The sequence below is a fragment of the Primulina tabacum genome, chromosome 17 (genome assembly GCF_025594145.1).
Source record: "Primulina tabacum isolate GXHZ01 chromosome 17, ASM2559414v2, whole genome shotgun sequence".
NCBI lineage: Eukaryota > Viridiplantae > Streptophyta > Magnoliopsida > Lamiales > Gesneriaceae > Primulina > Primulina tabacum.
Genome location: NC_134566.1, coordinates 2,050,132 through 2,122,220, shown reverse-complemented (window position 1 = coordinate 2,122,220; position 72,089 = coordinate 2,050,132). Strand labels below are relative to the sequence as shown.

General features: G+C 37.1%; 3 protein-coding genes across 5 annotated transcripts; 2 read left to right on the top strand and 1 right to left on the bottom strand.

The window, feature by feature from the left end:
* The first annotated feature begins 36,944 nt into the window (after positions 1-36,944).
* On the top strand, positions 36,945-40,215 carry LOC142531337 (protein MET1, chloroplastic). The gene is made up of 7 exons (XM_075637436.1): positions 36,945-37,391; positions 37,521-37,627; positions 38,084-38,178; positions 38,285-38,361; positions 38,440-38,560; positions 39,565-39,624; positions 39,777-40,215. The coding sequence occupies exons 1-7, from the start codon at positions 37,039-37,041 to the stop codon at positions 39,915-39,917; spliced, it is 954 nt and encodes a 317-aa protein (XP_075493551.1). The 5' UTR covers positions 36,945-37,038; the 3' UTR covers positions 39,918-40,215.
* An 18,194-nt stretch (positions 40,216-58,409) lies between these two features.
* Positions 58,410-67,268, top strand: LOC142530928 (glucosidase 2 subunit beta). Of its 2 annotated transcripts, none has more exons than XM_075636865.1 (16): positions 58,410-58,655; positions 58,754-58,879; positions 59,011-59,106; positions 60,306-60,545; positions 62,342-62,529; positions 63,610-63,720; positions 63,807-63,875; positions 64,773-65,085; positions 65,206-65,310; positions 65,393-65,494; positions 65,596-65,653; positions 65,735-65,803; positions 65,932-66,019; positions 66,340-66,401; positions 66,485-66,536; positions 66,840-67,268. In XM_075636865.1, exons 1-16 carry the CDS (start codon positions 58,529-58,531, stop codon positions 66,903-66,905), a joined length of 1,872 nt encoding a protein of 623 aa, XP_075492980.1. In that variant the 5' UTR covers positions 58,410-58,528; the 3' UTR covers positions 66,906-67,268. The 2 variants fall into 2 exon arrangements, with proteins under 2 accessions (XP_075492980.1, XP_075492979.1); XM_075636864.1 differs by having other exon boundaries at positions 64,770-65,085.
* Positions 67,269-68,663: 1,395 nt separating this feature from the next.
* Positions 68,664-71,123, bottom strand: LOC142531045 (E3 ubiquitin-protein ligase SIRP1-like). 2 transcript variants are annotated; one of them, XM_075637044.1, is made up of 2 exons: positions 70,929-71,123; positions 68,664-70,196 (listed from the first exon to the last, which is right to left on the bottom strand). In XM_075637044.1, exon 2 carries the CDS (start codon positions 70,150-70,152, stop codon positions 69,004-69,006), a length of 1,149 nt encoding a protein of 382 aa, XP_075493159.1. In that variant the 5' UTR covers positions 70,153-70,196; positions 70,929-71,123; the 3' UTR covers positions 68,664-69,003. The 2 variants fall into 2 exon arrangements, with proteins under 2 accessions (XP_075493159.1, XP_075493158.1); XM_075637043.1 differs by lacking the exon at positions 70,929-71,123 and adding an exon at positions 70,516-70,856.
* Positions 71,124-72,089: the final 966 nt, after the last annotated feature.

Sequence of the window (72,089 nt, the reverse complement as noted above, 5' to 3'; positions counted from 1 at the left end):
CGTGAGGGTTATGGTTCCAGTAGGAGCCCGACGATCGTATTTCCATTAATACGCATATGATGATATGATAATATGAATGGGGATGTCGTGAGGGGAGAAGGCCCCAGAGGGAGCCCATTTATGGGAGAAGGCCACAGAAGGAACCCATTTACGGGAAAAGGCCCAGAGAGAGCCCGTCTATGGGAGAAGGCCCCCGAAGGAGCCCCGACGGTCGCATTTCCATATGAGGATATGTTAGGCCAAGGTCCAGTTGACCGGTGAGAGTGTTGCTGGTGTCCCCGCTGCCCAGTACTGTGGTTACATGTAGATGGATCCATCGCCCAACACGTAGACGTAGACGAACACGAAAGTCACAATTAACGATTTGAATTCAACTAAAGGAAAAAGGAATACATATATGTTGATGATAATATGAATATGAATATGTTGAGGATGATATGAATATGTTTATGAAAAAGGATCATGAGAATGTTTACGAAAATGTTCATGTTTGAAATTTATGCATCTTCATGAAAACGATATTTTAAGTACAAGTATTTTTCACTGTTGTATGTGATCTGTATATGTATTATGTTGTTATCAAGATTATGGTGTGTTGAATCTTTAGACTCACTAGGTGTGATTGATGCAAGTGATTATGCTAGTAATGTTAATGGAGGTCTTGATTGATGATCTGACTGGATTGGAGGTGCACATAACCCGAGGATCGACGCTAGTTTTCCGCACTAGTTATGATTTATGATTTTAAGTGATGTTAAAGATATTTTTACGACGATTTATTTATGAGTAATTTTTGAGAGGTTATATTATGAGCTATACTTTTCAAATGTTATTTTTAGGTTTAGTAAAATGTTGGGTAATTTCACTACGATTGTGAAATTAGCTACCATCCAGGGAAAGCTAATGTTGTGACAGATTCTTTGAGCAGGAATGTAGCAGCCGTAGCACAGCTGTCAGCACAGAGGCCTCTTTAGTAAGAGATATAGAGGTTTTGTAACGTCCGAAAAATCAACCTACGTAAACCACATGCATACAAAATTATTTTAATTGTTTAATTGTTTTATTTAATTGTTTTTGAATACTTACATGATATTTATTATATGATTAAAAGAATGATTGCATAATTAAATGATTATATGACATGATTACATGAAATTAAGGATTTTATCCGAATATTCGATAATAGGCAGGGAAAAGAAGACCAGGGACGATCAAGACAAGAATTTGTATTTTTATTTAAATAATGGCAAGGCTTCCCAATATGATTAAAAATGATTTAATTTTTCTAAAAATGTTGGAGTTCGAATTATTTTATGAGTCGAGCTCGATTTTTCTCGGGAAGCCGGTTTTGGGCAAACAAGGAGTTTTAAAAGATAAAAATGTTATTTTATTGGAATTAATTTTATAAACTTTTATTATTTATTTAATTAAGTGTTATTGGGCTCAATTTTATTAATTAAAGTAGGCTCAATTACCCTTAAGCTTGCAAGCCCAAAACCAAAGCCCATTAATATGTAATTAAGTTTATATATAACTAAACCTAGTCTTCTACACCTCATAATTCAGCCTCCATCAGCCGTGAAACACCTTACACACACAATTCAGAATTTTCGAAATTTAGGAGGAGAGAAAAGCTTGTGTTCTTCGTCGTTCGGTCGGCCAACGTCGCACCCTCGCCAAAGATCATATATTCGAGCATTATAAACGCAAAGGCACGTTTTCTAAACCCTTTCAAACATCATACAAATCATAATATGTGTGTTTTAATTGATTATGCATGAAAAATACATGAGTTCGATTATTTTACGGTACATTACGTATTTTCAAAATTTTTACGATTTTACGCTTGTTTCAAAAGAATCGTTATGAACCCAAAGAAAACGCTGCCAAAACAAGATAAATTATGGACAAAACATGACAAAATAATTGAGAAAATATGCTGGAAACCGTAGGCTAAGAAGCAAAGAAGGAACCATAGGTAATTGTGTGCATGTGTGGTTCAAGTGGCTCGTGTGTTTTGCATGGGTTGATGGGGCTCGTCCAGGTCTCGTCCAGGGGAGTGGGGGGTCTCGGTCTAGGGTCAAGAAGGGTCCTAGCCATGCTAGGACCCCTCGCGCGCAGCCTTGGAAGAGTCCCATGGAGAAGGGACTCCTCGCGCGATCTGTGAAGATGACAGCAGCCAAGGGGGCTCGCTGCTGGGGCTAGGTGGCTCAGGGTAGGTTCATCAGGGTCCTAGGGTCATGGCTAGGGGTCGGGCCAGGGTCTGGTGCGGCTGGGTTGCTGTGGCTCGAGCCAAAAAAAAGGGAGACCGTGAGGAGAAGCAAGTCGCGTAGCTGGTGTCTTCCGTGTACATGTGCTTTTTGCTTGGGGTTCCAGGGCTGGGCTGGGTCTGGGCGTGGTCCAGGGATGGTTAGGGTCAGGTGGGCTTGTGGTGGCTCGGTTGGAGGAGTCCCAGGGTCACTAGGAGTTCTTATACGTGAGTTCATCCATGTGCATGTTGTGTGGCTTGGTTCCAGGAGAGTTTGGGTGAGCTAGGGGCTTGTTCTTTGGGCTAGGCTTGGTCAGAAGGGTGCCTAGGTGGGTTGGCTCGGGTTTGGCTCGAGGTGGCTCGAGTAAATTTGGAGATGGCTCGGTGTGTTCGAGTGAGGGTCATAATTTCGAATTTAAGAAGAAAAATTAGAACCATGGGTCCACGGGTGTGGTTCATGGCTCACAAGAATAGAATAAATAATAAAAATGTTATGTTTAAAATTTGAGATCAAAATATTGAGTTTTGGATTTATCCGGGATTTTATCGCCGCACGAAACACTAATTAAAGAATTTATTGAAAAGCCTAGTTTTAAAAGTGAGAAAAAGATAAATTCGAGAATTTTTACGTCCAGTAGCAAAACGGTAATTTTACACTTAAGAAAATACGTAAATGCTTGGCTGCGTCCCGAAGGATCATAACGCATGTTAAATGATATTATATGATTTATTATGATGATTTTGATGATAATATGTATTTTTACGATTTATGGTAAAGATGTGCAATTTATACTGTTTAAAATGTTATTTTTGGAAAGCTATCTTATTTTATGATTTTTAAAGAAAAAGAAAAATATTTTTGAGGGATGTGAATTGACTGTAATAAAAGATATGATATATGATTTTGTGGGGATGAAGTGAGGGCCAAGGTCCTAGAGGGACCCTGTTTACGGGCCAAGGCCCGAGAGGGACCCTGTGTATGGGAAAAGGCCCCAAAGGGACCCCGACGATCGTATTTCTATTGTGGATCCTAGTACGCACCCCCATGGACCATGCGGAGCTAAGACTGCTGTCGACCAAAGGATAAAAGCTAGCCACTTTCAAGGATCAAACTTCACCTAAAATGATATATGATTGAAAGCTTATGATAAAAATGATTTTTATGGTATATGATTTATGATGATAATTAAAGCTATTTTTAAATGATTTATTTATGCTCAAAGCTTATTTTAAATGATTTTTAAAAAGATTGATCTATGCTTAAAGTTATTTTAAAATGATTTTACGATTTATGATTTAATTATGCTAAAATAATTTTAAATGGTTTATTTATGTTTAAAAGATATTTTAAATAAAAATATGATTTTAATGCATGTGATTGTATATGTATTATTTGCTATCCATGTTTAGAGCGTGCTGACTCTTTACACTCACTAGATTTGTATGATGCATGATTTAATGATTTTTGGAGGCAGTGACGATTGAGTGGATCGAGTGCAGCAGTACACACCCGAGGGCCTTTATGTTTCCACACTAGCTAGATAGATTTATGATTTAAAGATTATGTTAATGATTTTTATTATAGATATTTTTATGCTTAATTTTACTGTTAGCTGACCTTTTAAAGGTCGATTTAGGAATTTTGGTCAGTCGATGATTTAGGATTTTATTTTATGCACTTGAGCTTTCATATGTTAAATTATTATGATTTATGATTATGTTAAATTATTTTATTTAGTAATTTAGAATTTATGATTTAAGATTAAAAAAAATCGAGGTCGTTTCAGGTTTGGCCTAGAAGTTTATCCTAAGGGCAGAGCTCCAAAGTTGTCTAATCTGACAGTCCAGTCTTCTTTGCTAGACCGAATCCGTAGAGGTTAGCCTTCAGATGAGCAGTTACAGAAATAGAGACTGAAGGATGAAGTCAAGGGCAGTGTACTCTACGCGGTATCCATTGGTATTGTGAGGTACGGAGGAAGGATGTGGATGCCTAGTGTTGATTCGATCAAAGAGGATATTTTAACGGAGGCACATACATCTCCGTATTCCATCTATCCAGGGAGTACCGAGATGTACAAAATTTACAGATGCTGTATTGGTGGCCAGGGATGAAGCGGGACATCCATCGATTTATGTCTGAATGTCTCACTTGTCAGCAAGTGAAGCAGAGCATCAGAGGCCAGCAGGGATGCTTAAGCCGCTCCCTATTCCCGAGTGAAAATGGAAAAATATCACCATGGATTTCGTTGTTGGGTTTTCGAGGTCAATCAAAGAATCTAATGTCATTTTGGTTATATTGGATCAGCTTACTAAATCGGCAGACTTCTTACCGGTGAAGACGACTTTCTCCGTGACTCAGTATGCAGAGCTCTATATCCAGGAGATAGTCCGATTGCATGGGATCCCAGTTCCTATTGTGTCTGAGAGGGACCCGAGATTCACATCGTCCTTTTGAAAGAGTTTACATGCAGCTATAGGGATGAAGTTGCTATTCAATACGTCATTCCACCCTCAGACAGATGGCCAGTATGAGCGAGTGATTCAGATATTGGAAGATTTTTTGCGAGCACGTGTGATCGATTTCTATGGGAATTGGGAATCTAAACTACCCCTAGTGGAGTTTACTTACAACAACATTTTTCAATCATCTATATGTATGGATCCCTACGAAGCACTGTATGGAAGGAAGTGCAGATCGTCGATTCATTGGGATGAAGTTGGTGAGAGATCAGAACTTGGCCCAGAGATTGTTCAGCAGACTGCAGACTTGGTGGTCAAGATCCGAGATAGCATGGAGACCGCCTAGAGTCGCCAAAAAATTTATGCTGACAAGAAAAGAAGGGATCTCGAATTTTCCATAGGAGATCACGATTCGTGAAGATAGCACCCATGAAGGGTGTTAGGATGTTTGGGAAGATAGGCAAGCTGAGTCCTAGATTCATTAGGACATTCGAAATTTTTGACAGAGTTGGGACACTTGCTTATCATGTTGCTCTACTGCCGAATTTGTCCGGAGTACACAATGTGTTCCATGTTTCGATGCTGAGTAAGTATATGGCAAATCCTTCGCATGTTTTGAGTTATGAGCCGTTGCATATTGCTCCAGATTTGTCATACGAAGAAATACACGTCCGAATTCTAGACAGACATGAGCGGTGACTTCGGAACAAAGTGACCAAGTTGATCAAAGTCCATTGGCTGAATCAATCAGTGGAGGAGGCCACTTGTGATGCCGAAGCAGATATGAGAAGTCGCTACCCGGAGTTGTTTGATAAGATTTAATTTCGAGGACGAAATTTATTTAAGTGGGGGAGGAATTGTAGAACCCAAAATCAGTACACGTAAACCCATGCATTTATTTAATTGTTAAATCATTTATTTAATTTTTTAAAAATGATTTTTTTTAACGATGCATGATTTATGATTTGCATTATTTTAAATAATTACATGTTTATTTAAAGCACATTAAAACATTTACTTGAGTTTTATGTTTCAGGCGAATATTCGATACGAGGTTGGGAAAAGAGACCGGTGACGATTTAGGCGATTTTTGATTTATGTGATATTTTATTTCAAGTCAAGAAAATTGATATTTTAAGTTATTTATGAAAAATTTTAGCATTTTAAAGCCTAATATAATTTATTAGGTGATGTAAAGATTTTAAGCTTTTCAAAATACTAATTTGAATAGCGGGGATTTAAACCTTGAAAATTTGACACATGTGGTATTTTATTTAAAATATGGGGGATTAGTATTTTGTTTATCATGTTAATTGGCTATTAGTAGTTTTATTTAACTAATTAACCCCTAATTATCTCCCTAATCATTACACACACACACCTACATGTTTTTTTTACACTGCACGCACACTCGGCACACACACACACACACACCCCTTGTTTTGTTCTCTCATTTGATAAGAACTAGGATTCTTAGATTTACAGCAGCAGCCACCCTTTCCCTTACAAATTTTGGGAGATTTACACCTTTTTTTCGATAAAGAATCGTGTAGCAAGCGTCTCCCGGTCATCTCCCATAATCCACCGCATCGATATTCGTTATCTTCGTGCGTTTTAATGCAAAGACATGTATATTCTTTCATTTTTCTATATCGATCTTGTCATAGTAAATATTTTGATGCATATTGTATGTAAAAATCCGGTTATGTTATGAAAAGTTCGAGCAATGATGTTTGGAGCGATTTTGAAACAGTTTTTAGATCTCAAAAACTGAATCTGCTGTCATTTCGAATCCTGCAAATTTTCGGTCAGTTTTCTGGAAAAACTTTCAACATATAAAACGTAGTACATTTTGATATCTTCTATTTGATAGCAAATTTGTAATTTTCTGATAAGAAACGAGGGAATTTCTGTGTCACAAAACCTGTCACCCTCTGTCATTTCGAATCCTGCAAATTTTCGATCGGTTTTCTTGAAAATATTTCAACATATAAGACGTAGCAATTTTTTATATCTTCTATTTAACAGTAAATTCGTAATTTTCGGACAAGAGAAGAGGGAGTTATGATCATTCTCGGGTGACTGCTCAAACTGTGTCAAAAATGTATTTTTCTTAATTTCTTGAGGACTTTGGGTTGCAGGCTTCGTTGGTAACTACTTAGCTGGGCGGCGCTTGAGCGGTAAGATGTTACTGCCCAAGTGTCGGGCCTTCTGGTTAGTATGTGCAGCAGTCCCCCAAGCGAGATCCAACGAAGCCGTCAACACTATGTAAATATTTTCGACGTGCAAAAAAAAATGTTTTATGTTTATTAGGTATGCAAATTGTCTTGTGATCAATTATGTCACGGGTTTGGAATCCTGAGAACGTGTCCGAAGATCTTATGTATGTGGGAGTGGATGTTCGGTTGAAAGGTAGTGATGATCCCTGCCAGCCCAGTATTGTCGTTTACTCTGATCATTCGCATTATGTTATGGGTCATTTGCTTTGAAACATATCTCTACGTAAAATGATGATGATTATTCATGTTTAAGTATGTATGACGAAGCATGTTTATGAAAATGTTTATGAAATGATGGCACGTCTGTGTTTATATAAGTATGTTTATGTAAATATGTTCAGAGTTTAAGTATGTATGGGCTACTTTAAAATGAATGTGGTTTTATTATATATTACTTGATACTCTCAGTTTATACATGTTGAGTCTTTAGACTCACTAAATATGATCGATGCAGGTGAGGATGAGTATGAGGAGACGAGAGGCGGGGACTAGTGAGTTGGCTCGGACGGTGCGGAGGCCTAACCCGAGGACCACTGAAGTTTTGAAGAATTTTTATGCACGTTAAATTCATTTAATCTGATTTTATTGAAATTACTTCACGTTTTTTAAACAAGTACCTATTGCAAGCTCTTTTACATTTCAAATATTTAGACAAGCATTTTACTTGTATTTCATTTTGAGAGATTATTACTTATTTAAGAAAAAAAATTATTTTCCACAAATTTTAAGCAGTTTTAAAGTACAGTACGTTACACCCTTCCCCCAAAACACAACACACGCATGCACGAATTTCTTCAAGGAAAGCATCAGCTTTCAAAGAATTTTCAGCCTAGGAGTTCTACGTCGCCGTTCTTTGCATCGTCAATTGGCTTTCGAGAGTAATTTATGCAAAGGCACGCCTAAACTTCTTTCAAACATCTTTCACACCATAATATGTATATTTGATTAACTTTGAATGAAAAATATATTGCACAAGTTGTATTTTCGTTTTATTGAATATAAATGCATATAACTTGTGTTTGGATGATATGAAACTCTTCCTAATGATGCATAAAGGGGCTGTCGGAGTAGGGTAACATGGATAGACGTTTTTCCAACACAATAAGGGTCCATAAGTGCCAAATCAAAGGCTGCACACATTAGAACAAGGGTTGAATGAAAATTATTGCATGTTGGGCACTAGGGTTCGGTTAAAGGGAAAACCAGCGCACGGCTCGACCAAAGCTTGACCATGGCTGGGGTTGGACATGGTTGGGTGTGAGGAGGAGTCCTAGCCATTCTAGGACTCAAGCACAACGGCTAGGGAAGAGACCAAGCGATTTAGGACTCTTCCCAAGCCAACCGAGATAGCAGATGTGCACAGGTGGGTTGCGGCTTGGCCAGGGGGTCCAGACGAGGTTTGACAGGGTCCTGTGAGGGTCTAGAGGGTGAGGGCTCGGTTGTGGATCGAAGGTAGGAGTCCTATCCGACTTACGAAGAGTCCTAGGTTATTTAGCTAGGGTCGCACGACTTGTCGCATCGTGCAGGGGGCTGCAGCGGGTTAGGTCAAGTCCAGAGGGTCCAAGAGGGTTCCTAGGTGGGCTGGTCAAGGGCTGACTCAGAGTGGCTTGAGTGTAGCTCGACGAAATCGCAAGGTGGCTCGAGGGTTAACGTTAGGGTTCTAATTCTTGATTTAAAAGCTTAGGGCTTGAACCGTGGGTCCACGGGTGGGGTGGGGGGGGGGGGGGTGGTCATGGCTCACAAGGATAATTAAGCAATAAAAAATCTATGTTTAAAATTTGAAAATTTAATAATAAAATTAGACTTAATTCGGGAATTAAACGTTCTACGAATTAATAATTATGAAATAAATAGAAAACATCGAATTTAAGCTAAATAAAAATATCAAAAATTTAATTTAAGTTTAAATAATTTTTTGGGATGATCTAGAGTTAACGAATGTAAGAAAAGTCAAAATCGAGGAATTTTATGTCTAGGTGTAATTGTTCTATGGGAAGAGAAAATATTTTTTGAGAAATTGTTGTTGCATTTCTTCCCATGATCTTATTGAACTTGATCTTAAATTTTGTAGCCATGTGTTGTCTTTATCTTTTAAAGAAAAAGGGAAAAGTTTTAATCGAACTATATCTATGCTACAATTTTGATAATTATAAGTGTTACAAACTTCCTCAAATTCTCTTAGATGTAAATATGGATTTTCAGAATCTAAGCAATGAAAATTTGGTAAAATTTGAATAATTTGATGTTTAAAGTTGAAATTAGATGCATCAAGAGGAAAAACTAAACAAGATGGGCACTAGTTCTAATAGGGTTCATATGGTGTTAGGTGTTCCTAATTGTTCATGTTCTATATTATTATTATTATTATTATTATTATTATTATTATTATTATTATTATTACAATTATCTTGATTATTTAAATTATCATCCATGTTCAAATTATTTTCAGATACTCGAATAAGTCTACCACCTTTTTTACGACTCCAAATACTCATACAAGTAAAAATAACACAATACTTATAAATAAAACATAAATAACAAATATAAACATAATTTATACCTCCCCGGCAACGGCGCCAAAAACATGCTACTATATAAATTATAATTCACCCAAGTATAGGTTGTCTGCAAGTAATATATTTCGTATTTAAAAAAATATTTGGTTGCAGATGTTTATTCACAACATATGAGATCTAGCATGGACAAAAAGTGTGGTGTCCTACTTCAAAATATTTGGTTGCAGATGTTTATTCACAATAATGGAAAAAATTACCAGAAAACATTTGATGCTAAATCTGATCAAGGAATATTTCTTGGTTACTCTTCAAATAGCAACGCTTACATAGTGTTTACTAAGCATACTTTAAATGTAGAAGAACTAATTCATGTTGTATTTGATGAATCTGCACTAACTGATAAGCCAACTGATCCTCAAACATCCACTACTCGTTTTTCTTTAAAATATACTAATTTTTTTCTTTGCCACTCGGCCGAACCACATACATATTTATATAAATATTTTGCACCATTTAAAAATAATTCAACCAACTATTATTTGAAAATCCAAAAAAATATATTTAAAACATAAAATCGTAAACGTCAACCAACCCTAAGCTAACATTATTTCAAAATTAACTTAACTCTAACATCATCTCAAAAACCTCTTAAAAACATCATAAGTCATAAAAATCTTTAAGAAATCATATATCATAAACGTGATTTTATTTGCGAAAAACTAGCGACGGTCCTCGAGTTGTGTGCACCTTTAATCCAGCTAGTTCAACCATCAAGACCTCCATTTACATCAATCTCATGCTCATCTGCATCGTTCACATCTAATGACTCTATTTACTCACCAAACCTTAACCATGATATCAAGTAATACATACACATTCACAAGCAATAATGAAAATACTTTTAATAATATAGTTTTTCAAGAACATAAATTTTAACATTTTCCTTTTAACATATCATATCATATTTCTTTTTATCATATACGTATGCGTTTCTATTTTTATTGAATTCAGATCCTCAATTGTGACTTTTGTATTAACTGTAGATCGATGGATCCATCTACATATTACCACGGTACTGGACGGCGGGGACATCAGCGACCCTCTCACCTGTCAACTGAGCATTGGCCTTACATATCATCGTATCATCGTATTAGTCACAATCAATTCACATCTTTCAACTTTTCATATTTTCATCACTTATAAAAATTCATGCAATAAATCATTTTTCTTTTAAACCAAGCATGCAACATGTGTTTTAGCATTAACATTTCATCATAAAATTTCATAAACATTTTAATAATCATTTTAACATTTATTACAGCATTCAGGGCACTGCCAGGACGTCTAACATTTTTCAGATGTAAAATGACTGTTTTGCCCCTGAAACCCTTATTTTTCCATTTTATCCTTAGACCTCAAAACGACTATCCAAATCCATCCAAACTTAACATGACACCTTAAAATACACCCTTAAATATTTCTTAGACGTAAAATTAAGGTCCTCGACTAATTTTCCAATTTGTTTTTAAACTTAGACGTACATCCCGATTTTGACTCGTATTGACTTGAAACTTAACCAAACTGTACCAAAATTGAACCAAAGCTTATTGACATCTAAATAAACCAAATCAGGCCCATTAAGCCATTAGACCAGCCTAAACCAGCTACTGAATTTTGTCCCCACTTTTTCAAAAACCCTAGCTTCCTAACCTATCCATCCCTTTGCCCTAGCACCTAACCGAGTGGACCAGTGCCCGACCGACCCACCTAGGACCTAAAACACGCCCCTTAAGACCTTCCTAGTCCATCACTCATGAGCCATGCACGAGGACGTACATTGTTTTCTCATATATCTCACGGCCGCGGCTAGGTGGTGCCCTAGCCTTGCGCCCTTCATCTCCTAGCCTCCCCAGCCTTGCGTGGACCACCATGGATCGAGGCTAGGACCCTCACGAGCCCAATTATCTTCCATTTCTTCCATCTATGGAATCAACTTATAAGCTTCATATTTGATCTCCATCAAACTTTTGTCACTAAATTCAACTATTTGAACTTTGACTTTCTCAATGGGAACACAGAGTCCGATACTTGTGTGACCCTCAATAGTTCAGGGATACAGCTAGCAGTGAGTTCACATCTTAATATGATTCATAATAAAATTTATTCTTATTCGGGTTTACCTTAGTTAACCTCATTCTTTTCATCAACTCCTTGATAAAAAAATTTCAGAATTCATTTCTTATGGCACCCATAAGATCATGATAAAAACTTCTAGTAGTATCGCTCCATGATCTCCTATGTATTACCGATAGTGCCTGCAAGAACATTAAGTCGTGGTTAGCATACAATATGATCACTTCAATACTTATATCCCGATCAAATTTGCTACCATTGGTATATCGAGAGTTGCATATGAATTCGATAACGATGTGATTTATCTTTGAGTACTAATAGTGCCATGATATGTGCAACTAAGAAAACATATTTTCCTAAAGCACATTTCTTGCTCTGGTCAGAGGCTCCTTGCACTATTAATTCATCAGATCACATATGATATCTTCACCCGTAGGCAAACAGTGAATCCCCAAATACAATACATTTGTTCATACATATTTCGAAACTATATCCAACCTGACCACCTGATGACCCTCAATGAAGTTGGTAAACATGTAGAACTCGTAAATTAGACTACGTATAAGTCATGCATAATTTCTAGCATTTAAAGTAAAATGATTTTTATTATTATTGCATGAGTATTTATTCTTTCCTTTAAATCTAATTATTTTATGCAGTAGTTTTGGAGTTTTGAGATAAAATTTAAAATTAAGAAAACATTCCAAGAGTTTATTTTAGCTAGCTAGTAAGTTAATTTAAGTTAAAAGGAGGTTTAAGGAATTATTTAAGTAACTTGAGGTGAGTAGGAAATAAGTTCATTTAGGTTCCATAATTAATGTGTTAATTCACTAAATTATTTAAAGGATAGATAAGGCTCTAAAGGTTTAAAAATACACTAACTAAACAATATTTCCCCTCCATTTATTTGATTAAATTCGGCCACCTCCTTAGTGATCAAACAATTCTTTAACAACTCACCACCTTTGACTCCTTCTTTATTATTTCTTGGCATGATAATCCTTTCATCTATTAATCACCTTTAATTAATTAATATTAGATCAGTATCCTAGCCTTGTGAGGACATGAAGAATCGGTCATGCCTCCTTAATCCCTCCAAATCATTTTGATATCAAGCCAATTCAAAATTCAAAAAGGAGAGCAAGACTTGGTCTTGCCATCCCTTTTATATTGCAACCCCTTCCCCCTCACTCTCCTAACCACCATTCCCCCTTCCTCATCACCGATTTCAGAGCCATTTTGAGAGAAAAAAATCGAGAGGTTCTAGGGGAAAAACAAGAGAGAAATCGAGTAGAAGGAAGAAAGGTAGATCACTCCGTCTCCTCCGCGCCGAGTCGTTGCGTTTCTTTTGATTTCTTCGAAACAGAAAATATCCAGGCATGTGTATATTTCCCTTGCTCTTCGATCAAGTCATAGTATGATTTTTAAAAATTTCATGATTAAGTTTTCTTGCAAAAAAAACCGAAACCTCATGACAGAATTTTTGTAAAGTTTGCACAGAGTTTTTCGGCTCACTCCTATGCTTCACGGGTTGGCTTGTTGTGCTTGTTTCAGGTGTGGGCTCGTGTCCAGGCTCCCAAGGCTGCTCCTAGGCATGTACTAGGACTTTTTAGGATCATATTGATCCATTCGTTCAAGCCCCATACCCACTGGAATCCAGAAAAGACAACAACTTCCCCATGAGTGTCATATTGTGTTCGATTTTCTATCATGTTGCTGTCAAGGGGAAGTGTCTGATCTTGGCTGCCCTAGGGGCCTATAGCCATGGTTGGAACACCTCCCTAGCATGTCTAAGACGTGACCAAGTCTCCCCTTTGAGGTTTGGTCCACGATGGAAAAGATTTTTAAATCAAAACACAAGAACAGCCCCCCCTTCGGCCTTCTCATTTTACAACAAGTGTAACTTTCGGTTTTGTGGCGTGGTGTGAATCTTGGTTGGCCTCTGGCCCATAGCCACGGTTCATACCATACCCCTTGATGTCTAGATTGTGCCATGGTCAATCAAATGGCCACTGGAATGACACGAGATAGCAAACAAAGCAAAACACCACACGCATGCAAGGGTGCTCTCGGGTGGGACTTTTCTGTTGGTTTCGGGTGTGGTGCGAATTTTGGCTGGCCTAGGGCCCTTAGCCATGGTTCAAATCATACCCTAGGATGTTGGTAAGAGGTTTTGGTCGGTGGTTCAAGCCCCAATGGCCATTAGCCTTGCAAACGACGCAAGGAAACCAAAGCACAGCTGCTGTATTTTGTGGACAGCAACTTGCTGCTTTGGTTCAGTGGCTCGTTCGGGTCCTTGGTTTGCTTTTAGCCTATGGCCTTGGATTGGACCATGCCTCATCAAGTTGGGAAGGTCATGTTTTTGGCCGTTTTTGATTCGGATCATTTTAGAGGTCGTACGAGAAATTACGGTGCGATGTGCCAAATTGACTCTCAAAAGAGCGTTTCATGTTTTGGCCTCCATTCACCAAAATTTCGACTTGCATCATTTTTTTTGCATTATTTCATCATTTTAGGTGTATTTTAATTATGACTAAATGATGGTTCGGTGTTGGTTCGGGTTGGCATGGAGTCATGATTAAATACGAAGTCGTTGGGCGTAATTGTCTCGTTTTTGGATTCAATTAAAAATTTTGGTCAAGAAAATCATTTGCATATTTTTCATGATAAATTTAGGTTGCAGCAAGCCTGGGAACGATCCAACCCATGTGGTAAAATGTACAGGATATTTAATTATGCCATTAAATTATATTACGTGCATAAAAATATAAAATATTCATTTTTGAGATTTATGTGATATTACTTGTGGCCATTTCACTATCATGGGATCATTGTATCATCCGGTCGCCAGTTACCGGTCAGTTCAGTTCAGTTCCACCCAGTATACTGTGGCATTAGTCTGATCAGACGTTCATTACTTCACCGGTCGCCAGTTACCGGTCAGTTCAGTTCAGTTCAGTGCAGGGGCCACTTGCGTAGAACATAATCTCAACAGAAAATTATTACATGCTATTTCATTACAGTGCTCCATGGAGCAAACATTTTCACTATGATTTTAGTTCAGTTATGCACGTATTATAATTAATCAGGACACGATATTTTACGTTATGCCTCATGACATGTTATTTTTACTCCCATGCAACTTTATTATATTATTTATTCGTTATTTACGATATATGCATGCTGAGTCTTTAGGCTCACTAGACTTGATTGTTGTAGGTACTGATGATGTCGGGGCCGAGGGCGGGGACCAGTGAGCTAGCTTGGGTCGGCAGTCGTGGAACCCGAGGACCTCATTTACAGCATTCGCTATTTTTATGCTCAAACATTTTAACAGTTGTTGGATTACTTTAAACTTGTTATTTTGCGAACAATAATTTCTTCCGCTGCTATTTTTAAACATTAAACTTGATTTATCAGTTTATTTTGTGAATGAGGCATTTTAATTATTTTAAAAAGAAATTTTTTAATTTTTCCGCAAATTTTCAAACACGAATTTTCGGGCCATTATTGCTGGTATCAGAGCAATGGTTCTGTAAAGGGTTGTATTACTACTGACCACGAGAAGCTCATGAAGTCACGTCTCTGGTCTGTAAGTTTTACATTTACGCATTTTATTCAAAGCATGAATTATTTAACAGCATGTTTTCATGAAATATTTTACGTCCGGATTTATTTTATTGTTCAGTATTTAAATTTAAATAAATTATGGAATTATGCATGTTGGTTACGTATGGGTTATGTATGGAACTGTATGCCCCCTAGACGCATTCTCGAGCGCACTAGAAATGATGAGCCTCGCCAAGAGGACAGGGAGGAGCAGAGACAGGAGAGAGATTTACCACCTCCACCTCCACCTGACATGAATGCCCAGATGCTAGCTGGGATGACTCAGTTCTTCGCACAGTTTGCGGAGAACCATGCTGTGGCGACCAGGCCGACAGGGCCCGAGGCTGTCTATGAGAGATTCATGAAGATGCGTCCTAAGAAGTTTTCAGGGTCGACGGACCCCATGATTGCCGAGGGCTGGATCAGGTCCCTCGAGGTTATCTTCGAGTTCATGGAGCTTGGAGATGCAGACAGAGTCCGATGTGCCACATATTTATTCGGAGGAGATGCCCGCTTATGGTGGGAAGGAGAGTCAGTAGCCCTGAACTTGGCTGCGCTGAGCTGGACACGTTTCACGAAGGTATTCTACTCCAAATATTTCACTGAGGAGATGCGCACCAGATTGACCACAGAATTCATGAGCCTGAGACAGGGAGATCTGACGGTTACGGAGTTCATCTGTAAGTTTGAGAGGGGTTGTCATTTTGTGCTCCTGATCGCGAATGATGCTAAAGTCAAGTTGATGCATTTCCTGGTGGGTCTACGGCCGATCTTGCGCCGTGATTTTAGGGTAGCTGACCCTACTACCACTTATGAGGTCGCTGTCTCCAGAGCTCTAGCTGCAGAGCAGGACCAGCGCGACATTGAGAGGGATTGCCAGGGCAAGGGCCCAATCCAGGTACCGCACCGCCCTCCTCCTTAGCAGCAGCATCAGAACAAGAGGCCTTTTCACGGCCCACCTAGAAACAGAGGTCAGCAGCAGCAGGGACGCCCAGCCCCGAGGACTTTTGAGCACCCAGTTTGCCCTAAGTGCTCACGCCGCCATCCTGGAGCATGTATGTTTGGTTCAGGGAAGTGTTATAAGTGTGGTAGTCCAGACCACTTACTTCTGCAGTGCCCTCAGAGGAATCTGCCTACCCAAGGCAGAGGTTTTGCTCTCCATGCCACGGAGACGAACCCGGAGACCATGCTTATGACAGGTACCTTTGAGCTTTAAGTTTACATTTGGGGTTTAATGTCTTGGGTTAAGATTTTTGAACATAGAATTGCAGTAGGATTGCATGCTCTACTCAGTATTATTTTCGAGAATTAGGTTAGAAGAACTCTGGCTTTTGCATGTCTATAAGTTTAGTTCTTGTAACTATTGGGTTCAACTTAGAGTTCCGATCTTTCAAGGAGAATTTTTATATCTGGTTCCGCTACGAAGGCCTTGATAGATTCAGGGGCCACTCACTCATTTATTTCGGAGGTCTTTGCTAACTTTCTCAAAGTTAAGACCATCGGGCTAGATGTAGCCTATTCAGTAGTATTGCCTTCTGGTGAGGAGATGGCAGCTACCAATGTGATCCGAGACATAGATCTTGAGCTCCATGGCAACCTCGTTTATGCGGATTTGATCGTGTTGCCGATGCCAGAGTTTGACATCATTCTAGGAATGGACTGACTATTGCGGAACATAGTTTTGATTGACTTCCAGCGGAGATCTGTTTTAGTCCGACCGCCTGGAATGACGCAGTTCTTATTTGAGCCAGACAGGTACTTTCCTTTACCGCGCATTATTCCTTATGTCAAGGCTAGGAAGCTCATGTATAGAGGGTGTCGGGCGTTTTTAGCAACTTTTATATCTGCCCCGAGGCACCCAGTCAGTCAGCCGCAGATGTTCCGATTGTTAGAGACTTCTTAGACGTTTTTTCTGAGGACGTCTCTGGTATACCACCCGAGCGAGAGGTGGAGTTTTCTATTGAGCTTATGCCAGGTACGGCTCCGATCTCCAAAGCACCGTACCGACTAGCACTGACAAAGATGGCAGAGCTTAAGAAGCAGATTCAAGAACTTCTTGACAAGGAGTTCATTCGCTCGAGTTTTTCACCATGGGGCGCACCAGTCTTGTTTGTGAAGAAGAAGGATGGCTCTATGAGGCTTTGTATTGACTACCGGGAGTTGAACAGGGTTACAGTGAAGGACAAGTACCCACTTCCGAGGATCGAGGATTTGTTTGACCAGTTGCAGGGAGCTTCGATATTCTCCAAGATAGATCCGCGTTCCGGTTATCACCAGTTGAGTGTGAGAGATGCTGATGTTTCCAAGACTGCTTTTAGGACTCGTTATGGTCACTATGAGTTCCTTTTGATGCCGTTCAGTCTGACGAATGCGCCATCGATCTTCATGTATCTCATGAATCGCGTATTTCAGCCGTATCTTGACCAGTTTGTGATAGTATTCATAGACGACATTCTCGTCTACTCGAAGAATCAGGAGGATCACGGCAGACATCTGACCACAGTGCTGCAGACCTTGCAGAAGCACAAGTTATTCGCAAAGTTCAGTAAGTGCGAATTCTGGTTAGAGAAGGTGGCGTTCTTAGGCCACATTGTTTCTAGCAGTGGTATTGAGGTAGACCCAGCGAAAGTTGCCGCAGTCAGAGATTGGGTTGTGCCGCAGAATGCATCAGAGATCCGCAGTTTTCTATGGCTAGCAGGATATTATCGGAAGTTCATTAAGGGATTCTCCTCTATTGCCGTTCCACTCACATCATTGACCAAGAAGAATGCTAAATTTGTGTGGAGCGAGGAGTGTCAGAAGAGCTTCGATACTTTGAAGCAAGCTCTTATCTCAGCACCAGTTTTGGCCATGCCGTCAGGGCCCGGATATTTTGTTCTGTATACCGATGCTTCGAAGCTCGGTTTGGGCGCAGTATTGATGCAGCATGGGAAGGTGATAGCGTATGCTTCTTGACAGCTGAAAATCCATGAGAAGAACTACCCTACCCATGATCTAGAGTTGGCCGCCGTAGTTTTTGCCTTGAAGATTTGGAGGCATTATTTGTATGGGGAGAAGTGCCAGATCTTTACCGACCACAAGAGCCTCAAGTATTTCTTTACGCAGAAGGAGCTGAACATGCGTCAGAGGCGTTGGTTGGAGCTTGTGAAGGACTATGACTGTGACATTAGCTACCACCCGGGTAAAGCTAATGTAGTTGCGGATGCATTGAGCAGAAAAGTCGCAGTGATGGCTCATTTGACAGTTTCGAGACCTCTTCAGACTGAGATGCAGAGGTTTGGTCTAGAGACTTATCCTCGAGGTAGAGTTCCCCGTCTATCTACCTTGACTATTCAGTCCTCTCTTCTTGACCGTATTCGCAGTGGTCAGTCAGCATATGAGCAGTTAGCAAAGTGGAAGCAGAGAGATGAGGCCAAGGGCAGTGTCTTGTATTCAGTCAGCGACGGTATTGTGAGATACCGAGACAGGATGTGGGTTCCCAGCAGTGGTTCTATTCGAGCAGATATTCTATCAGAGGCCCACATGTCGCCGTACTCTATTCATCCAGGGAGTACGAAGATGTACCGAGATCTGCAGACATTGTATTGGTGGCCTAGGATGAAGAGAGACATCAGACGATTTGTATCCGAGTGTCTGACTTGCTAGTTAGTGAAGGCGGAGCATCAGAGACCAGCAGGTTTGCTCAAGCCTCTTCCCATTCCCGAGTGGAAGTGGGAGAATGTTACCATGGACTTCGTGACCGGATTGCCGAAGTCCGTCAGAGGATCAAATGCTATCTGGGTGATTGTAGATCGTCTTACCAAATCAGCACACTTCTTGCCTATTAAGACGACTTTCACCATGATTCAATATGCAGAGTTGTATATCCGGGAGATAGTCCGACTTCATGGTATTCCAATTTCTGTCGTATCTGACAGAGACCCCAGATTCACTTCCTCATTTTGGAAGAGTTTGCATTTGACTATGGGTACGAAGTTGTTGTTTAGCACAGCTTTCCATCCTCAGACAGATGGGCAGTCAGAGCGAGTTATTCAGATTTTAGAGGAACTTCTCTGTGCTTGCGTCATTGATTTCTCCGGGAGTTGGGAGTCGAACTTGCCATTGGTAGAGTTCACCTATAACAACAGCTTCCAGTCGTCTATTGGTATGGCTCCATATGAAGCACTATATGGCCGCAAGTGTAGATCTCCTGTTCATTGGGATGAAGTAGGAGAGAGAGCAGAGTTGGGTCCGGAGATCATTCAGCAGGCTGCCGATGTAGTAGTCAAGATCCGTGATAGGATAAGGACTGCTTAGAGTCGACAGAAGATTATGCAAATCAGAGGAGGAGAGATCTAGAGTTTGCCGTTGGCGACCATGTCTTTGTGAAGGTAGCATCTATGAAGGGTGTCATGCGGTTCGGAAAGAAAGGGAAGCTCAGTTCGAGATTCATTGGACCATTTGAGATCCTCGACAGAGTTGGGACTCTAGCTTATCATGTGGCTCTTTCGCCGAATCTGGCCGGAGTTCACAATGATGTGTTCTACGTCTCTATGCTGAGGAAGTACATGGCAAATCCTTCGCATGTCTTGAACTTTGAGACGTTGCAGCTTACTCCGAACCTGTCTTATGAGGAGAGACCAGTGCAGATCTTAGACAAACAGGAGAAGAAGCTTCGGAACAAGCTAGTTAAGCGAGTGAAAGTCAAATGGCTCAACCATTCATACGAGGATGCTACGTGGGAGTCTGAGCCAGAGATGAGGAATCGTTATCCTGAGTTATTCGGTGAGTTCTAATTTCGAGGATGAAATTTCTTTTAAGGGGGGGAGAGTTGTAGAACCCGTAAATTATACTACGTATAAGTCATGCATAATTTCTAGCATTTAAAGTAAAATGATTTTTATTATTATTGCATGGGTATTTATTCTTTCCTTTAAATCTAATTATTTTATGCAGTAGTTTAAATTTTTATCTTTTCAGTTAATTCAGTGAGGCCGGACTGAAGTTGGAGTTTTGAGATAAAATTTAAAATTAAAAAAACATTCCAAGAGTTTATTTTAGCTAGCTAGTAAGTTAATTTAAGTTAAAAAGAGGTTTAAGGAATTATTTAAGTAACTTGAGGTGAGTAGGAAATAAGTTCATTTAAGTTCCATAATTAATGTGTTAATTCACTAAATTATTTAAAGGATAGGTAAGGCTCTAAAGGTTTAAAAATACACTAACTAAACAATATTTTCCCTCCATTTATTTGATTAAATTCGGCCACCTCCTTAGTGATCAAACAATTCTTTAACAACTCACCACCTTTGACTCCTTCTTTATTATTTCTTGGCATGATAATCCTTTCATCTATTAATCACCCTTAATTAATTAATATTAGATCAGTATCCTAGCCTTGTGAGGACATGAAGAATCGGTCATGCCTCCTTAATCCCTCCAAATCATTTTGATATCAAGCCAATTCAAAATTCAAAAAGGAGAGCAAGACTTGGTCTTGCCATCCCTTTTATATTGCAACCCCTTCCCCCTCACTCTCCTAACCACCATTCCCCCTTCCTCATCACCGATTTCAGAGCCATTTTGAGAGAAAAAAATCGAGAGGTGCTAGGGGAAAAACAAGAGAGAAATCGAGTAGAAGGAAGAAAGGTAGATCACTCCGTCTCCTCCGCGCTGAGTCGTTGCGTTTCTTTTGATTTCTTCGAAACAGAAAATATCCAGGCATGTGTATATTCCCCTTGCTCTTCGATCAAGTCATAGTACGATTTTTAAACATTTCATGATTAAGTTTTCTTGCAAAAAAAACCGAAACCTCATGACAGAATTTCTGTAAAGTTTGCACAGAGTTTTTCGGCTCACTCCTATGCTTCACGGGTTAACTTGTTGTGCTTGTTTCAGGAGTGGGCTCTTGTCCAGGCTCCCAAGGCTGCTCCTAGGCATGTACTAGGACTTTTTAGGATCATATTGATCCATTCGTTCAAGACCCATACCCACTGGAATCCAGAAAAGACAACAACTTCCCCATGAGTGTCATATTGTGTTCGATTTTCTGTCATGTTGCTGTCAAGGGGAAGTGTCTGATCTTGGCTGCCCTAGGGGCCTATAGCCATGGTTGGAACACCTCCCTAGCATGTCTAAGACGTGATCAAGTCTCCCCTTTGAGGCTTGGTCCACGATGGAAAAGATTTTTAAATCAAAACACAAGAACAGCCCACCCTTCGGCCTTCTCATTTTACAACAAGTGTAACTTTCGGTTTTGTGGCGTGGTGTGAATCTTGGTTGGCCTCTGGCCCATAGCCATGGTTCATACCATACCCCTTGATGTCTAGATCGTGCCATGGTCAATCAAATGGCCACTGGAATGACACGAGATAGCAAACAAAGCAAAACACCACACGCATGCAAGGGTGCTCTCGAGTGGGACTTTTCTGTTGGTTTCGGGTGTGGTGCGAATTTTGGCTGGCCTAGGGCCCTTAGCCATGGTTCAAATCATACCCTAGGATGATGGTAAGAGGTTTTGGTCGCTGGTTCAAGCCCCAATGGCCATTAGCCTTGCAAACGACGCAAGGAAACCAAAGCACAGCTGCTGTATTTTGTGGACAGCAACTTGCTGCTTTGGTTCAGTGGCTCGTTCGGGTCCTTGGTTTGCTTTTAGCCTATGGCCTTGGATTGGACCATGCCTCATCAAGTTGGGAAGGTCATGTTTTTGGCCGTTTTTGATTCGGATCATTTTAGAGGTCGTACGAGAAATTACGGTGCGATGTGCCAAATTGACTCTCTAAAGAACGTTTCATGTTTTGGCCTCCATTCACCAAAATTTCGACTTGCATCATTTTTGTTGCATTATTTCATCATTTTAGGTGTATTTTAATCATGACTAAATGATGGTTCGGTGTTGGTTCGGGTTGGCACGGAGTCATGATTAAATACGAAGTCGTTGGGCGTAATTGTCTCGTTTTTGGATTCAATTACAAAGTTTGGTCAAGAAAATCATTTGCATATTTTTCATGATAAATTTAGCTCGCAGCGAGCCTGGGAACGATCCAACCCATGTGGTAAAATGTACAGGATATTTAATTATGCCATTTAATTATATTACGTGCATAAAAATATAAAATATTCATTTTTGAGATTTATGTGATATTGCTTGTGGCCATTTCACTATCATGGGATCATTGTATCATCCGGTCGCCAGTTACCGGTCAGTTCAGTTCCACCCAGTATATTGTGGCATTAGTCTGATCAGACGTTCATTACTTCACCAGGTCGCCAATTACCGGTCAGTTTCGTTCAGTTCAGTTCAGTGCAGCGGCCACTTGCGTAGAACATAATCTCATCAGTAAATTATTACATGCTATTTCATTACAGGGCTCCATGGAGCAAACATTTTCACTATGATTTTAGTTCAGTTATGCACGTATTATAATTAATCAGGACACGATATTTTACGTTATGCCTCATGACATGTTATTTTTACTCCCATGCAACTTTATTATATTATTTACTCGTTATTTACGATATATGCATGCTGAGTCTTTAGGCTCACTAGACTTGATTTTTGTAGGTACTGATGATGTCGGGGCCGAGGGCGGGGACTAGTGAGCTAGCTTGGGTCGGCAGTAGTGGAACCCGAGGACCTCATTTACAGCATTCGCCATTTTTATGCTCAAACATTTTAACAGTTGTTGGATTACTTTAAACTTGTTATTTTGCGAACAATAATTTCTTCCGTTGCTATTTTTAAACATTAAATTTGATTTATCAGTTTATTTTGTGAATGAGACATTTTAATTATTTTAAAAAGAAAATTTTTAATTTTTTCGCAAATTTTCAAACATGAATTTTCGGGCCATTATAAAACAGATCAAAGTGCATGCTAGTATGTATAGCTCATATAGTCTCAGGTCAAAGGACTAATAGTGTACAACCATAACTATAGACTATTTCACTCGATAAGTGAGAACCATTTGGACAGTTCGAGGGAGGGTTATTCAGTGCATCATCATATGATCACCAATCTGCATGAATAAACATCTCAATGCCCTTGCCAATGAAACACGACGTTTATATCACAGATGCTAGTCTCAAGCTCAAACGACCTTTATCCTTATTTTAAGCAGCTGATTCGACTAAGAACTTGTTTAGAATATACGGTACTACTTCTTAATAAGTTTCATGATCTTACGTTGAGAGGCAGACCTCATGGTACTTATTGTATATTCAAGAAATTTATCTATGTAGCTTGTATGAGTATACAGATAAAGCATAATTGCATAATTGAATGAAATCGTAAAATATTATTAAAATAAATATTGTTTTACATTAGAGTCAATAAAAGCTCAAACCACAAATTGACTTGCTGGGCACCTACTCTAACATGTTCTGCGTACACAAATTAAATCAACTAATACCCAATCCTATTTGAGTCCAAGCAGGATTAGTCCATTGGGAACCCACACTTGGATCGGTTTGATAGCCTGACCTCGTTGTTTTTTCTGTAAGGTTTTGTAGAAACATGTGTGTACAATGTTTGATGTGTGGTTGTGTGTGAAATGAAATGTTGTTTAATCTTTCTGTCATCATTGGTTCGCCCGTGTCTCTTTTGAATGAGCTTGCAGTTGTAGTATTGTTAAGGTTTAGGCATTTTTGAGTTGTGTCATGCCTAACTGAATCTGTGATTAGACCAGTTGGGCTTGACAAATGAACTCGCTTGTGTATACTCAATACCACATTTTTTTGTCTTTGTTCATTAGTTCTACAGGTTTTTCAACTTTATCTGTTGACTTCTGATGTTCATATATTGTACTGGACTTTACAAAGTGAATATATTTCTTACTGCACATGTTTAGTTTTGATTGTGTACTACAGTCAATATGATTGATATCATTACCGCTGAAGTCGAGACCAGTTTTGTCATTTCTGATAAAAGTCTCTCAAGAATAGTGCATGCGGAATTCTGACATTCTGTTGGGAATCAGAGACTGCTAGTACGAAAAACTTTCTCTAATAATTCATCTGTGCTCTGATTCTTAATATTGAGTAAACTAAAGAATTTAAAGGAATGTTGATTTTGACTGACTTGTCAAAGGCAAGGGGAGCGGAGCTACCGGGAGAGATTCCTGCACTTTGGGCCATCCTAGGTGCAGTGATTCACCAAGCTGCGCTCGCCTTGGAAGGTCACATAGCACACTTGAGTTTTTTTTTTTTTTTTTGAAAATTGAAAAATGAGAACTTCTCTGTTTTTTTTTAATTACTTGTTTAAATTAAAACAAAAGGCCTAAACCAAAACCCTAACTGTAGCGCCCTCACCCCCATGCATAATTAAACTTGATAACAACAATTAAACAACGGAAACGAAATAACTTAATAATCTTTCAAGCCAAACGAAAACAGTACAATAATCTGAATATTAATCGTTTTTATACAACCAAATCGAAATCATAATCATGCACGGGAACACCAAAAACCAAATAAAACCTCAACTGAATCACCACCGAAACTCCAATTGCTCTAGCCACTGCCCTGGACATCCAAATCGTCCAACCTAAGACCTGCCCCTAAAAATGGGGTGTCTAAGATGAAAACAAGGACGTGAGCGACAATCGCCCAATACGAGAATGTATAAGTATACAAATTAATATGATGCATGTGATATGCATTATGCTTGGATATCAAGGATCAAGTCAAAAATCTCATGCTCAGTATAGAGATGCCTGAGTGTGTAGTCTCGATGCCCAACAGTCCACAATAAAGAACAGGGTTGAGTGGCCCCAAAAAATGATGTATATCTCAAAAGATATTAGGTCCAACGTGATATGTCATGCATAATATCAAAGTAGTAAAACATGTATCATGCAACAGATAATGAAACGTCCTGCCCTTTTTATTGCTTTAAAAGTACTAGAAAATTTTTTTTTTTAATAATATTTCGGCCAACTCAATTAATACATGAAAATATTTTTATAAAATATTTTTCCCTTTTTAAAACAAAACCTCAATCAACTAGTATTTAAAAATTCGAGTGAAATAGTCGTAACGTAACATCGTCTACTGTTTTACCAAACCTAAAAAGCAATAATTTGAGAAGTATAGCCCATACTAAACCTCCCAAAAATCTCTCAAAAGCATAAATAAATAGTCTTAAAAATCTTTAACTTAAATCAGTAATCATAAAGCGTAATGCGGAAAAGTAGCGCTGGTCCTCGGGTTGTGTGCGCCTTCAGTCCAGTCAAATCACTCATCAAGTCCTCCCTCAATACCACCTGCATCCATCACACCTAGTGAGTCTAAAGACTCAACACACCATAATCTTTATAACGAGTAATACGTAATACAGTCAACATATAACGGTGAAAAATACTTGTACTTAAAATATCGTTTTCATGAAGATGCATAAACATAAACATTTTCGTAAACATTTTCATGATGCATAAAACTTTAAACATAAACATTTTCATAAAATACTTTTTTATGACATGCAATCATAAACCTTAACTTTTTCCTTTTTCCTCAACATGATATGACATAAAACCTTTAACATGATCATGAACATTTTCCTTTTCTTTTCCTCTTTTCTTTTGTTGAATTCAGATCGTTAATTGTGACTTTCCTGACATGAGATGACATGACGATGGATCCATCTACGTGAAACCTCAGTACTGGGCGGCGGAGGACACCAGCAACACTCTCACCGGTCAACTGGGCCCTGGCCTATCATGATCGAATAGAAATACGATCGTCGGGGCTCCCTCTGGGGCCTTCTCCCATAAATGGGCTCCCTCTGGGGCCTTCTCCCCTCACGATATTCCCATTCTTACCGCAAATCTCATAACCTCATAACCTCATATTCGTAACAATGGAAATACGATCGTCGGGCTCCCACTGGGACCATAACCCTCACGACATCGCCATCATTAACGAATTAGTCACAATCACTTCACTTCCTTCAACATTTATATTCTCACCACTTTATCAAAATCATGCATAACATAACATTTTGTTTTTGAAACCAAGCATGCGACATGTCTTTTAAATGTCTTCCTTAAATCATAAAATCCCTTAAACATTTAAAAATCATAATTTAATCATGAACATTTCATAAACATTTAAAAAAAATAATCATATTAACATAAAAACAGTATTTAGGGCACTGCCATGACCTTTACTAATTTCTAGGTGTAAAAAGACTGTTTTACCCATAGACTCGACATTTTACGTTTTCGACTTTTATCTTGATTTCATGAATCTAATATGTCCCAAATAATTATTTAAGCTTACGTGAATTTTTCCATAATTTTATTTGGCTTAAATGTTAGACTTTTTCAATTATCTTTTCTTAATTGTTTTAACGGTGTTTTAATCCCGAAAAAATACCAAACTTTAATATAAAATTCCTAAATTCTAAATTTAATATTTTTATATTATTTTAGCCCTTATGTACCCTGACTCGACCCCTGTGAGCCGCTTTCCAATTTTTCTTCTTATTAGAAATCCTAATTTGATACCTAAACTTCGATCCCGAGCCATCTCTTAATTTTATCGAGTTACCCTTGGACCATAACAAACCACAACCTGCCCAACATGCTGGAGTACCCTACTGGACCTAGGAAACTCACGGAAACCTAACCCAAAGCCAAAAACGAAGCACCCCAATTCACTCCTATTCTGGCCGAGGACTCCCCTTATAGCTAGGACTCTTCTTGTGCGTCCAGGCTCCTACCCGTGAGCCCAGACCCTGAACCAGTCACTCACCCACCTTCCTAGGACTCTAGTGCAACGCCTAGACCCGGCCCTTGAACCACAGACCGAGCCTCCTTCCCCCGCCCCTAGCTCGAGTCCTAGCCTGGCTAGGACTCTGCCCTTGACCCTTATCAGGCTAGGACTCTGCCCTTGACCCTTATCAGCCCCTAACCAAGCCCTGAACCCAAGCCAAGGCCAGCCCTCCCCCTTGTGCATGAAACCCGAGCCCTCCCCCTTGACAGCAACTCGCGGTTGCTTGTTCTTGTTTCTGCCGATTTTTGTGGTGTTTAGGGTGTGTTTGTGTGACTCTAAAACAGATGTAAACCACTCTTGATCCTTCCTTATGTCATGGCAGCCCCTTAACCAAACAATATACAAGTTATTGGATTCAAAAATCATGTTTTCTCATGTATACATGCCATATACCGAAAATTCTGAAAAATATTTCATGTTCTTCATGCACACAATAACTCAATCAATAATATGATATGATGGATGAGAAAAAGAGATGTATGGTGTGCCTTTGCATATTAATCGCACGATAAAAACATTGACGATTTGCGAAGAACGGCGACGAACGATCATGGCTTGAATTTCCTTGAAGAACCTTCAAACTTTTCTCTTAATTTTGTGATGTGTGTGCCGTGTAGAAATTGGGAGGAAAAGAATTCTGAATTTGTTGGGGAAGGGGGCGTGTAGTTGTAGGTTTAAGGGTGGGGTTTAACATATTTTATAGTCTAACTAATCACTAATTAGGCTTTAGCCTATTAAGTAGGTAATTTAGGCCCATTGGTGCTTAATTAGAATTTTAAAAATAGTTTTGTCTAATAAATTTTGTGAATTTATTCGCCGGATTGCCAATGCATTTGTATTTTTGTTGAAAATCCAACACCGATAAAATTTACGTCCCGACGTATAAAATCACTTCAAAACCCTTTATTTTCAAAAATACTAAAAACCATAAACTTTATTTTAAATAATTAAAAATAATTATTTAACTTTGAACATTCCTTAAAAATACCATTTTAATGCAACATGTAGAAAAATATATTTTAAACATGTCAATATGCACAACATAATTAATTAATGCAATTAAAACAATTAATTAAAATACAAAGAATTTAATAACTCAAATGCATGTGGTTCGCGTGGATCTTAAAATTTTCGGGGCGTTACAGATAAATATGCAGCATATAAGTGTGTATACTATGCTTGGATATCTCAGTCAGTACATCACGTACCCAGTACCTTATTAAAACAATCTGATACAAATTTTACTCGTTTGAACCTAGACAATACCAACATACTGAAATCACTACCAAGCAAGATCCAGAACCACTAAACATGCTTCAAAGTTCTTCCTAATGATTCTTATCAGTATTCAAGGCTTTCGAATGATACATGCGTCCGTCGTTAGCCCGCTATGACGTCTCGGTCTTTATTTTTTGGTTCACCGATCCCTCCTTGAGTCGAAACTAGCTCTAAAGCTTCCCATCACTAAAGTGTCCTAAAAACTGGCCGGAAAACCTAAGGTATATAACTAGAACTCGAGAGAGAGTAGCTGAGAGAAATCAGTGAAGGAAACAAATGAAATCGACTTCTATTTATAGGCTGCATCCAGACTAGTTCAGAATATCTGAACTCAATCTTATCTGCCACATGTTATAATCTCATCCGTCTAGTTGGATTTCTCGAGATAATGTAATGTGAAGTAGATTGGGTGATCCATTTTCAATTCTGTGAATCCCCAACATGTTGATCCTCAATTAATCAATTCTTTAATAATATTTAATTAACAACCCTTTAATCTTGTTTTAATTAGTATTTCATTCAAAATAAAGATTCGGGTCATTACACGAACAACCCAAGTCCCCAACTCGAACCAGAAGAAGGGAGTGCTGCATAATAACATGAGAAAGAGCTCTGCAGAAGAACGAAGAAGAGAGCACTGCAGTGAAGACTGAAGGCTCCAAAATCCAAATAATCAAGTAAGATATTTAGGCTACGTTTGGTATGTGTGATAGGATAAGTAAATGTTTAGTAACCAGAGTGATTAAAAAATAAGATATATGAATTAATAGTATGGTGTGATAAATAACATGGTGTTTGGTATGGTTTTAAAATGATAGATTAATTTTGTAAATTTTATTGTAATGACCAAAATGCTCCAAAGGACATATAGTAATTGAGATAATTGTGCTTCTTGTTCGGTACAATTTTTTAGACATGGATAAGTAGTGAGTAAGTATTTATTTTACTAAAATACCCTTCCAACTTCAAATCTGGGGTACAAATTTGACCCACGAAATTTTCTTCCTGAACCCAAATTCTAACCCTTACATCCTCTGTTGGTGGAACACTCTCTTTCCGATTTCTGATTTCATCACCGTGGGTTCGCACAATTATATGGACTGACGACGATTGAGAAGGTGAATTTCTTACACACGAACTGCTAAAATGTTTTGTGCATACCTCAATTTCATTTTTCTTCCACCAATTACAGTTGTCATACGATTTCAGGTTTTTTTTGTTCTATAACGGAATTGTTGTTGTGCATCGTTTTGTTTAGATTTGTTCAACGGTGATTCGAATGTTGTCAACGTATTGACCAGTTTCAAACTGATGTCCGTGAAGACTTGTATAACCTAGTTAATCGAAGAGATGGTGATGTCTTCTAAGTCTCTATTTTGGAATTTTTTTTATAAATATTTTAGATTTGCGGATTGGCAGTTGAGACCTTTTTTTTGTTCTTTTTTCAATTTTTGTGTATTATCTTTGGTATGTTAATCTGACCATATTACCAATCCAACGGATAGGTTAGATTCCATTAAAATACATTGCTAATGTTTTTCATGAATGTAAAGTGACATGTTCCAATCTCCCTTTATGTCTATTTATGTTTGTTTGTTATTGTGTGAAGAATATCTTCAATGCGAATCCAATATTTTGATATATCATTGGCTTAAATATGATGTAAAAATATATTAAGTATGTTAGTAAAAAAATGTTCTGTATGACAGTTTATGGATTTGTGTAGTTAATTTATGTTGATTGGTTGAAATGACTTAGTTGTACTTATATATACTATTAACTCTTCCCGGGTCTCTGATGAAACATCTTTGAATGGAGCCTAAAACCTATGTTGTTTTTATTGGAAGAAAGGCTGATGTATATGAAAAGTGGTGTGAAGCAAACTCCGAAGTTTATAGATTTCCTGGGGCTTGTTTCAAAGGGTATGAGACTAGGAAAGAGGCCGAGAAAGCATTTGAGAGTTATTTAAAAACAACTTCTGATGAAACTTCATGCTCACAGCCTAATTTGTCCACTTCAAATCCGAATGCTACTGGTGACGATGAACGTAAGCCTTGTAAAAAACTAGGTGATTTACTGCAAGCTATATCAGATTCAACTCGTGAAAATCGCAATCTAGCGAAGAAAATGGAGAAGAACTCCCAAGAGATAGCTATGTTGTTGGAGCAAATGGAATTGAGCGAGGAGTAATAGATGACTTCTGATTATGAAGTTTACTTCTTTCTTAGTATTTCCACGTAAGTATGTGTGGTACAAATTTTCTAATTATCTTCAATGTGTGATGTACTTAATTTGTATGCACATAATATTTAAGTGTGCACTACGTTTTGCTGCTGTCAGTTGACGTTGGAAGGAGATTTTATTTAAATGTGTACTTTGTTTACGGTTGTACAAACCTTTCACTGATCATCAGCTTTATTTTGTGTAATATTGCTTCCTTCATAGTTGTATATCCATGAATCAGTGACTGTCGTATTGATTAGTTGAACTATATCCTACAACTTTCTACTTCAATGTTCTCAAACTTCGGTAATGCATCAGTTTAAATTATTTTACGATTTATTTGCAGATTAGTGGTGAAAGTGTATGTATTCAATCTCGTGTGCGCCAAGAGGTATAGCAGCATGTACAATTGGACCGATAACTACATTTTTGGTTGGTTTGTAAACACTATTATTAATGTAAATATTTGACCAAGTATTAATTGCTAATATCTATCACCCTGGGACCCTTATGTTAAAATTTGATTTGCATATCTTCTTTGGACTTGACGTACATATCTGCAAAATTGAGGGAACAGGTTGAAAGACTTGTAATTACTACAAGCAGTTGGGTGAGTTATGGTACATTAAATTTCTATATTTAAAGACCTTTTCTTACTGATGCTCGCACGTACAGATCGTCCAATTTCATATGTATTTATGAGCAGTTCCCAAAACATTTCTGTTACTTTTAATTTTGGTTCTGAAGATACTGTCACAAGCCCCTACATTGTGCCGCTGATTGATCTGTGTTCCGATGATGAAACGAACAAGGTTCAGAAAGGTGAGAAATGTGAAGTGAAATGTCAGGGTGTTGAAATTCTTGAACCTTCATCTGATTTGCCAAACAGGAGGAAGAAAATGAAGTTATGTCACCCAACAATGAAGCTACAGCCCGACTGTAAAGAAGAAGATGACACCACCAAGGTCAAAGTTCATCGTGGTACCAAAGGTGAAGAGTACAATATAAAATTGGCTGGCCATGGCGAATCGGCCATCCTCGTAATTGACCTCACCACTGAGTCCAGTGGGTAGCAGGTTTAAGATTAGAAAAAGTTTCGTTCTTTCCCCACATTTTTGAATCCATGGTATAGTACTATCCCTTTTGACGCCATGTTAGTAGATTAGGCACGTTGTTAGTACTGTCTCCAACGGTGGGGAAGAGCAGACTTTGTACCAACATTTTGTATATGAACGTTGAAAAGTAATGAGAAAGGAGTGTTATTAAGCTAAAAAATCCTATTATTTTTTGTGCAGTTGTTCTTTTTTTTTCTGCTAAACCTCATAATTGCACAGTCAACGTACAACATGTGCATTTTCCTTCATTTTATGTTGTGTATACGAATGCATTCATGTTGAGGATAATAAAAAGCTATCACAATTTCATTAAGTACCACTGTGATGAACAAAAGTTACCACAAATGCATAACTTGTTTGAAATCATACACCTACATATACTACTTTTTACACAAGGAGAAGGTGCTTATCCATGAAACATACTCAAAATGAACAAAACACATAACCAAAACAAGTACTGGTTCAATGACCTTCAAAAAGACTGGAAGCATAGAGGTGATACATGTACGATTCAAAATTATTCATCTTCACAAAATACACATCTTCTTCACCCATTACTGTCCGGCCAAAAGCCTATTCACCAAAAAAATCTTTCCGCAATGACCTAATCGTTGAAACAGAGCCAAGTCGTTGTGGTTGTTAAACAAAAACTTAGCAGCAAGCACTTGCTCGTCCTCCGAAAGATGAGTCATCTCGTCCAACGCATTCAACACCTGATCTTGTGCCTCTGAAAGCTTGTCCTCTGAAGCAAGCTTCTTGATCAAATCTGTCATTGTGGTTTTCGTTATGTCGGCGAGGTTTTTGATGGCTTCAACAATTGTCTGTTCATCGTTAGTGGCTTTCTTGCTTTTCTTAATCTTCGAAGTTACACATTCCTTAGTTTTTGATAATGTCGTATTAGTCTCAGATTTAGAGTCTTCATCAGCATCAACTGTGTTAAATTCAGGTGTCTCAGCAAGCCACACAGCAATACGTAGTTCATTATCTATGTTTAGGACCTCATGAAGTGCATTCTCGAAATTGGTTGCGCGCTCACCTGTAGCACGATCATTTCCAAATATCTCACACCAGTCATGGTAATGTGTCCACTGCTTGTGTCTCATTGAACGTAACGTTGGGTTGGTCTACGACAAATCAAAAAATTAAACAAGAAAATTCAACTACGTAACAAATATTAACTAAACATTGAAAACAATACTTTGACGATTGCCTCTCATGTCTCGTCCGTGACATCGATTGTGTTATTAGAATCATTCCAGCCCACACTACTTTTACTTAATAATGTAACTATAGTACTATATGTTTTCTTCTACACGTGAATCTTGGAATTGATATGTGGATTTCCACGTAAGCTATTCCCGGGGATAGATTCCTGCATTGCATTCTCCAGCAGATTTAAATAACCAGCCTTAAATCCATTCTCACTTTTCCATCCCTTTGTTATGACATCTTTCAGTGCTTGTATTAGAACTTCTTCTTCTCGAGCATTCCAACTACGTCGTGTCTTGTCTTGTTTTTTGCTCCTACCGACAACGCTCGCGGACGATGCACCACTATCCATATACAGTTGATTGAGTTCTTTCTCTGCCTCTGTACAAAACACAACATACTTCAACTGTGTCATAATGCTTGACGAAGTAACTACGGAAAAATGAAGCAAACTATAGTGCCAAAGCTATATTGAACAATTTTTTTAAAAACAAACATTGCAGAACAAAAGTGAATAATGTCAGAACCTTGGTAAATTGACCATAAAAAAACCAATACAAAGAAATTGAAAGTACAATAGCGAATACTTGAAATGAAATACAAGAGAGTTTATTGTTCATGTTCCACATTGACATTGCAAACTCGTCTCTCCAAGCATCCCACAAAATTGAAGACTCCAAACTGTTAATGTAAGCATTTTGTGTGTCATTAATCAGGATACCAACATAATCTTCAACGTTTTCCATTGGATCTTCATCCATTTGAGTTCGTATGAAATTGTGTAATAGAATGCAAGCCAAAATTATATGGTTATGAACTTTTAGTGGGTAAAATGAAGGACTTCGAAGGATAGCTCATCTTTTTTTCAACAAACCAAATGCTCTTTCAATTACGTTCCGAGCTTGAGAGTGTCTCCAATTCAACAACTCCTTGTAATCTTGAAGACCGCAAGCACGATTGCCCCAAGCATCGCGATGATACCTAACACGACGATACGGCGTCAAGAAACCCTCAGCATTTGCATATCTATTATCACATAGATAATAACAACATGTGTTTCGGTAACATCAATAATTAAGACGTTGACAAATCTTTGTGACCAAATCATTAGTTGAAACTCTTGCTACAAAACGAAACAAGAAATCGAATCTTCACAAATACAGATATAACCTCGTGGAACTCTCAATGAATCATCCATGTTTAGCGCATCTCTTAAAACTTGAGCATCTGCCACATATCCCTCCCAGCCCGTTAGAGCGTAGATGAAATTCATATTGCGGTCACATACCCCCAATACATTCACCGCAATAGTACATTTTTGATTTCTATATCTTGCTTTATCTCGGCAAGGGACATGACACCGATATGGGTTCCATCCATTAATGCGCCGAGGCAACCCAGTAAGCAATGTGTAAATAACATATATATCATCGAACCACATATTAACGAAACCGAACTTCAAAAATAAACGATCCAAATGAGGTATTACCTTAAAACACATCCATGTTTCGTTTCTACAATCTTCATCGACAAGAGACGACTTGACAAGGAGTAGTGGATGTAACTTTAGCAACTCTTTAAGAACATCATGAAAATGAGCACTAACTGTCTGTCCACTACGTATGTAATCATGCCTAGCTACCTGATTTTTTTTATGATGCGCCAATATAGACAAGAACATGACCACTTTCTCTTCGACTTGTACGTATCTTGAATCACCTAACCCTCCTAAGTTTGTTAACAAATAACAGAGTCGTGCAAACGCGCTTTGATTCATCCTTAAGTTAGTCACACATTGGATATCTCCGACTTCAATAATCCTATGCAAATTGCTCAATTGAGCATTTACTATTTCGATCATGCTGTACGAAGCAGCTTCTCTTCGACGGACACGACTGGTAATTGAGACCATTCATGTATGCTCTCGTATTAGGAGACATATTGAGACCATTCGTGTATGTTCTCGTATTAGGAGACATAACATCAAAAAAGATCGACATAACATATGGTTGACCAGGAGAAGGATTACAATTTTTCTACGTTGCTCCATGTTGTCAGTAAACTCAACCGAAAACTGGAAATTTACGTGTGATTACCAAACAAATGACATGAACATTGTAAACTAACACATGTGATTTAATGGATACGCGATTAACGGACATGGATGTTAACCAAAATGCACAATGCAAAATTGTATTTCAATTATCAGCTCTCAAAAATTCCATACATTTTCTGTTACGAAATGTATATTTCAAAATTAAATTGTTAGTAAGAAAAAATAAGACTTATGCACTATCAATTACGTAGAGATTGCTAAAGAAAATAAAGGAAATTACTTTCTTTCCACTGTCATAAACAAAATGCAGAAAACGTTGGTTCAAAAATTTTTGGGGAACTTCACAACTAACCCAACATCACTTCCATAGGCTCCCAATTAGAAATAAATGAGACGAAAATTCAGCAGAAATCATTATTGTCCCGAATAAGAAGCGGGAAAATGAAGTCTTCGACCAAAAAAACCCATTTCAAGATCTACAACATTTACCTCCAGAAACGGAAGCTTCCAAGATGGCTGCAGACGACAGAAAAGTATTTCACACTTCAACAGTGTCGACGCCTTGAGAAATACGAGAGCCAGGCATTGAAGAGAGACGAGAAGAGGTTGATATTTTATGTTGGTGAGATAAAGGGTAAATTGGGGAGGGGAAACATAAATATGTACTACTGTTCATGTCAGGATTGGGTATACCATCAAAAATTTGGGACTACTTTCTCTTCTTTTCATGGCCATACAGTGAATATCACGGGCTGGAAGTTATCACTTGTCACCTAAAAAACCAATCAAACAACGGATAATACATTATTTCTTCCTTAGTCCTCCTTAGTCCTCCGATAATCACTCCTACCAAACATAGCCTTATATACATAAAAAATACACATGTATACTATTTAAGATACTGAAATTTAAAAGTTACTAAACAATAATGATTTCTGAAATCTTGTTTGGATATAAATTTAATTAAAAAATTAATGAAACGCTAATAAAGTATATCTTGTATGATTCTGTATGAACTATGAAATGGTCTCTAAACCACTGCCCACATCATTTTTTGTCCAAATGATGGAGTCACTGTAGCCAAAGAGGTAACTGAATCATGATTACTTTTATTTTTCAAGTTTCACTGTGATTATTGGGGTTGTGAGTACGAGAAACTGCAGTTAATGATGTGCCTTGTGCCCTTGACAGTTTATGTGAAACTATTGGTGAATCTGTTTCAAAAGATCTTCAACTTCTTTTAATATAATCAATTATATGTTAAGGGAAAAATCTTTCAACTCTTGTCACACATGAGGTTCAGCATATATTAACACATTCTTTATACCTGTTTGTTTAGGTTGAGTTGGAGGATCCAGTGGAAAACATTGGTGCTAAATTGGTGAGGCAAGCAGCTGCAAACACTAACGACTTGGCTGGAGATGGAATTTCTTTTTCGAGTCTTGTCCCTCTTCTTGGTCATTCCTGTATTATTGACGTGATTTTCATGTTTTGTTCCAATTTTCTCCTTGATTTCTTGCTTCTGTATTTTTTTATTCTGGTGGTTGTGCTCATGTTGCCTATTTGGTGCATGTTATCTGAATGAGTATGTCACCTTTTAATACAGCAACGTTAGTTAGGGATGAGATTGGGCGGGCTAAACTTAGACAAGGCTGACAAGGAAGTTTTGGGCCACTCTTCCATTTGTGTACAAGATATTCTTTTGTAGTTTTCTATTATGCTTCCCGATATAGCAGTCGTTCGAGAGCACTTCAATTTTCCTGCCTGGTGGTCTGGCCTGATTATTTTGTTTGTACTGATAAAAAAAAACGTGTTTTTTAGAGTAATGGCAAAATTTGAGATGATAAATATTAGTTTAAAATAAATGATTTGAGTCAAATTTCTCTTAAATTGGTGAATCATCTGATTAAATTTCATGTCCCTTATTCCAGTTTTTTTTTTAATTTTTTATTTGAAGTCCTGAATGAAATTTCTCTAGTTTCGGGATTATCTTGAAATGTGAGAAACTACAGGGGCGTAAAGTGATATTTGTTTCCTTATTTTAATGTTATAAACATAATTTTTAAAAAAATAAGAAAATACAATCGGAATCGTTTGGCGACGTGGCAGAACCATTTTACATTTGAACGGCTCACCGTAGCCACTCCTCCCTCTCATCTCTTCCATGGCTTCGTGTGGCCTTTGTTCTTCCCCACCCCTGACCGCCGCAGCTACTTCTCAACCCACCAAGCAATACCCATCACTCTATTCGGTCATCAAGCTCAAGAATCATCAATTTCTCACCCCGCCGATCACTTTCTGCAATCATCCAAAACCTTCCGTTTTGGTGGTTAGAGCCTCTGAGACCCCGAAATCCGGTTCGGAATATGAAGAGTATGAAGTTGAGTTGATTCAGCCATTTGGGTTGAAATTCATAAAAGGTAGGGACGGAGGGACTTACATTGACGCCATTGCAGCTGGTGGGTCCGCTGATAAATCTGGCAAGTTCTCTGTTGGGGATAGAGTGATTGCTACCAGGTACTTTGCTTTTATGTTTCGCTATTTTGACATGATGAGTGATGATTGTGCTTCAAACTGTTGGGTGCTTGCTTTCGGGATTATTCCTCTTTTTCTTGGTTGGATAAAAGTAGTTTGAGTATGATGCAGTGCAGTTTTTGGGGATGAAATATGGCCAGCTGCTGAGTACGGAAGAACAATGTACACCATTCGGCAAAGAATAGGTCCACTGCTCATGAAAATGCAAAAGAGAGATGGTATGTGATGGAGACACTTTAGACCCATTTGACATGAACTCCATTTTTGTCAAGCTTGAGTTTTTTATAAACGGTCAAAAGATTATGAAATAGATTTTTGAATGCATCGATTATAAATTAGCTTAGTGAGTGTTACGAACTTGGAAACTCATTGGCCTAGATATATATGTTCATGAAATTTTTTAACAAAGAGACTTGAGTTTAACATGTTTGCTCTCCTCAACACGCTATTGCACAGAACCTGGTGTGTGTATGGAGCCATTTAATTTTTTAAGGAAACCTGAAATTGATTCTACAAGAGAATTCTTAGAAGATTCATTTGATCATTAACGTCTCATGTATCTGTTAGAAACTCTGAAATATTAAAGATATAACATCCCAACCAACTTAAGCTTTTAATTGGAGGATTTATTCATATCATCCGTATGTGATCATTTTTTGCCTTGCTAATATCAGGGAAGTTGGATAACACCGGTGAATTGACGGAAAAGGAAATAATAAGAAATGAGAGGAACGCAGGTTTTATTAGTAACAAAGTTCGGGAAATTCAAGTGAGTTGTGTATTTCTTGAAATATAGTTACAAGTTGATGTTTCTATTTGTTCACCAACCCAATGATTAATCATTGGAGCACTGCTTTGAACTTGACTGTATATAGTTGCAAAACTACGTAAGGAAAAAAGAACAGAAGGAGCAAAGAGAGAAGGACCTTCGTGAAGGATTGCAGCTTTACAAGTAAGACCCATGTAGCATAGTCATGAATCTCACATAAACCTATGACCAATCATTTGTTTCTTTGAACCATCACTGAAGGATTGGAAAATACAATGAGGCTTTAGAGAAGTTTGAGTCGGTATTAGGTTCTAAACCCGAACCAGAGGAATCTGCTGTAGCGAGTTACAATGTAGCTTGCTGTTATTCAAAGCTTAATCAGGTAACTTTGTAGATGCTTAAACCAATTTTTGTTTGCAGTTCTGGTTTAAGTTATCATATGATACTATGTTTCTAAATGTCTCATTTAATCTCCTCCACCAGCAACATCCCAATCTCAGTTACTTTATGTTACTTATATTGTATATTGTGCTAAAAGGTTTCTCTTTTAACTCAGTTTGTGTTAGATCCCACAAGCTTCATAGATGCTTTTTTTGCCAATCTTTCTAGTTTAATGCTGAAGGAACTGGAGTTCAAAGATTTTAAATTCCTTTTAGAAGAAGAGATCACAGGCTTCTATCATCTTATTTTGTAAATTAATGAGACTTTGTTTTAAAGGTTTGGGAGTTGAAAATGGCCTAAGAGCAGAGGGCCAAATTTAGCTGATTCAAAAATTCTCATTTTCAAACAAGTTTCTGCACACCAGATCAGTCTAAAACAGTTTTGCATTGTTGCAAAAAGTTGCAGGTTGAAAATGGTTAGTAAATCAAGTATGTGGGTGGATAGAAAAAAATGTAGAACTTGTGGATAAATATTGCGGAAATTAAAAGCTGTAAAGTAGACATGAGATTTTTTTTCACTGTCAACAAACCTCCGTATGAAACTGTAAGGTGCATCTGTTACTATCAAGCTAAATATTGGGTAGTTGTGAACCATTGGTGAAACATGAAGCATGATAATATACACACTTTAATCCATTTTAGATGGTTGATGTTTGAACCATTTGCAAGTCTTCTTCTACATTTATTATTACATCTTATGCAGCATTAACTGATTGTTCTCCAGATATCTTGTATTTTAGCTGGATATATATCATATCTATTATACTAGGGCACATGGCAAAATTTATTGAATAGAGCAAATAATATGGCACCAAGCGTAGTACAAAATTGATCCATGTTTAAGTTGCTTATAAACTTAGTCAAACACCCTGATGGCATTCAATCTCAGCATAATTGTTGTAGCTTACAGTTTAGATCCCTTACTGTCTTCTCTTACTCGTGCCAGATAAAAGCTGCACTTTCAGCTCTTGGTGATGCCTTGAAAGATGGATTTGAAGACTTTAAGGTAAGTTGACAGGATCAAAATCCAAATGTAGCTATTATTCTATAATAGAAATCTGTTTTCTTATCTGGGGCAATTTCACAAATATTATCTTGGTGCATTCAACTCTTGTTCAGATATTTTTTGAGTTGATCCCATGTTACCACTATTGACAGAGAATCCGAACAGATCCTGACCTTGCTAATGTAAGGAAAACTGATGAATTTGAGTCTCTTTTGAAGAAATATGATGAATCATTTATAAATGAAAACGCCATCAATGCGATTAAATCTCTATTTGGGTTCAACAAGAAGTGAAAGCTGGTTTCACATACACATTACCAGAGACCAGGGTTCATTTACACAGACAAATTCAAACGGAATTGATGTGTTATTCATGCAAGATCACTTGACCTCGAGATGGAGTCCCATTCTCGGATTTTCTGTGTAGACCTTCCTCAGTTTAGTGTTCAGTGACATCCTGATACTTCTGGAAGGAAATCCTTCATTTATTTTTCCATCATATGTAATTATGGTTACAAAAAGGATGTATGAAGGATTTGAGTTTTAATTATTTATCCAAAGTTCTCCTAGAAAAGAATACTTATCCATGAAACCTTTTGATTCTGATAATTATCATAGTTCGACTCATTCCACACATCACTGATGTGTAGCCTATAAAAGTATATTCAGTTTTCATGGCTTAGAATTTTATCAGGTGTCATTAGGTTTCGAAGGTGAATTGGATGGCTAGGGTGAGTGAGGTCATATGCAACTCTCTCGCCAGGAGTCACTAAGTCACGACATCATCTTTTAACAAGATTGTGAAGAAATAAAATCATTTCTAACCAGGCAAACTCTTTCCCAATCACATATGAGTTTCTCCGAAAGGAACATAAGAATATGACACGTATCCGGACCCTTGAATCTTGATGGATAAAATTTAATTTTGTCCTAAATGATGCGATCGTGAATTATCAAACTCCTAAAAAGTATGGGATCCACTAAAATTTTCGGAAGGACGAATAACAAGAGGCGAAACAAGAAGTTGTTGGGAACTTACACCGAAGCGATGTCGATCACGATGATAATAGCACCCAAAAAATGCGGAATAAAATAATCAATAAGACCACAAAGATTTACGTGGTTCACCCAATAAAGGCTACGTCCACGGAGCTACTGCAACTTTTATAACTGGAAGAAATATTACAACAAGTGTATACACAAATACACTCAATATTTCTCACTCCCAAACCCGAGTATACCAAGAAAAATAATTTTTCTAACTCACACAAGAGAAAAAAACTCTCTTTTTTCTCTCTTATTTACGAAGCTTTGTAATTGCTTTGTTTGTTTTGGATGGATATCAATTGAGATGGGGGAGAAATAGAGCTCCAGTGCATGTGAAACCAAATACAATTTCTATCGGCCATCAACCATTCATTGACAATGTGCATTTTGCTACCTGCCACATTTGAAAACAAAATGCTAGCTGTCACATTTGAAAAGCATGCAGAATACTTTGGTCCACCATCTTACCTAACATTTCTCCCACTTGAAGACTTGATTTCAATCATGTCTTCACACCATCATTGCATCAGCTTATATATCTCTATTTATACTTGCAGTCCAACTGAAGTTGAACACAACTTCAGTTTGTCAATGGTTACCGTCTTCGTGAGCATATCAGCTGGATTTTTACTTCCAGGAATCTTCTCCAGCATCAAGACTCCATCTTCCAGCACTGATATGATAAAATGGTACCTAACCTGTATATGCTTTGTCCTAGCATGATAAACAGGATTTTTTGCTAAGTGAATAGCACTCTGACTGTCACAGTGTAATTTTCTACTCTCAAGCTTCTGACCCAATTCCTCCAGAAAGGATCTCAACCATATCATCTCCTTACTAGCTTCTGTAACTGCAACATACTCAGCCTCAGTAGTCGAAAGCGCAACAATCTTTTGCAGCTTAGACGCCCAGCTTACAGCTGTACCACCTAATGTGAATACATATCCAGTAGTACTTTTCCTGCCATCCAGGTCACCACCCATATCGGCATCAACAGAACCCTGTAAGTCCAATTTTGACCTCCTGAAGCATACAGTACAACTAGCAGTACCTTTCAAATACCTGAGAATCCACTTAACTGCTTCCCAGTGTTGCTTTCTTGGATTACTCATAAACCTGCTCACAACTCCCACTGCATGTGCTATGTCTGGTCTTGTACACACCATTGCATACATGAGGCTTCCGACAGCAGAAGCATAAGGAAGCTTATTCATATAAGCCTGCTCCTGCTCCGTCGATGGTGATTGTGCTTTGGTTAGTTTGAAATGACTAGTCAAAGGAGTACTCATAGATTTAGCTTCATCCGTATTAAATTTGCTAACCACCTTTTTCACGTACTCTTCTTGAGATAACTTCAAGAATCCATTCACCCGGTCTCTAAAGATCCTCATTCCAAGGATTTGCTTTGCAGCACCCAAATCTTTCATGGCAAATTCCTTCGATAAATCTTTCTTGAGTTTATCAATTTCTTCTAGACAAGCTCCATCTATCAGTATATCATCTACATATAGCAGTAGTATGATATAAGAACCATCAAGCTTATTCACGTAACAACAGTGATCGGCTTGACACCTTAGGAAACCATTTTCACTCATGAATCTATCAAACTTCTTGTACCACTGTCTAGGAGCTTGTTTGAGACCATACAAGCTCTTCTGAAGTTTGCACACCATTTTCTCTTTCCTCGTACTTCAAAGCCCTGTGGTTGCTTCATATAAATTTCTTCATCTAGATCACCATGAAGAAACGCAGTATTTACATCCAACTGCTCCAAATGTAAGTCTTCCTTTGCCACTAGTCCAAGTATAGTCCTGATAGTGGTTAATTTAACCACCGGAGAGAAAATCTCGGTGTAATCAATTCCTTTCCGTTGTTGGAAGCCTTTTACAACAAGTCTTGCCTTGTACCGCTTGCTACCATCATGCTCTTCTTTTAACCGGTGCACCCACTTGTTATGTAACGCCTTTTTTTCTTGTGGAAGTTCTGTCAACTCCCACGTCTGATTGGATGACAGTGAATACATCTCATCTTCTATGACCAACTCCCACTTGGTTGAATCATCATTTTGCATTGCCTCTTCATAGGTATCCGGTTCACCTTTGTCTGTCAGCAAAATATAGTGAAGTGCAGGGGAGTACCTCTCAGGTGGTCTAATGGTTCTCAAAGATTTCCTGAGTTCAATCACCGGAGTTTGTGGGTCATCATCTTGTGCAGTTTCTTCTTCATTTTCCTGGTTACTGGTTTTCGATTCATTCACATGAATATATGTCAATGGCACTTCATCAGTCTTCTTGACTTCAGGACATTCATCTCCAGCTCCAATATCTGACTTGTCCTTGTACAAAAGTTGCTCATTAAAGATTATATCCCTGCTCCGAATGATCTTCCGATTTTGGTCATCCCAGAAACGATAACCAAATTCATTATCTCCATAACCAATAAAGAAGCACTTATTTGATTTCGGATCAAGTTTTGTTCTGCTTGCTGAATCAATATGAACATAGGATAGACATCCAAACACTTTCAAGAAAGAAATGTTTACTTCTTTGCCGCTCCATACCTCTTCGGGTATTCTGCAGTCAAGCGGTATCGAAGGTCCTCTATTGATCAGATATGCTGCAGTGTTAACAACATCAGCCCAGAATGATTTTGGCAATCTAGAATACAATCTCATGCTCCTTGCGCGTTCATTCAAGGTCATGTTCATCCTTTCAGCTACACCATTCTGTTGAGGTGTACCAGGAATGGTTTTCTCCATCTTGATCTCGTTCTGTGCACAATATTTCTTGAACTCATCATCTTCATATTCTCCACCATTGTCAGACCGTAAGCACTTCACCTTCAAGTTGGTCTCATTTTCCACCATGGCTTTCCACCTTTTAAAGGTCTCGTAAACATCAGATTTATTTTTCAGAAAATAAACCCAAACTTTTCTACTCGAATCGTCAATGAATGTGGCATAGTATCTCAAGCCTCCAAGGGATGTCACAGGGGATGGTCCCCATACATCAGTATAAATCAGCTCCAACTTTGCTGCTTTTGAAACGTCTGCTTAATCGTTTTCCTTAAAAAGTACTAAATTTTTTTTTTAAACTCTCAACTTTCGGCCTACACATATATATATACATAAAAAAACTTTTGCACCATTTTAAAATAACCATCCAACTAATATTTGAAAATCCAAAGGGAAATAGTCAAAACAATAAATCGTAAAACGTTTTATCAAACCTAAAGAGTACTATATGTTGAAAAGTGTAGCTCATACTAAACCTCTCAAAATCCTCAAAAAGCATAAATAAAATGTCGTAAAAATATTTAACTTAAAATCAAAACTTAAATGCGGAAAATAGAAGCGCTGGTCCTCGGGTTATGTGCACCGACAGTCCAGCAAGTCACCCATCAAGACCTCCAATATCATAGTTATTAATATCACCTGAATCATACACACCTAGTGAGTCTAAAGACTCAACACATCATATCCTTGATAACAAGTAATACATAATACAGTTAACATATAACAGTGAAAAATACTTGTACTTAAAATATCGTTTTTCATGAAGATGCATAAACTTCAAACATAACCATTTTCGTAAACATTTTCATGATGCATAAACTTTAAAAACATTTTCATGATCCTTTTTCATAACCATTTTCATAAACATATTCATATCAACATATTCATATTCATATTCATATTTGTATTCATATTCATATTCGTATCAACATATTCATATTCATGTTCGTGTTTGTTCAATTCAGATCGTGATTGTGACTCGTATTCTTAATCGTATTGGACGATGGATCCATCTAGAGAAAACCACAGTACTGGGCGGCGGGGGACACCAGCGACACTCTCACCAGTCAACTGGGCCCTGGCCAACGTATTAACATATTCGTATTCGTATTCGTATCCGTATTCAAGGAAACACGATCGTCGGGCTCCCACTGGGACCATAACGCTCACGATATCTCCAACATGTAGTAGTCACAATCCCTTCACGTCCTTCAACGTTTCGTATTTTCATCACTTAATAAAAACATGCATATAAGATCATTTTATTTTGAAACCAAGCATGCAACATATCTTTTAAATGTTCAATTTAAATCATAAAAATCATAGACATTTAAATATCATAATTTAACATATAAAAATTCATCAACATCCATAATCATTGAAAATAATCATATTAGCATATAAAATAGCATTTAGGACACTGTCATGATGTTTACTAATTTTTCGGTGTAAAAAGACCGTTTTACCCCTGGACATGACATATTACGTTTTTGACTTTTTCTTGATTTCTTTGACTCTAACATGTCCCAAATAATTATTTAAGCTTAAATTAAAATCCTCATAATTTTATTTAGCTTAAAAACTAGGCTTTTTAATTAATTCGTAATTAGTCGTTTTGAAGGCGTTTTAATTCCGAAAAATCCTAAACTTTAATATAAAATTCCTAAATTCAAAACTTAGTCTTTTTATATTATTTTAGCCCTTGTGAACCACGACTCGACCCCCGTGAGCCGTTTTTCACTTATTTAAGTTTAGAAAATCCTAACTTGACCCTAATTGGTTAGCACCAAGTCATCTTTCAATTTTCTCGAGCCGCCCTCGAACCATGATGAACCAAACCATGACCCACACCCTTAGACACCCTACTGGACCTTAGGGACCCACGGAAACCTTCCCCAACTCAAAACCGAAGCCCCCAACCCCTAACATAAGCTGGCCGAGACTCCCTTATGGACAAGGACTCTTGTTTAGGTGCCTAGGACTCTAGCCAATGACTTGGCCCTCTAATCAGCCTCTCCAACACTCGCCTAGGACCCTTAGGACACACTCTAGCCCAGACCTTGAACCCCAGGCCAAGCCTCACACCCCTGCGCAAGCCTGCAACCTGCGCGCAACTTGACTCACTTCTCGGGTAGGAGTCCTCGATGGATAGGACTCCTCCCAGCCCACTTGTTTCGACTCATAGCATGGCTAAGACCCTACCCTTGACACCCCGACGCCCCGGGATAGCCCTGGAACCAAGCCAAGATCAAGCCTAGCCGTGGAGCACAAAACCGAAGCCCTTGACCTCACATGACAGCAGCTTGCTTCTCAGATTATTCTCATGATCGTGTGGTTGTTTAGGTGATGTTCTAGGGCTCTAATTTCATATAAAACAATGCTTGATCGTTACCTATATCTTGGCAGCCCTTAATCAATACAAATACATGTTTTTGGTAAACAAAACTCAAGTTTTAAAACCCATGTGCATGCAACTTCGAAAATAATCATCATGGTTCTTAATGTTTCATTCAAAATATGCAATAAATCATAATATGGTGTGATGATGTTTGAAGGGGAGGATTATGCGTGCCTTTGCGTAGTTAACGCACGAAAAACCGTTGACGATTTGCGAAAAACGGACAAGAACCGTGGCTTGAAATCTCCTTGAAGCTTCCACCGAATTTTGCCTCAAAATTTTTTGTGTGTGCCGTGTACTTTAATGAGTTTTGGAGAGCAAATTCAGAAAAGTGGCGTGTAGTGTAGGGTTTTGGGCAGGGTTTAACATATTTAAATACTAATTAATCACTAACAAGGCTTTAGGCCTATTAAGCCAACAATTTAGGCCCATTAGTCTTAATTAGGATTTAATTAAACATTAAAATAGTTTTACTAAAATAATTTTGTGAATTTAATAGCCGGGTTGCCAAAAAGTTCGTATTTTTGTTGAAAATCCAACACCGATAAAAATCACGCCCCGGCATTTAAAATCACCTCAAAACCCCTTATTTTCAAAAATAAGAAAAACCCACAATCATATTTTAAATAATTTAAAAAATTATTTAATAAAAAACATTTTTTATTTTTCAGCCCTCGGTCTCCGTTCTTCGATCGCAACTTGAATAATCCTTAAAAATTACATTTTAATGCAACCATGAAGAAAATATATTTTAAACATGTCAAAATGCACAACAAAATTAATTTATGCAATTAAAACATATAATTAAAATACAAACGAATTTAATAATTTGTGCATGTGGTTAGCGTAGATCTTTAAATTTTCGGGACGTTACAGCTTTCGGTTCTCTACCGCCTTTTGAAAAACTCACCTTCTTCTGCTTTCCAAAGATACAGCTTTCATATAGTTGGTGTTCAACAGTCTTTAATCCTGGTAGCTTTCCTTTTGACACAAACATCTTCATTCCTTCTCACTCATATGTCCAAGTCTATAATGCCATAGACTTGAATTGGCTCCAGAATCCACAGCTGCTAATGTGTCTCTGCAACTGGAAGTAATATACAGTGTTCCCGTTTTCTTTCCTCGAGCAACAATCATAGCTCCTTTGCTCACTTTCCAGGAACCATCACCGAAGTTCACATTGTGTCCTTCATCATCGAGCTGTCCCACCGAGATCAGATTGCGTGTCAATTTTGGCACATGTCTGACTTTGTTGATTTTCCAGACGGATCCATTTGACATCTTCATCCGTACATCACCCATACCAACAATTTCTAAGGGTTTTTCATCAGCCAGGAAAACTTTTCCGTAATCGCCAGTGATGTAATTATCAAATACATCGCGGTCACCAGTGGTATGAAACGAAGCTCCCGAGTCCATAACCCAAGAATCAACAGGGCTTTCCATGGATAATAGCAGAGCATCATGTACTTCCTCAGTGACAGCATTGGAATTATTCTTCGTTGATCTGCAGTTCTTTTTCAAGTGACCAGTTTCACCACAGCTCCAACACTTCAAAATCTTTTCAAAATTGCTTTTGTCTTTTCCATTTCTTGACTTGGACCTACCGCGCCATCGGTTGGAACTCTTTTCGCCACTCCTGCCCCTTCCTCTGTTCTCGAGATTTAGAGCAGATCTCGATGAAGTTCCTTCACCCGAATCCATCTGCGAACTTCTTCAACAAGAATTTGATCTCTGACATCATTGAATTGTAGCTTTCTTTTTCCAAGAGAGTTGCTAACCGCTGCCCGCATTGGTTCCCAAACATTTGGTAAAGACGCCAAAAGAATAAGTGCACGAATCTCATCATCAAAATTAATTTCAACCGAGGTTAGCTGAGAAACAATCGTGTTGAACTCATTGATGTGTTTAGCCACCGAAGCACCTTCACCCACTTTCAAGTTGAATAACTTTTTCATGAGATGTACTTTGTTATTTGCTGATGGCTTCTCGTACATGTCCGATAAAATGGACATCATCTCTTCTGTGGTTTTTGCCTCCGCCACGTTATGTGCCACATTCTTCGTTGGGGTCAGTCGTATCACACCTCACCTATCGGTCAAGGAGCTCCCAATCATCATCCTCCATCTTTTCCGGTTTCTTTCCTGATAGAGGTTGATACAGCTTCTTACTGTACATATAATCTCTTATCTGTAACGGCCAGAACGAAAAATATGTTCCGTCGAACTTGTTGATTCCCGGTCCATCCATCATCTCTGGTCATCACTTCTTTAGCCTTAGCAAAAATCTAAAGAATCTTTTCTGATGTGGAAGATCAGAAAAAGCTGCAACCACAGAGCATACTCAGAATTTTTAAGAATTTTCACAACAAGGCTCTGATACCAGTTGTTGGGAACTTACATCAAAGCGATGCCGATCACGATGATAATAGCACCCAAAAAATGCGGAATAAAATAATCAACAAGAACACAAAGATTTACGTGGTTCACCAAATAAAGCCTACGTCCACGGAGCTACTGCAACTTTATAACTGGAAGAAATATTAGAACAAGTGTATACACCAATACACTCAATATTTCTCACTCCCAAACCCGAGTATACCGAGAAAAATAATTTCTCTAACTCACACAAGAGAACAAAAAAAAATCTCTTTTTTCTCTCTTATTTACAAAGCTTTGTAATTGCTTTGTTTTTCTGGGATGAATATCAATTGAGATGGGGGACTCTATTTATAGAGCTCCCGTGAAATAGAGCTCCCGTGCATGTGAAACCAAATACAATTTCTATCGGCCACCAACCATTCATTGACAATGTGCATTTTGCTACCCTGCCACATTTGAAAACAAAATGCTAGCTTTCACATTTGAAAAGCATGCAGAATACTTTGGTCCACCATCTTACCTAATAGAAGTTTTAAGGAAACTTTTCAAAAACTCATGGTGACTAGCTAGAAGGGCCCAAAAACATGTCGTCAAGATTAATAGGGTTCGTGAAACGTTCCTTACTTTTAACTTTAAAATTTAAATAAATACTAAGAAATTTTTTTTTATGTATATATAAACATTTTCTTCTAACTTCAAAACCATCCAATATAAACAAATAATATTTTAAAATCTTAAATGCATAAAATTCGTAAATCATCAACCACAAAATCGTACGTCAATTTTAAAATAATCCAAAAACTAAAATTCAAAATAAAATATAAAATATTTAAATAAATAATCCTCAAAATCTTTACTTTAAAATATTAAATCTTAATCTAATGTGCAAAATAAAATTCTGTCGAGAGTGTACTACCATACCAGATCCACTCAAGCGTCAGCGCTTCTCTCATAATCCCCCTCACCTGCAACCATCCAAACCTAGTGAGCCTAATGACTCAGCACATTCTAACCATATGTAACAAATAATACATATACATGCACATGCAGCTTTAAAAAAATATTTTAATAAAATAAGCTGGTGTAAGAACTCGTGTTCATAGGTAAATTATCAATCATTAAATTATAAAGCTTTTCATCATCGTATATCATTTTGGGTGAAGTTTGATCCTTGAAAGTAACTATTATATATCATATCATCATGGTCGACTGATAAGTCTAACTATACCAAGTACCTGGGGGCGGGACGTCAGCAGCTCTCGTCACTGACCGTCGCCAAGTATGGAAATACGATTGTCGGGCTCACTCTGGGGCCTTTCCCGCAAACGGGCTCCCTCTGGCGACTTTTCTCTCACGATATCCCCATTATATCTCTGGTGTCACAGTCAATTCACATTCTTCAAAATATTTTTGCTTTCTTTTTATTTATAAAATATCGTGTCCTTCAAAAATAGCATTTGTTCGGGAAAAATCGTTCAGCCTTTGTATATATCATAAAATTATCATATTTTCATCATAAGAATTTTAAAATATCATTTAGCATTTATTATGATTCTTCGGGACATTGCCATACATTTCGAACTACCCGGGACATAAAATGACCATTTTACCCTTGTACTTCGAACTTCCCAATTTTGACATTTTCTTACTTTTATTGACTCGAGCATATCCCATAACATCATATAAGCTTAAGTTTGACTTTTAATATTTTTCTTAAACGTAAACCCGAGCATTTCGATTTATTGACTTAATAACTAAGCCGTGAAGCGTTTTAAACCCAAATTAATTCAAACTTAATATTTTCTTACCAAAATTTAAATATAAGCTTTTCATCCCTAAACTACCCCCATGAACCATGATTCGATCCCCCGCAGACCACGGTTCGACCCTTGCACCTAGCCTAAACCATAACCGAACCTCCTTCTTCCCAAAACAGATCGCCTCACCCAAACCACGAGCCACCCTGGAACAAACCCTGTCCAGACCCTCCTGGACCCTACCTGACCCAGCCCTGAACCAGTGCACCAGCCCCAGCTATCCACAGTCGAGCCGCGCGCACCATGCACAAGAAACCCTAGGGCTCGCGGCTTCCACCTTCTTCGAGCCACCGTTCCAGCCACCTCCTACGTCCTTATCTCCTGAACGTGGCTTGCATAGGGCCTTGACCAAGTCTGGTTGAGCCCTGGTGCAGCCTCCCTCATGGCCAAGCCTCCCGAGGAATCAAGCTTAAAAACCCTAGCAAACCTTAGGTGCACAAGCCTCTTCCCATGCGCGCCCCTTCTAGCTACTGTCTAGCCTTTGTTCCTCCCTTAAAAGATACTTTTTACGACCCCTAATTGTCTCCTATTTGCAGCATGTCCATAGAAATCATAAAGCGTCTCAAACAAGCGTAAAAAATCAAAATTTTGAAAAATATACGTCTAAACGTAAAATAATTTGATCAACATAGTTTTCATGATTTTAAATATTAAACATGCATATTATGATTTGAATGGTGCAAAAAAAAGTTTAGAAGCGTGTATTTGCGTTGATAACGTTCGAATATTCAATCTTTTGCGTGGATTGCGAAGAGGAGCAAACAAGCGACAAACAACCTTGGATTCTTGCTCTGGGATTTTAAAAAATTAGTGTGTCTGTTGTGTGTGATTTTTGGCCACTAGGAGTCTCTAGAAGCCTAGGATTTGATTTTATAATTTAGTGTTTTAGGTGATTTAGGAGTCTAGAGTTTAGAGTTTTTAGGACTCTTGCTTTGAAAGTAATTTGACCCATTAATCTTAGGTACAATAGGCCCATTAAGGCCCAATTAAATATAAAATAAAATTTTACAAAATCGTTTTCAAAAATAATAACTTTCGGGTCCATAAAAGTATTTTTTTAAACTAAAATCGGCTTACCAGATAAAATAAGGTTCGACTCGTCAAATAACTTGGACTTAGCATGTTTAGAAAATTTTCATCCTAAATAATCATTTTATTCGGACAAAATTCTTAATTTCATGAAATCATGTAATTTAAATATTTAATCATATAAAATATATCATTTAAGAATTTAAAATCAATTAAATAAAATAAATAATCAATTTAAATAATTTGCATGGATGCAGTTTACGTGGACTGATTTTTGAACGTTACAGTTCGAGGAGCATGTCAATCAAGTTGGAGGTCATTGCAACACATTCAAGTGTTTAAGGACCAAGAAGACAGTAACAACTGCGCGTTTATGAAGCCACGTGTAAAGTACAAAAGAGGCCTCGAGACATAACCTGACGCGCACTAGCGCCCACTGTCCAACATGGAAAATTGCATAATCATGCACGCACTCGCGTGATTTCGGTGCACTAGGGTTACACGATTTTGGGTTGTAGAGGAAATAGGGTTTTGGTTTTGGGTTCATAGAAGGGCGTGGCTATGGGCTGCTGTTGGGACGTGTCCAGGGATCCTAAGAGGGTCTAGTCATGATCCTAGATGGATTAAGGGAAGGCTGGTGCAAGGAGGAAGGCTATAGGTTGGAAGCTTGGGTCGCACAGGTCTTGGAACGAGTTTGAGGGTTGTTCGTGTATGGCCTATAGGGCTTGGTCCAACAGCTTGTTAAGGATTCAGTCTAGGTCCTAGGATGGCTGGTTAGGGGGCTGGTCACGATGGTTAGGGTCTAGGATTGAAGGAAACCATGTTCTATGGGGCTAGGGTTTCGTGTGAAAAGGGCAGAAAATTCAATAGCCTTTTAGGCTTGTTCAAGGATTTTAAATGGCTTGATTTGAGTTGCATATGGTATGGTTATGTGTTAATAACCTATGGTTCAAGTTTGGTTAAGTTTAGAGTCGATTCGGATTAAAACGAGGACGTAGGTTCAATTTTTAAAACGAATTGAGAAATTAGTCGATGAGCTTAAGTTTACGTCTAATAAATATTTATGGGTGCATTTTAAAGTGTTATGTTAAATTTGAATGGATTTGGGTCGTCATTTTAAGGTCAAAGGGTAAATTGGGAAAGTTAGAGTTTAATGGGCAAAACAGACATTTTACACATGAAAAATATTAGACGTCCTGACAGTGCCATGAAGGCTATAATGAATGTTAAAATGGTTATTTTGAAAGATTATGGGATTTCATGATGAAAAACGTTAAATGCTAAAAGACGTGTTGTATGCTTGATTTAAAAGGAAAATGTTAAATGCATAAATTTTTATAAGTGATGAATATAATGAAAGGATTGAAGGAGGTGACTTGATTGTAACTAATACGAATACGAAAGGATATGATGATATGTAATGCCAAATCTCAGTTGATGGGTGAGAGTGTCGCTGATGTCCCCGCTGCCTGGTACCATGGTTATACATAAGATTGATCAATTGACCAATAGCTGAAACAAAAGTTACAATTAATGATCTGAATTCAATAAAAAGGAAACATATATGTGTATTATGAAAGGAAAGGTTATGATGAAAGGGAAGAAATGTTTAAAGTTATGCATGTTCATGAAAAGTTATTTTATTAAAAGTATTTTCCACTGCTTCATATGGATGTATACGTACTACTTGTTATAATGGTTATGTGAGGCCCGGGGCCGAAAAGGGCGGGGGGTGATCGCCGGTGCCATCAGTTGCACGGACAATAAGCGGCTCCTGGCAGGCTTCTAGGTGGAGGGAACATGAATGAACCGACCCACACAGGAATGAGAGGGATTCCGAGACTGTTCAATGTAATGGACTGTACAGTTGAAGAGGGCTTAAAAAATTTGATTTGTACTACTCATATCACAAAGGTGCATCTTCTTTTCGGTAGCTCATCACATAAGAACTCCAAAGTTAAACGTGCTTGACTTGGGGCAATTTTGGGATGGGTGACCACCTGGGAAGTTTCCTAGGGTGCGTGTGAGTGAGGACATAAGCACGCTGTAAAGATTCGTCTTGATACAGTGAAGACAGTCGTCGAATCTGGGGCGTTACAGTTGGTATCAGAGCCGACCTCTCTTAGTACAGTGTGGTTCGGGGACGAACCAAGCGGAAGCTGGTGGGCATGTGAGGCCCGGGGCCGAAGAGGGCGGGGGGTGATCGCCGGTGCCATCAGTTGCACGGACAATGAGCGGCTCCTGGCAGGCTTCTAGGTGGAGGGAACATGAATGAACCGATCCACACGGGAATGAGAGGGATTCCGAGACTGTTCAATGTAATGGACTGTACAGTTGAAGAGGGCTTAAAAGATTTGATTTGTACTACTCATATCACAAAGGTGCATCTTCTTTTCGGTAGCTCATCACATAAGAACTCTAAAGTTAAGCGTGGTTGACTTGGGGCAATTTTGGGATGGGTGACCTCCTGGGAAGTTTTCTAGGGTGCGTGTGAGTGAGGACATAAGCACGCTGTAAAGACTCGTCTTGATACAGTGAGGACAGTCGTCGAATCTGGGGCGTTACAGTTGGTATCAGAGCCGACCTCTCTTAGTACGGTGTGGTTCGGGGACGAACCAAGCGGAAGCTGGTGGGCATGTGAGGCCCGGGGCAGAAGAGGGCGGGGGGTGATCGCCGGTGCCATCAGTTGCACGGACAATGAGCGGCTCCTGGCAGGTTTCTAGGTGGAGGGAACATGAATGAACCGACCCACACGGGAATGAGAGGGATTCCGAGACTGTTCAATGTAATGGACTGTACAGTTAAAGAGGGTTTAAAAGATTTGATTTGTACTACTCATATCACAAAGGTGCATCTTCTTTTCGGTAGCTCATCACATAAGAACTCCAAAGTTAAGCGTGCTTGACTTGGGGCAATTTTGGGATAGGTGACCTCCTGGGAAGTTTCCTAGGGTGCGTGTGAGTGAGGACATAAGCACGCTGTAAAGACTCGTCTTGATACAGTGATGACAGTCGTCGAATCTGGGACGTTACAGGTTAAGTTTTGCTGAGTCATTAGATTCACTAGGTGTGAATGATGTAAGTGAGGATGTTTATGATTATATGGGAGGAATTGATGGTTGAACTTGCTGGACTGATGGTCCACACAACTCGAAGACCTTTGCTAGTTTTTCCGCATTAGTATGACTTTAAAGATTTTATGACTTTTTTGCTTTCAAATGATTTTTGAGAGGATTTAAGAGTTTATGTTATTTTGAAAAATGCTAGTCTTAGATTTGGTTTGACGATTTATGATTTTATGTTAGTACTACATTCTTTTGAATTTTTAAATAATAGGTTGGTTGGTTGGTTGATTTTAAATGGTGCAAAGTATATAAATATATGTGTGAACTTTCGACCGAAAGAAAAAAAAATTCTAGTATATTTTAAAGAAAACGAGTAGTAGACATTTCAAGTTTCAACTTCAACAGTGATAAGTCTTAGTTGAAGTAAGTTGTTATAAGAAGTTGTAAAACTAAAGTTTTTTAGTGGATTCTTTCCTAAATGGAAGAAGGGTGACGTAGGAGTGTTTATGTCCGAACATCCATAAATATTTGTCTCATTTACTTTATGCACTTTACATTATTGCCTATATTTAATCTTTTTGTTATTGTTGACCGTTTTTTGCTTTGAATATATACTTTTTCATTAGTCAAATCAGAATCTAGCAGTGTTAGGATCGGTTAATATGAGTGAAGTATTTAGAAAGGGGGTTGATAAAGACTACGGCGTTTTGAAGTCTTTTTCAAAAATGAATCAGTTCTTTGAGAAACTGATCCTGAAATCTTGTATGTATATATCGATCAGTTATTGCACATGGACATCGTGGAACAAGCCGGCCATCACAGCACCTTGCGCGCCTTCATGCGCATGTGCTGCCCCTTTTTGTCTCCAACGACTTTCCTACCCGATCAGCCCATAAACGACCAAGATCAGACCCACCTTAACACCTTAAAACAAGGTCCAAACACTACCCACGATCCCTAGCCTAGCCCACACCTGCCCAAACCAGTGGAACACCTAAAACAACCCCTACGAGTGAGCCAGTGTGACAGCTGCGCTCCACCTATTCATTGCGCGACCAGACCACTTTCGACCCTTCAAGGACTGATGAATATCATCTAAACACATCTTAATACATCCCCATACATGGAAGCAATAGCCCAGATGATCCACACGAAGCCTACGCGTCAAAAATTCATGAAAGCTTGAAGGATCTTGCGCAGAAAAATTTTAGCATGCAAATACATGTTTTGATTCAAAATTTTCATATATAAAAATGTTTTTCATGTATAAATATCAAAAAATAACAGATATAACAAGATTGATACGTCAAGAAAGGTTTAGAACATGTCTTTGCGTATAAACACTCGAATAAACGAATACGACGCGAGGGAACGAGGAGGATGAACAGAGAACAATCGCTAAATGTTTTCCTTGACAAAACTTGTGAAAATCTCACCAAAGTATGGATGTAGGAGCAGAAAAGTCATGGAGGCTGCTATGGAGCCAAAAACCCTAGGTTTCTAGCATGTGTGTGTGCTCGTGCGTTTATCCTCTTTTTCTTTTTTTTTTTAAAAAAAGAAAAATTCGAAAATTTAATTAAGTGTTAACATAACAATTGAATTAAAGCATCAAATAATTAATAAAAACATTAAACACCATGTTCAAGAATCAAATCTCCTATTTTTTTAAAATTTGCTAATAAGATACTTTAAAATCTTTTAATTCCCCCCTACAAATTTAAATTTGACTTTAAAATGCTAAAATTCATAAATTTCTTAAAACAAAAATATAACATTTAATTTTAGCACCTCAATCATTTTCGATCTCCTATCTCCGGCACAACATCGAATATTCGTCTGAAAAACTCAACTCAAGCAATACAATTAAATCCCATTAAATAAACATATAAATATTCAAAATAAATTAAACATGTCGAATGCATCATTTAATTCATTTAAATCAATTATCTTATTAAATTATGTATGCAACTTATGTATACTGGTGTTTTGGGCACTACAATTTACACTTCTATTGAGCTATTCAGCCAACTTACTAGAATTCAACAACAAATAAATCCTTGGATAGATCACATACAATCAACCACTAGTGCCTAGATGCATGAAATGATGGACTGCATGCAACATGATGATATCGAAAAAGGCAAATATCATAAGAAGCTGGATGAGTAGAAATGAAGATAAGAAGAAGAGAGAAGGAAACATCAATAAAAAGAAGAAATAATAAAGAAGAAAAAGAGGTGGAGGCAGTAAAAGTAGCCAGTATAGAAGATATGATGTAGGTGTAATATGATTTACATGTATGCAAAATATTTTTGTGACAATCTAATTTCACTTAATGAAATTCATTAAGTAACAAACAACATCGAACTGTTTCTAGGTCCATCTGCTATTTTTTTATTAAGAAGTTTCGAGCCAGGTATTATAAGTCAAGTCGAACAGCCTAATATTCAAGACTCTTGTTGGACCGTATATTTCTCCATATAGACATATTAAAGAAAGGATACATATCTATCTGTTAGATCAAGCTGCTTACAATACTATCATCGGACTATTTAAATAGCTCAAGATATAGATTGGTTTCTAGATGGCATGTATGTCTGCATACCAGCTCGATAAGTCAGAAGATTAGTGAACAAATCGATGAACATTAACCAACATATCCAATTTTCCTTTAATGTCTCCTAATGAGACAAATATATGCAAATGTTTTTCTCTCTCGCGAATCAACTTTTTAGAAGTCGTTTATTATAATTTTTGGATACATTCCAACGAACATTAATCACAGAGTATTATGAAGGGAAATGAGACAAAAGACAAGTTGCTTTTGTGTCGGATATCAGTACAACTGTTTGTTTATTGAACATTTGACCGTTGAAAGAGTTTTTTTATTTAAATGTGGATTCAAGACTGAAGAAGAAACATAAACTATCATAATCTTCCTTATCAAAGATCCCAAGCATACTTCAGTGCTTTTATCTTCAATATGCTCCACAACACACGCATATTGTTCATATCTAATTACTCGATATCATCTTGTGGTACACATTCACTCAAAATGTTCAAGCTTATTTGTTTAGAGTATCGTGTATATCTGTCTGGATCTAGGGTTAAATAGATAATGTGGCTTTTGTATTTAGTGTTAAAGATGATACTAGGAGTTTCAATGTAGGAATTGGATAATTCATAATTGAAGCGAGTTGTTACAAATTGTTTTAAAACCAAAGTATTTTAGTGAATTTTTTCTTTGAGTGGAAGTATGGGAGACAAATAAGGATTTTGCATTCGAACTTCCAATATTCTTGTGTTGTTTATTTCCAGCTACTCAGTCTATATCTGCCTATGTTATTTGTCTAGTTACTTTGTTAAAAAATTGTTTTAAGTGAGAATATATATATATATATATATATATATATTGAATCAGTATTCCAGATGGGCTTTTCCTCCTTTGAAAAACCATTTTCAGTGGTCCATTCGTGTTCAGCCAGTCGAGAAATATGCATTAACAACTCTCAACTGTTAATATCAAATCAAGTTTGGAAGAAAATTTTAAATAATTTATTCAATCTCTTTCTAAACTTTTTTACGATTCCAACATGTTGACTTAAAATTTTGTTTCTATTCAGCTAATAATAATTCAAGATAGGGAATAAAATTGCAATTGTGAATATTCAAATATAAATTTGATATTATTGCATTGAAAATCAAGTTAATCAATTCCCAATGATGGAGTTGACCCAAACCGATGTTAATTTTCATTAAATATTAATTTGAATTTTTAATTTTGCATGATAATTATTTATTTGTCAGAATTCAATTTTTATTTTTCCTAGTAATAATCAAATCTAGAAAAATCTCATAATAATTTTTATTATTTTTAACTTTTAGCACAATAAAATTCACCCCTTCTCGTATGAACAATCTCTTCTCATGTAATTTTTTTTGAAGAGATTAAAATTTGACAATAATCAATCTGGTGTCAGAGAAAAACTAAAATGATAAAATTTTGGTTGTACGTAATTTAATTTACCACTAATAAATAAATAAAATTTAAAATAATAATTTGATTAACATTTTTAAGGAATATTAACAAGATATTAAATCTGATAAAGAAAAAGCATTGAAACACCAATTGGATATTGGGCTTGGTTTTCCAACATCATAAATTTGAAGAAATTAAATTAAAAAAAAAAAACCAAAAGCCCAAATAGGATATTGGGCTTGGCCTTCTTTAGCAACAAGGAGCTGTGCGTGCTCGGATCTTCCGTGCTGTGCTCCAAGTCGTTTACAGTGAAGAGCGAGCGATTTCCGTTTCAGGTCTATATCGGCTGTGCATATTTGATTATATAGTTGGATTTTGGTTGGGTTTTCAAAGAAGATGAAAGAACTTGTATTCCAAAATTTATTAAGATTTGGTTGCATTTTTGTAATATTGATGATACAAGGAATAAGCAGATCGGCATCTTTTTCCCCCAAGGACTCGATTTTGGGGGCTGCTCCTGAAGGTTGTTTCAGTTTCCATGAATGTGATTGTCTGTCCTGTGTGTAAAATTGCGAGTCTGTGTGCGCATTCACTCACGGGTGTTGTGTATTTCAAGTGCAGACGATAATTATTACAAAGGGTTATCATCACGGGGAACGATCAAGTGTAAAGATGGATCAAAGAAATTTAACAAGTCCCACCTCAACGACGACTTCTGTGACTGCGCTGATGGCTCCGATGAACCCGGTACTCTTTTTATCCCCCCTTACAATATGTAGTGCTTAGGCAATTTTGGTTCGAATATCTGTATTTGTGGCAAAGTGAGTTCTTAAAGTTTGCATTTAGTCTGTTTAGTGACTAGGGGCTCTGTCGTGCAGGAACATCAGCTTGTCCCAATGGGAAGTTCTTTTGCAAGAACACTGGACATACTCCACTCGTCTTGTATTCTTCTAGGGTCAATGATGGTATCTGTGGTAAGCATTCTAGCTTCTCGAAAGCTGTTTTAACTGCTTAGGACCATATTTTTTTGAGCACTATATGAAAACTGTTTTGTCTAGCCTTTGATCTATTTTATCGACTCTACAGCTTATAAGTTGCGAGATAACAGAATTATCTCTTTTTTGTTTGAAAATTAAGGATTTGGATTTTGAGCAATAGTTCGTTTTCCTGTCCCCACAAAGCTTACTTGATTATTTCAAAGTTATTTTGTTTAAATATATGAATGTACAATAGTTGTTTTTGACATGAGAAGATGTCAACTATGATTGTGGGAGATGGTTCTGGGATCCCCCTAAATACTTTTGGCAAATTGTTGTATCAAGTTTGTCAATTTTTGATATGACAAGTGTTAGATTTGACACAGAAAGCATCACGACTCATAATCCATGTTTGATATGTTTGAGATCTTGATACTTGTCCCAGGATTGTTTTTGATAAACCTTGTAAAGTATTAAACGAGATTTTTGCCATATCCCAAGCATAATCAGTTTTAAGCTTTGGAAGAGCATGTTTTCGTTTACTTACCTTGGTTTAAGCGTGGATTTTCTTGTGTCATAATGAAGATGAGACCCAGAGATCAAATAGCTATTCGGTTTCTAAATCGGGAAAGAAATATGCACTCTATCCTGTTACCATTTGCATAAAATAGATTTATTTCTTTTAACTTGGGGTTGAACTATCTTTTCATGTTGGAAGCAAGAGTTATATGGTCTTGTTTCCATAGGAGGAGTTTCTTATCCGACATGCTTTGCACTGCCTCTAATTTATATCATTCATTTAAACTGCCTTCATAAAGTGCAGAAAGATTAATGCTAATTTTATGCATGAAGCTATCTATATGTCTGTTTCATTATTATGTATGAAGCTACATGTTTGTTTCTTTATGTTCTCATACCATGCTTTTCTTCATGAGCTACTTCTTGTTAATAGTCATTATATAATATGTCACAATAATGGCTTAAAGTCAACTTGGCCGATTTTTCGTCCTCCATTGATAGTATGCATATGTATTTGCAGTTTTCATGTAAATATTTACTTTTTTCTCCTTCATTTGCTCTATATGGTAAATAATATGTATTCTGTATAATCTTGTTCTCCCATAAACAGCAAAAATTATCGGCCTCGTACCTCATGTGTTTAGGATTGAAATACTGAACTTGCACAACTGTGGCAGATTGCTGTGATGGGAGTGATGAGTATAATAGCAAAATCAAATGTTCAAACACCTGTTGGGAAGCTGGCAAAGTTGCAAGAGACAGGTTGATGAAAAAGATCGCCACCTATCAGGAAGGTGTCACCATGCGCAAGCGAATTATTGAGCAAGCAAAACTAGCCATAGCCAAAGACGAAGTAGAATTATCCAAGCTAAAAAATGAAGAGAAAGTGCTCAGTGGATTGGTTCAAGAACTCAAGGGTATAAGATTATTTTCTTTATCAAATAATTTTTTGGGGTACTAAACCATGATATTATTCCTCAGACACGCACACCCTTTCCTGTTAAATTAAAAACAAAAGGAAAAACATTAAAAATAGATTTTAATGTGTGTGGTAATGAGCTTGTTGACTATATGCCCACATTCTTTGAACTCATGAGAAATGAAATCTTCTTGGAAAATTTGTTTGAGTTCTTGCATACATTTTTGGCAACCAAATTACATGGGATTTGACCTGAAGTGTCACATCGTTTCTTTTAAGTATGTGTTAGAGGCGGTCTGTTTGTAGAACCCGAGGAGCCAAATGTTGGAGCCTTTACGATGAGGAAACTCGGTAATAAATTAAATGGACCCTAAAAATATGCTCCAAAATCTTTCTCTGGATGACTTTAATGCAAACACAATGATACTAGACCATGATCCAAGAACTAGGTTTTGGTTTGACTTGGGAGACCGACCCAACAATTATATGATAATCACAAATTGGATTATACCAAGGTTTTATATTTGTTTGGACGATACTTTTTCAGGGAAGATGATAAATTTGGATTTTGAATGACATAAGTAGAAATTTATCGATAAGAATACGAGATAAAACTCTCAAGTTGAAGAAAATTCACAATTTTATTAATGACAAACCGTATTATTTCTACATAATATTTGTTGCCTAGCTTTTAAATGTGCATTGGCAACTTAAAACAAGTATGACGGGATTAAATACTACCTAAGCTAGATTATAAAAATCCTGAATTAATTTTTTTTTCAAAACAAATAGAATAAAAAAAATTTGAGGCACCCTTTAACATGAATAAGCCTCTAGCCCAGAACTAATTAATTTTGGGCTTGAACTTTGATAACAAGCATAGTCTTCTAACATTTTCCTTTCTATGAATCGCCATTTACTTCATCTTTCACGTTGTTTCCATCCGAACGTTGAACAAATCGTGTGAGTGATCCTTCATCACTTTGCTCATTGATCTTCGTAGGGATCACATCACTTTAGGTACATACCTTTATGTTTACAGTTTACCCATACCATTCCCCTGATCCTTTTTGTAGGACCAAGTAATAGTTTTTTATTAATTGGAGGTAAGGTTATACATTTCCTTCTACTGTGTACCTGCATATACTTATTAAAGAACAAGGCTATACATCTGCCCCCACACCATGATGGTGTTATTTTTCCATTTTCCTAACTAAAACTTCCAGATTTTTGTTCTTTGACAAAGACTTCTCCATTACTATTGAGCCTAGAGGGGTGTTAAAAATGTGTAATAAATAATTTATATCCTTTCCAAGATCTGAGGATCTGATTGAAGTTATTATTCCAATTAGATGTTGATCAGATCATATCATTTAAATGCAGAAGGGTCAGAGAATGTTTTGCCTTGTTAGTTATTGAACAGCCAACTCATCTCTTATATCATGAGTACAATATTCTTTTTATGTTTAACATCTTCCTTAAATATCCCATGTTGCCAACTAACTTCAACAGTGATTTGGGTTTGAGTCACATCTTACATTGTTCGTTAGCTTGAATAATTGAAAAAGCCTGTTGTTGAAAATAAATGTCGCATAGCCTTGGTGTGCTGGAGAACAGTGCTTACATTGGCGTAGCAACAGGTGAATGATGTAGATAATCTGACTACATGGGTTGGATAGAGGAGCTTGGTTGTGCGAATTTTACGTTTTCTATTCATCAAGTTTATGATCACTCATTATGATCAATGAATTTATCTAACTCGAAACTGTTGTTTTATGTTTTCTATTCATCAAGAGCACAAGGAACGGATTGAAGAGGCAGAGGAAAAAGAACGTCTGCAGAAAGAAAAAGAAGAAAAGGAAAGAAGAGAAGCGGAATATGCTGAAGAGAAGAAAGTTGCAGCTGGTGAGAAAGGTGAAGACATTGAATATGGGAAGAACGATATCCATGATGAGATGGGCGTAGTTGATCAGCATCTACAGGTTTTATTTGATGAGATTTTCCTTTGTTTTTTTCGTTGGCACAAATCTTAAGCCTGCCTTTGGAGCCTGAAGAAAATTTATATGATGAATCTTGTGTGTGTATATATATTAATTTATAAGTGTAAATGATATAATATCAATTCATTAGGGCATGCTTGGTATGGGAGAATATTGTCGGGATGGAATGATCATTCTCAACTTATTTCCTATACCATGTCAATATTACACTCGTTCCAATTAGAATGGTTATTCTTATATCTATTTTGGATGAGAATAGTCATTTTCACTCTACATTCTTATATATGACAAAATATTTCCCTAATTTACTTGAACTAAAATCTGTATCTTTATAATATAATAATCATAATCTGTACACCCATGCTTACTAGGGCATTGAAACGAGAATACTCATTCCAATGCGAATGACTATTTTCTTATCCATATTTTTTATGAGCACAGCCATTCTAACTCTTCATTTTTATATTTTACAAAATATTTCCCTAATATTACTTATATGATAACGTTAATTTTATAACAACCAATAGAACATCAATAATTATTTTTTTTATTTTTACTTAATAATAATAAAATATTCTTGACTAGCTATTACTTTGACTAGTTAAAAAATATTTGATCATTAAAAATAATTTTATTTCTTTCTTTTTTCATTTCTTCTGTACCAATAATTGGAATGAAATAGAACTATCACTTAATTTACATTCTTATTTCATTCCAAAGTTGATTCAAGTCATATTTTATTACATTCTAATGTACCGCTCATGGCCCTCGAGTTCTATTACCGTGGTGCAGAAAAAAAAAAGATCTAGTTACCTCACCCCTTCAAGATTAGATATTGGGGGTGCTGGAACTTTTTAGTGTAGACTTGTTCTACGTTCACTTTTATGTGAATCTCTGTTAGATTTGTCAATCTCTCCTAGCCTCAATAATCTGTATTATGAAAATCTTAGGCCTTTTTAACTTTTTATTCATAAAGCTAGTTAGAGGTTCATTTTGTCTGCTCAAATATTTACAGTCTCAATTACGGTGGCACACCTTAACTTGTTCATATGACATTAATAGAATTCTGGTGGAGACCTTGAATCCATCCGTGAACCTGAACATAATGATCATAGGACGAAAGAAGAACTTTCAACCCATATAGTAGAAGAGCATGGAGCTGATTCTTTCCAGGTTAGTCTTCTTTAAAAAATACTTGACACAGAACACTTGAAGTTTATTTTTTGTATTGATGCTCTGTATGTATTTCTCTTATATAGGACACAGAACAGAAGTTGGAAAGCTCCACATTTGATGATGGCAAAGCTGTTCTTGACACTGACAATGTGGTATGCCTTCATCTATGCCCGTTTGTCCTTCTTTTGGTTTTTGTTTGGTTGGTAGATTCCACTTTGGAACCTAGTACTCTCACTGAAGTGTCCCACGAGCATCCTGTCTCATCATTTTGTCCCTTGAGTTAGTTTTAAATTTTTAAGGACAAATCTCCTTAATAAATAAGAATAGATGTCACAAATTCATCCATATGCCTCAAACAATAATAGAAAAGAGAAGGATGAAAAAATTGCATCACTTTTCAGTAGATAAAGTCTCCAGCAAGAAATTGTAGTCTGCAGAAAAAATACCACCTCTGTGGTATTATCATCCTCAACTCAATTTAACTGCTGAAAGCTGTGATGGTGTTCTCAGCTTCGGAGGTGATACACCTTAGCACTACTTCATATCTTGTATGCTGTGGTCTTGGGCATTTAGCCAGAATAAAGGAATGAAGGCAAGGAGCACATGATGGATGTAGCATCCATGCTCATGACTGTGAGCCTTTGATAAATGACTGGGAAACGAAAATCCTACCCTTCTCCGAGTTGTGCTTGAAGAGCTGATAAAGATCTCTGGGTGTGACAGGCTGATGGTTTTAGAAGTCTGTTACTCAGATGCCGACTCTTATGTGTGGTTACAGGTTCTCTGTGGCAGAACGCTACTTTTTTGAAGCTGGAAATATGTTGCCTTTGTATCAACAGACACTGGTTGACATATCCTATGGAAATTGGATATTTTTTTATTGATGGTTCGTGGATAAGATAAGTGAATGGTGTATAAACACTGCTGTTAGAAGGGCCTTTCCCTTCGCAAAACATGCTATACTATGCCAACAACTTTAAATCCTTTTCTGCTTGACATATGTCTTACCAATGACAGATGACTATAAGTCTGTGTTGTGTTTCCAGAAGAATAATGATGCTGAAGACACTGAGTCGCTATCACGGGAAGAGCTAGGGCGTCTTGTTGCTTCCCGGTGGACAGGGGAGAAAAATGATCAACCATCGCAGGAGCTTGATGTCTCTCTAGATAAGGATCAAGAAAATCGTGATGAGACTGAAGAAACCAATGAGGAATACAATGGCTATGACTCAGAGAGTAATGGGCATGAGTATGATGATGAGGATGATGATGTAGAACATATTGACGAATTTGAGGGTGGTGATCATGATGTTTCAAGTTCTTCACACATACATGAGTCAGATGATGAATCAAGCTTTTCAGGTACATTGGTTCTTTTTTGGATCTAAGGTTGCAGTTCTTACACATTGCTAATGCTTTTTTCATGTAAACGCTGTTAAAATATAACTAGTGTCTTAATTCTATCTGATGCAACTTGATCAGACATAACTAGCACTATTGTCCCATCTTGGTTGGAGAAGATACAGAAAACAGTAAGGAGCATCTTTAAGGCTGTCAATTTATTCAAAACTCCGATAGATAAATCAGGTACTTGAGAGTTTGCCCATTTTTCAGCAGGCATAAACATAAGAAAGCAGATAGTCATCTGTTTCGTGTCTCACTTTTGTAGATGCTGAACGTGTCCGCAAGGAGTATGATGAATCCAGTGCCAAGTTGTCCAAACTGCAGTCAAGGATAACAAGTTTGACACAGAAGCTGAAACAAGATTTTGGTAATTGAGACATTTTAGTGAAGTTGAATCTTTTTTAAAAGTTGCATCTTAATTTTTGAGAGAGATGATGAGATGTCAATACCTCTATTTTTTTGTTGTAGGGCCGGAGAAGGAATTCCATTCATTCTATGGTCAATGTTTTGAGATCAATCAGAATAAGTTAGCTCCTTAGCTTCTATTTGAGTTTTTTATTTCATGCAGTTCTTTAATTTATTAAATTCATGAAAACTGTTGCTTCAGGTATGTTTACAAAATCTGTCCGTTTAAACAAGCTACACAAGTGGAGGGTCATAGTACATCTGGTTTGGGGTAAGCATTTTTGTGGTTTGAGCACTTCTGTCAAATTGCTTTCACTGGCAGTATGTTCTATATATATGTTCTACTAATTGGGGCTGTTTTTTCGGGTCGCATCTCATAATAATGGTTTAATAATGTAGGAACTGGGAGAAATTTGATGATTCCTATAGAATTATGCTATTTTCAAATGGCGACAAGTGCTGGAATGGCCCAGATAGAAGCTTAAAGGTAGACTAAAATCCGTATCTTAAATTCTTGTTTATGACCTCTTGCATAAGCTTCTTGTCTCCTTTCTGCCACGAGCAATTTTTTTCACGATTAATGTGTACTTTATCCTGTCATGTGTTTGGTGACCTGATTTGTTTTAAATCTTTTAAAAACAATGTAACATGGCCTTGAAAATAAATATATTGTTTGGTCTTCACTTGCTTAAAAACCAACTGGAACGTGCAGCTAGAGTAATAGATGACACTTCTACAAAAGCATAACTTCCTCCAAATATACGTATCTTGACTTCTTCTATTGTGTTTTGGGATATGTTTGAACAGGTCAAGTTAAGATGTGGTTTGAGAAATGAGGCTACGGATATAGATGAACCAAGTCGTTGCGAGTGAGTATCTGTTCTTTCATAGGCATGTTTTTGTGTTTCTGTTGTATGCTGGTAACATGTCTTCTATTTTTTTATATTTGCAGATACTTAGCGTTGTTGTCAACTCCAGCTTTATGTCTAGACCACAAACTTAAGGTTCATCTTCAAGCTCTTGATCCTTTTTTTTCCTGGTTTAAACCACCAATGTTCGTAGTATATTGGGTCTCACCCAATTCAGAATTGGGTCGAATCGGACCCATCAACGGGAAAAGTTCTCTCATAGCATCTCTTTATTCATAGGAGTCAGATTCCAAATCTTTCTTAAATAAAGTCGAGCTCTTTTAACACTCGGATCAATATGCATTGGCCCTTTTTTATAATTACTATTACTATTATCATATTGATAACAATCGGTTTCCTTTGTTAAGGACTTTTTCAATCGAAAAATGTGATGTGCAGGAACTGCAAGAGAAATTAGAGGCACCGAAGAGAGAACAGCCAGTAGAGGTGCACGACGAGCTATGAACAACAGTGATCTAAATGGAGAAGTCAAGTTTATATCTTTGCGACTCTTGAGAAGAATAAAGAGGGGAGTCAAATATGATAGTGATAGGCTGAGAAGGAACTCCATTTTTTATTACGTAGAAAGAAGTATATTACAATCAGTTAGAACTTGTCAAAAAAATTCTATCGCCTATTTCCATGTCTGCGTGTGTTAGGCTTGTTAACTCAGGAGCGTAAACGAACTGAATCGATCGGAATATGACGAAATTTAGTTCGAGCTCGATTCGAAGTTCGAATATTTTAAAAGTTTTGGTTCGAAATCGATTCGAATTAAAGCTCGAATATAAGTTCGACTCGAAATATTCGAACATGTTCGCGTATTCATTGAATTATTACTTGAATATAAGTACTTGAAAAGCTTGAAATTTATTTATTTAATATATAATTATATTAGATTAATAAAATATTATGATTTGTGAGCGGTTAGCAAACTATCGATTAAAATAAATTGAGTTCGAGCTCGGCTCGAATTCGATAAGTTTGAATATTAATCAAATAATTTTTGACTTGACTTGAAAAGTTTGTGATTTGACTCGGTTTGTTTACACTCCACTCCTATTCTTAATAGAACAAATTAAGCTCAAGATTAAATTTTTTTTTATTAAAACCCGAAAAAAGAAATAATCTAGAGCTCAATTTGTTTTACAACTTAATATCGAGTTCTAGCAAGCAAATGTTTAGATTCAAATTAAATTTGTTAGCTCATTTACTTTTCAATTTTTATGTAATAATCGATAAATGCATTTAAGCCCACAATGTGGCTGGGAGCCGTGGGTGGTCATGGTGCGGTTTTGCGGTTTTTTTTTTTTAAATTCAAACCGAATTGCCATATGCGGTCGGTTAGTATTTTGAAAAATTAATCACGATTTTACATGAAAATTAGCCTTACAGTTTTGAGCGGTTTCAAGCGATTGCGGTCGGTTTACGATTTTTTTAATGAAAAATATTAGAACATATATTCTAATTTATTTGAAAACAACAACAATATATTGTATTCAAATATAAAATATAGTTCAAAGTATATAAAGATCAAAATAGATAAAATAATAATCAAGATTCAAAACTAAGTTGATAATTTAACAACACAACACATTCACAACAAAAATAATATTTACACTATTTTATCTTTTTACTTTCAAACTTCAAACAAAATATTGTAGCAAAAGAAATAAATACTTTAATAAAAGACCGGCAAACGGTTTAGGCGGTGCGGTTTGATGCAGTTCGTGGCAAAAAAAATAACCGAACCGCATATGCGGTGCGATTTATGATTAATATTTTTAATCGCGATTTTTATAAAATATTATGAAAAACGGTGCGGTACAATTCGGTTCGAGCAGTTCCGACGGTTAATAAAAAAATTTGATCACCCCTACTCGGAGCGATTAGGTTCGATTATTTTGAATGACTCAAATTATTGACTTTAAAATATCGGCTAAACGTATTCATGCTACAAATGAGCTTGAGGTGATATTATTTAACTTGTAAAATAAACTATTGAACTTTATGCAAATTCAAGCATGTTGTACTATATTTTAAGCTGAATGTGAGTTCATGTTATTTTGTTGGACAATTTATGATTTTTTTGTTGGCTTTATAATATTTAATAGTATTTTGCAAATATTAAAACTAAACAAACTCGAACCATTATTTCAGCTGATCCAAATTGAATTTCAGAAGAGAGAATACAGATATAATATATAAACTAAACTGTGATACTAAAAAGTCACAACTAAAAACTCAAATTTAACGAATATTCAGCAGCCTTACTCATATTCAGAAACATAATACACGAACATTTCTTACGAGTGCTTAAACATGATAAAAAGAAAAGCCACACAGATTCTTGCTCCACTTGGAAACATGTTCTTTCCGAGTACAGGAAAGCTGAAACAAAGTTCCCTTTTTGCACATTCACAGTGTTACAATTATATACAGATGCAAAATATTATATATACACACACACACACACACACAAATGCAAGACTAATTAAAATTAATAATACATATATATATATAGAGAGAGAGAGAGAGAGCACAAGAAAACAGATACCCAAACTTACTCACGCGAATCAATTCCCGTCCGGGGGGAACTACTTTGGGGTGTGGGTGCACTAGAAGACAGAGATGATGTAAATGACGAATTTCCACCAGCAGATTGAGAAGTACTAGATGATGAGAATAGACTGTTGAATGGCCATGGAAGGGGTAACGAAAATCGTCTCCAATTATCGTTTCTGTCATCCCCACCAACCCCATCACGTTGATTATCGTTGTTACTGGATTCATTGCTGTCATAACTATTGTTTCTCGACATGTCTGATTCAATCTTGGGCTCATCACAAGGTAATTGATACCTGCAGATGGGACACGAGCTATGCAGCTCGAGCCATGGTAAGATGCACCCTTTGTGGAACCTATGCCTACACGGCATCTCCTTCACGTCAGCCCCAATTTCACAATCCTCCAAACAGACAGAACACTGGATTATCTCATCATTTTTAACAGCGACCAATGCTTCCACGGCCTCTTTTCGAGCTGGTGGTGTTCCATACCTGTTCGGATTATTATCTGCCAAATGCTGCAGTAGTAAGTCTAAACCAGGACCAACAAAATAATCGCCCAAAGAGCCAATCGTTGCATGGTTCTGAGAATCATTATTAGGGTCAAATGAACCACGGAAAACGATAGTTTGATTGAAGGGGTTGATCAAGACCACACGCTCTCCATCCTGATCATGATCCATATCTCTATTCTGTGGATCAATTTCGAAGTTCCTGGAATCAGATATCATTCCTGCTCGTACTCCCTGGAGAAGATGGAGAATCGTAGCTGAGTTTCTCCTCCTCCTCCGTATCACGGACTCCAGCTGATCAAGTTCCATCTCCCTATTGTTACGTCGGTGACGATTTTCATAGCCATCAAGATCATCATTGTCCTCAAATTCCAATCGCCTTGATCGAGGACGACGAGGATTACCCATCATACCAAGCAAGATTGGGGCCCAAAGGGAGAGGGCACCATCAGGATCTGACCCTCCAAGTCCAAAATCAGGAGGGCTATCATTTCCTGGAGCAGTGGCAGATGCCATTTCTTCAACAAAGCCACTTTGACAAAATGGACATTTTACCGTCTCAATCTCCCTAACCGGATTCACCACCTGTGAACACATATGACACCAATATCTTGAATCCTCCCCTTCGTCCATTTTTTAATTCAGATTTTTTTATTTGTTTTCTCGTTCTTGCTCCCCTGATAACAAAAAACAAGATTTCCATTTTAAAAAATATATACCAATAAAAGCAGTCCACTTTATCCATGACAAAATCAAGCTCTCTCGGAGAATTTCAATGATTTCAAGAGAAAAAAGAAAAAAGAAAAAAAAAAAGCTAACCACCGAGACAACAGAATCTTTAAACGAAAGAATGGAAGGAAAGAAGAACAGGATCAAAATCCAACCTTCAGGACAACAAAATGATATCTTTAACCGAAATCTTTAATTACTTGATATATCAATAGCAGAAAAATACAATCAAAATATTTTTATAAAAAAACCATTGCACTGTCTTACCCTTTGAGACCACCCAGAACCAATCAATTATAGAGTAGGATAACAAGATTCCAGAGATGGTAAATTCCAACCAGAATGACGGTCCGTGGATCTTGAAGAACAACTTTTTTGATGGTTAAATAATACTATGACATTAACAATCAATCCAACTTCAAGATTCAACCTTCAAAGGGTAGGTGAAACAGAGTAAAAATAAGGTGGCATATTGCGTAACAATCTGTAGAACAAAAAACATACATATGCTAGAATTAAAAAAAACCCATTTCACCAAATAAAGAACCCTCCGGTAAAAAAAAAAATGGTTGTCGCTTTCAAGATTGCAAAAAATACATTACAGCCACAAAATTTATACCAGCCAACAACAAGAAAATTCATCATCGAATTTCTAGATCAGAAAATTTCCTGAGATGTACCTGGAAAAGAATAGTCCGAGGCACTCAGCAGAGTTGAATGATTTTGGGAGCAACCGTGGAATCTTTTATTCAACGAGGAGAAAATTGAGGATTAAAAATAATCGGAAGGGGGATAGGGTCGCTAGCGATACGCGGTTTGAGGTTGTCAGTGCCCCATTACTTGTCAATCATCGTCATCATTATTCATAGAACATCCACAATAACAACAAGATTATTTCTTTAAAATATTAGAGACGAATACATGCATTTCTATTGTCAATAATTGTTGTTAAAGTAATAAGATCAGAAGAGATTAATTTACAAAAAATTATATATTAATGATTTCATGCTATATTAGTCGATAAAAAATGAGTAATGCTACATGTACAACCAAATTTGTACAATAATTCTTACCATTCAAAAAAATCAATACAGAAATTTCATTTATCAAAATCTCATGATAAATTAAATATAAAATATCATTAGATAATAACAAAATTTCACGATATAATTGTTGTAAATATCGCAGTACGATATATTGGTTGTACTTTTAGCATTATCCATAGGAAATTCAATGTAATATAATTTGTACTACATGTATTATAAAATGAGTGCAAAAGATATTTGTTTAAAAATTTTATGTGTTATAAATCTAATGTTATTCTTGAATGGAAAGATTTCAATACATTCAAATGTATTTTTGTTATTTAGAGAAGTAACACCATAAACTTCAAATCCACGCATTTCATGTTTATATAGTAGTATTTCATGTTATTATGATATTATTTAAATCCACCCAATAATAATGTTATTTGAAATTTATTCTACTTTATATAAATAATAATATGTAAATAAGTAATGTGTAGATTCAAGATTTGATATATTGTTTCATTGTTAACAATAAAATTATAATTCTAATCCATAAATTTGAAATCAATTTATCCAAGCGCAATCTAAATAAATTAATAATTGTTGCAAAACATAGTAGTAATAAATATTATAATTTTGTATAAATTAGACATTGGAGAAAATATAATATAAAATTGATATCACAATAATTATTAAAATTAAATTTGAGAGAAGAAAAAAGTATAATACATAACGTTGACCACTTATTTTACCACGTGTTATTGATTTTTGAAAAATAAAAATATAATATAGATAATATATTCTAAACCTTAA

What these genes read in the sequence shown, in the direction of transcription:
- LOC142531045 (XM_075637044.1), bottom strand. Translation starts at nt 70,152, where the DNA reads ATGGACGAAGGGGAGGATTCAAGATATTGGTGTCATATGTGTTCACAG.
- LOC142530928 (XM_075636864.1), top strand. Translation starts at nt 58,529, where the DNA reads ATGAAAGAACTTGTATTCCAAAATTTATTAAGATTTGGTTGCATTTTT. An exon ending in ATTGGTTCAAGAACTCAAGG is followed by an intron (nt 60,546 to 62,341) that starts GTATAAGATTAT and finishes CTATTCATCAAG; the next exon opens with AGCACAAGGAACGGATTGAA. An exon ending in TTTGAGATCAATCAGAATAA is followed by an intron (nt 65,654 to 65,734) that starts GTTAGCTCCTTA and finishes CTGTTGCTTCAG; the next exon opens with GTATGTTTACAAAATCTGTC.
- LOC142531337 (XM_075637436.1), top strand. Translation starts at nt 37,039, where the DNA reads ATGGCTTCGTGTGGCCTTTGTTCTTCCCCACCCCTGACCGCCGCAGCT. An exon ending in ACAAAGTTCGGGAAATTCAA is followed by an intron (nt 38,179 to 38,284) that starts GTGAGTTGTGTA and finishes GACTGTATATAG; the next exon opens with TTGCAAAACTACGTAAGGAA. An exon ending in GAAGGATTGCAGCTTTACAA is followed by an intron (nt 38,362 to 38,439) that starts GTAAGACCCATG and finishes CCATCACTGAAG; the next exon opens with GATTGGAAAATACAATGAGG.